This window comes from Nicotiana sylvestris, chromosome 4 (assembly GCF_000393655.2).
Source record: "Nicotiana sylvestris chromosome 4, ASM39365v2, whole genome shotgun sequence".
In the NCBI taxonomy this organism is placed as follows: Eukaryota; Viridiplantae; Streptophyta; class Magnoliopsida; order Solanales; family Solanaceae; genus Nicotiana; species Nicotiana sylvestris.
This window is the reverse complement of record NC_091060.1, coordinates 20,149,920-20,222,008: the sequence shown is the minus strand read 5'-3', so window position 1 is coordinate 20,222,008 and position 72,089 is coordinate 20,149,920. Positions and strand designations below refer to the sequence as shown.

General features: G+C 39.5%; 5 protein-coding genes and 1 long non-coding RNA gene across 6 annotated transcripts; 5 read left to right on the top strand and 1 right to left on the bottom strand.

The window, feature by feature from the left end:
* Positions 1 to 39,359: 39,359 nt before the first annotated feature.
* Positions 39,360 to 41,072, top strand: LOC138888981 (uncharacterized). The gene is made up of 2 exons (XR_011406512.1): positions 39,360 to 39,805; positions 40,804 to 41,072. It is a non-coding gene; the product is annotated as an uncharacterized lncRNA (long non-coding RNA).
* A 5,406-nt stretch (positions 41,073 to 46,478) lies between these two features.
* On the top strand, positions 46,479 to 48,343 carry LOC138889312 (uncharacterized). Its single transcript, XM_070172605.1, has 3 exons — positions 46,479 to 47,252; positions 47,388 to 47,879; positions 48,077 to 48,343. The coding sequence occupies exons 1-3, from the start codon at positions 46,479 to 46,481 to the stop codon at positions 48,341 to 48,343; spliced, it is 1,533 nt and encodes a 510-aa protein (XP_070028706.1).
* A 336-nt stretch (positions 48,344 to 48,679) lies between these two features.
* On the top strand, positions 48,680 to 51,594 carry LOC138889311 (uncharacterized). The gene is made up of 3 exons (XM_070172604.1): positions 48,680 to 50,049; positions 50,232 to 51,020; positions 51,153 to 51,594. The coding sequence occupies exons 1-3, from the start codon at positions 48,680 to 48,682 to the stop codon at positions 51,592 to 51,594; spliced, it is 2,601 nt and encodes an 866-aa protein (XP_070028705.1).
* A 237-nt stretch (positions 51,595 to 51,831) lies between these two features.
* Positions 51,832 to 53,034, top strand: LOC138889310 (uncharacterized). Its single transcript, XM_070172603.1, has one exon. The coding sequence runs from the start codon at positions 51,832 to 51,834 to the stop codon at positions 53,032 to 53,034; it is 1,203 nt and encodes a 400-aa protein (XP_070028704.1).
* A 41-nt stretch (positions 53,035 to 53,075) lies between these two features.
* Positions 53,076 to 55,950, top strand: LOC138889309 (uncharacterized). Its single transcript, XM_070172602.1, has 2 exons — positions 53,076 to 53,522; positions 55,921 to 55,950. The coding sequence occupies exons 1-2, from the start codon at positions 53,076 to 53,078 to the stop codon at positions 55,948 to 55,950; spliced, it is 477 nt and encodes a 158-aa protein (XP_070028703.1).
* Positions 55,951 to 60,828: 4,878 nt separating this feature from the next.
* Positions 60,829 to 61,338, bottom strand: LOC138889308 (antifungal protein ginkbilobin-like protein). Its single transcript, XM_070172601.1, has one exon. It carries the CDS (start codon positions 61,336 to 61,338, stop codon positions 60,829 to 60,831), a length of 510 nt encoding a protein of 169 aa, XP_070028702.1.
* Between the last annotated feature and the right edge of the window lie 10,751 nt (positions 61,339 to 72,089).

The following is a 72,089-nucleotide window of genomic DNA, read 5'->3' as shown; positions in this document are numbered from 1 at the left end:
AAGAAACCTTAAAATGAGTATTTGGGGGGTCATTTGAACTCCCATTTTAGTGTTCTTGATATGTATAGACTCTTGGAAGGATGAGGACCATTTTGGCGTAAATGTTATCAAGTTCTGAGACGTGGGGCTAGGGTCGGGTTTGGCCAATTTCGGAATTTTTGAGTTAATATGATTATTTTCGCTTGGGCTTTATTCCTTTAGCGTGTATTAATGATGTGGAACTAATTTTGGTTAGATTCGGAGCAATTGGAGACTGATTACAGAGGCAAAGGCATCGCGGGCTACAGTCTGGACCAGATAGAGGTAAGTAATGATTGTAAATGCTGTCCTGAGGGTTTGAAACCTCAGATTTTACATCGTTGTGCTATTTTGAGGTGACGCGCATACTAGACGACAAGTGTGGGGTCATGCACCACTGGGGATTGTGACTTAGTCCATACCATATGACTGTTTAGCTGTGTATTTGATTGAAAATTATTTGTTATTATCATGTTTTGGGCTAAATGTTATGTTCGGGCCACAAGCCGACTGTTTTGGATTCTTATGGGACTTAAACTACATTTCCTCACTGTTTTGACTTAATAATTGTACTCAATTATGCTGCATTTTTGAAATTTCCTAACTCAGTTTTATTACTATATTTTGGCACTATAAATGATATTTGAGCGGAACGCCCTGTTTTACTGATAGTCCTAGTGACTTGTGAGGTTGATGGCTGAGAGAGAGGTCGAAGGCCTGATTGTGAGATTGATGACTGAGCTAGACCGAGGGTCTGATTGTTAGATTAATGACTGAGAGAGGCCGAGGGTTTGGTTGTGAGAATTATATATTTATGGATCGGGTTGCATGTCGCATATATATATATATATATATATATATATATATGTGTGTGTGTGTGTGTGTGTGTGTGTGTGTGTATATATGTGTGTGTGTGTATATATATATATGTATATATATATGTATATGTATATGGATCGGGTTGCACACCGCAGCAATATATAGATCGGGCTGCATGCCGCAGCGATATATTGGATCGAGCTGCACGCCGCAACGATATAGCGTTTGGGCTGTAGGAGCCCCTCCGGAGTCTGCACACCTCCAGTAAGCGCAGTCGCCTATATATATGGATCGAGCTGCACGCCGCAACGATATATGGATTGGGTTGCACGCTACAACGATTATTATATAGTGCCTATTGAGCGTGAGTGCTGAGTGTGAGCGCTGACTGATATGAGTTGATTCATGAGTGACTGAGAGGCTTGAACGAGGAGCTCTATATATATATATATGTATACACGTGATGTTTTTCCCGAAGGGCCAGTTCATCAACTTACTGGTTTCACTCCTCCTTAAAGTGAGTTTTATTTAATATGTTGATTAATTACTGCTTTCACTTATCTTTAGACCGAGCCTCTAATGAAAATGATAAACAAATGTTCTTAATCAACTTACCTTTAAACTGAAGTTTTACAAGGTGTTCGGAGTTTAGCCACTTATTTGGCTTTGTTACTTCCACTGAAATTTCTTTTAAGCTACGAGGTGGTTATGGATTTCTGTTTGCCCGGGGGGCTATATACGAGGTATGTATTGTCCAAGGGGCCGATTATGATTTTCATCACTTATGTATATATTTCATTAAACCTCTATTGAAAGGGTTGGAAAGGTATTTTCTAAAAGATGTTTACTAAAGTTGGAAATTTTAACGAAATGATTTGATTTGTATCTTGTTTTGGGAATGTGCGGTACCCGCTGTGGTGCTATGACGTGGTTTACGTGATTTCTTACTACTCAGTCTTTATTTACTTTTATTACTTACTGAGTTAGAGAACTCACATTACTCCCTGCACCTTGTGTGCAGATCCAGGTATTTCTGAACCTGGTAGCGGGTGTTGATCGCTCAAAGGCAGAGTTATCGGAGTGTAGCAAGGTAGCTGCCCAGCATTCGCAGCACAACTTTTCTCCCTCTTGTCTTCATTAGACTGTATTTAGTATATTTCAAACTTTTCGTTGTATTCAGATTTTGTAGATGCTCATGACTGACTAGTGATACCCCGATGTCGGGCTTGTGTATTTATTCCGCACTATTCTTTTAAATTTACATCATGAGATTAATGATTAATAAATGGTATAGAAATAACTTTTACTGAATAATGGTTGATTCGGGAGTTGTGTTGGCTGGAGTAGTTTCACGATAGGCGTCATCATGACCGGGTCAGTTTTTGGGTCATGACAAGTTGGTATCAGAGCCTAGGTTACATAGGTCTCACGAGTCATGAGCAGGTTTAGTAGAGTCTCGCAGATCGGTACGGAGACGTCTGTACTTATCCTCGGGAGGTTGCAGAACCTTTAGGAAAAACTTCACACCCTTGAGTGTCCTTGATTCAGCTTGGAATTTAACTCTTTGAATTGCTTCCATGCATTCGTATGCGCGCATGAGCGCTCAGTACCAAATGTGCATCGTTGGCTTGTGATTCCCTGATCGAGACGCAAGATGTGATCATGTGTGTAGATGTGGGCCAGTCTGGAGGACTTGTGGCCGGGTTTTTGCTTACAGCTTGAGCACTCAGGTGTTGATTGTGTGAGCACGTGTTTCTAGATTTGTATGTCCGATAATGTCCCGATCAGTGGGAGTGATGACTAGATAGCTATGTGATGAATATGAGGTGACTGCGAGATGTGTTCATATGATTCAAATAGGACGAGAAAGGGATAGTACGAACTATTTGGTGCTTGATTTCCATCATGATTTGATGTATAGCCCGAGTTGTAGGCAGGTTGAAGGACCTTTTCATGTTACCTAGTTGGGGGGGTGAAGTAAATTTCACGTTGTGATATGAGTTCAGACTCAGGAAGATTAAGTGACTGCATAATGTTTATGCCGGTAGAAGGGTATGGAGAGATGTTAGTTGAGGCGAAGTAGGTGGGTTATCTCTTGCGGATTGTTCTGAAGTTTGCGTGATCCTTATGTCGTTCATTGGAAGATCTCTGTTACCAGTGAAAGATATGTGTTACAATTCGAATTTGGGTTGCTTAAGAGAGTGGGCTTGACCGTTATGAGGGTAAATGCGAGATTTACAGAAGATTTAAAGTAGTAGATGGTCTGTGTTTCATGAGCTTATGAAGGATTGAGTTTAATCTTACTATGGTATTATGACAGTAATAGAGTATATGCATTATGAGTTATTGTGTGTGTTTCAATCCATGGCTTTGAGCCAAGTGGTAGAGTCTGCTATTGATCAGTTGATTGCATGGTTATGTGCTTTGTTGGTTCCAGTTTGGGGCACACTGGTGAAATCAGTTATGGCTTACACAGGCTGAGATCGAGGATGACCTGAATAAAGGAAATTTTGGATAGGGTTCATGTCGTGCTCTAGGGGCGTATAAGAATCTATGGAATGACTTGAGTTGTTATGAGTAAAGGGTGTATGGTGCATAGAATAGGAAGTTGCTTGGTTGCATTAAGGTGAGGTTACATTCGACGGTGTCGAAGTGCTAATGGAGCACATGTCGTCCGGTCCGTTTGATCGGTCTAATTGCGGTTTGAGTAGAGTGGGCAACTCTCGAGAATAGTTCCGATGGGTTCAAGATGTTACATGTAATAATTGGAAATTTTCAAGTTATATATTTAGCTAGATCGGAGGTTTGCATTGGAAGGTGTCAAGACTCATGATATTTTGATATTATTATGGATTCTACACATCAGTATCAAGAAGGTGAATGTAATGAATTTAGATTCACAGAAGGTCTTCTCAGAGCGGGTATCTCGGTTGTGGTACTTTGGGGGTGTTTCAGAGGAATGCGAGGGTTTATGAGCCTTACGACGATGTGATGTTAAGCTAAAGTTCGTGGGGAAAGTTTTAGTTAAGGATAGTGGTGTACTAGTAAGGAAACATATCAATTTGAAGGTAATTCAGAAGGAACTCAGAGAATTTGGACAACTTGACAGTAGGTTAGATCGGCAGGATAACATATATGATCGGTTCTTGGGTGCTTATGATGCACTGGGTTTCTACTAGTGTTTCGTGGTAATGATCTTAGGTTTTGATGGCCTGCATAGCTGGGTTGAGTTAGAGGGATTTAGTTTTGACGGTTTGGTATTGTGCAACTAGAATTCGGAGAGTTCTTGGTGGTTTCTACCACGATTAGAGATGTATATTTTCTACTGGCATGATGAGCATGGGGTGTATAATGATTTTCTCCAAGATGAGATCAAATGGAAAAGCTCCTGGCTAGTTGAGTGCGTAGTTGCTTGTAGCTCGGAGTGGATTGTGAAGTTCTCATATTTATCATTGGATGGTATGGTATATGCGGTATGTTGTGTGGGGTCGAGATTTGCATGTGTAAGGTCACAGTTCAGTCTTGAAAGGAAGGTCATAAATTCTTAGGCAACATGGACAACTTCAGATGGCTAGATAAACGAGATCACTAATTGGTGTGGCTTGATGAGGGTGTATATTTTAGAAAGGGCGATGTGTTTGAGTTATGGATGCTTTATTTGTATTGCGGCACTATCTTGTCTGATCGACTGTTGGTGGCACAGAGGAATTTTTGAAGTACCCCTCATGGGATAATCGAGTAGTAGGGATGTATTATATATTCGGGCGGTGAAGTTGGGATCGGATATGGTGATTTGAGTGCTTTACAGATTTGGAGACTGGGGGTCCTCATAAACAGGTTATTTCGCGGTTGTGGACTGTAAAGATGTGGGTAAGCTAGTCAGATGATAGTTCGTGCTATGATTTAGTCCTTGTGAACCTTCGGAGGGTTATTTATCTGTTGTGGGTGATCAGAGTTGACGTGTGGTTCATTGGTAGGCCCAGCATAGATGTGTGTTCTGCACCGAGACGGAATTGTTGACTCCGAACTAGTATTGTTGGGAGATGTGCTATTCAATTGTTGTAGAGCTTATCCATGTTCTGGAGTGATATATGAGTTACTCTTCTATGTTACGAGGGGTTGTGATTTGTTTGTTATATGTGCACATGGTGCGATTCCATTTGAGCTTTATAGCGAAATTCGAGCGAGTCGGGTAATTGGGCGTTGCATGAGTTGTTGCGCATTGGGTAGGTTCTTTTGGACTGATATGGCATTGCATCATTTGCTTCTCCGTAGTTATCATGATTCACTTTTGGGTGCTAGTTATTAAAGTGTGCTTGGTTGATGATTGTGAGCGTGGTGATTTGAGGTGTCTCATGGGAACCAGTGTTTGGATAGGGTCGCGCATTGCGGCGAAGTTATGTCGAGCTATGATCCTTCGGGTTGGGTTCGTGCATTATGTTTCTACCATGTGTGATGTGTTCTCAGCATTGTGTTGTGGTGGTATTGTCGAGCTTGCGGTACAACTCTCTCATTTCAGTCATTCTCATGATTTGAGTATGTTTGGGTTGTTGCTTATTGGTGCGCGGATTGCACGAGTTGTGGTTTTAGATGGTATTGATGTGTCATGTCACCAAGGTAGTTATGTTGTATTAGATGAGATCCTTGGGGATCTATAATGAATACATATGGATTTGATTTCAGCATGTTGGAAGGATACTATTGATGTTCGGCTCAGAAGTTTGCTATGGTCCTTGCCAAAGGAGAAGGGATTCACAGATGGTTGATTTGAGGAATAGTTATGGTTTTTTTCGTGTTTCATTTATCAATTACAGTATACAAAATTGTTGTAATGAGGCTTTATTTGATAAAAGGCTTATTATCGAAATTTGGATGTTTTGAGCAGCTGCTGTGATTAGAAGTTGTCGCTATGAGAGTTAGAGCTATGTAGTATATCATGTAATTGCATCTGAGGCTGCAGGTATGGTTTGTTATAGCTTGTTTGGGCTTATTCAGAGTATAGATGTGAGGTTCTGATCTTGTAGATAATTTCAAAAGTGGAAAAGTGGTTCTAAGGTTTATGGGCTAGGTTGGATTGTGAAACTTTAGTTACATTGTGTTATAGGACCTATATGAGATAGGGTGACGTTGAATCACCCCCGGGTATGTGCATGTAAGGTTACACAGCAATTTATTGGTTTTCGGAACAACTCTGGGCACGTTCGAGGATAAATATATGTTTAAGTGGTTGACACGGTGTAACGACCCGACCGGTCGTTTTGAGCTTTTGCACTTTGCTCGTCAGTTCTCGGGCATGACTAGCCCCGTATGGTGTATTATGACTTATGTAAATTGTCAGTTTTGGTTTTTCAGCGTATTCGGAATGAATTTGGAAGAACAGTTCTCAGTTTGAAGCTTAAAAGTTGAAAGGTTTGACCAAGTTTTGATTTGTTAGTATATGATCTCTGATTGGAATTTTTATGATTTGGTTAGCTCCGTTAGGTGATTTAGAACTTAGGAGCATGATCAGAATGTATTTTGGAGGTCTGCGGAAGGTTTAGGCTTGAATTGGCGAAATTGAGATATTGGCGTTTACTGATTGATAGGTGAGATTTTGATATAGGGGTTGGAATGGAATTCCGGAAGTTGGAACAGGTTCGTAATGTCATTTTGGACATATGTGAAAATTTTCAAGTTAATCGGAGGTGTTTTGGATGGTTTCAGCATCGTTGGTGGAATTTAGAAATTTCAAAGTTCATAGGCTTGAATTTGATGTGATTTCGGTGTTTTTGCATTGTTTTCGATGTTTCGAGGGTTTGACTAAGTTTTGATGATGTTATGGGATATGTTGGTAGGTTTGGCTGAAGTCCCGAGGTCCTCGGGTGTATTTCGGATGCTCAAACAGGCACTTTTGGTCTTTGGGAGATTGCTGGTTTTCTGGTGTTTTAGCAGCAGCGGTTTGTTAATTGTGATCGCGTGAGTTTATCCGCGATCGCGTAGAGTAAGTTGAGGCCAGGTGGATTTTTGTGAATTGCGATCGCGAAGGTAGGAGTGCGATTGCGTAGGGTGAGCAGTCTTGGTCATTGCGTTCGCGTGGAGACCTTTGCGTTCGCGAAAAGGGACTTGGAGTGGCAGTGAGGTGATGGAAGTGCTCTATGCGATCGCATAGAGCTGGTAGCGATCGCATTTTTGTGAGGAGTTGTCTTACGCGATCGCATAGGTGTTTCTGCGATCGCGTAGGGTTAAATAACTGGGCAGTATTTAAATAGCCAATCTGCGACCCTTCTTCATTTTTTCACCTTTTTTGAGCGGGATAAAAGCTTTTGAGAGGGATTCTTGAGGAAACCAAAGGGTAATCTCTTGGAGGTAAGATTCTTGACTTCATAACTTGTTTATATGTGATTAAAGGCCTAATTAGTGGTGAAAGTTTGGAAAAAATCAGTGCGTCGAATCTATCCAAAGTCAGAACGAATACGTCACAATATGCTAAGGGAAAAAAGCCCAAGCGAAAACATTCGAAAATATTAAAAATCTCGAAATTAGCAAAACCCGAGACCCGGGACCACGTCTTGAAATCGGGTAAATTATACATTTTCAAAATCCTAATACCCTCATGAGTCTAACCATACCAAAATTATCCAATTCAGATACCATTTGGTCCTTCAAATCATCATTTTACATTTTTGAAAGGTTTCGCAATTTTTTTCCCAAATTCCATCTCAAATCACGAATTAAATGATGAATTCAGTGATAGATTCATGTATTCTAGCCAAATCTGAGTTAAAATCACTTACACCGATGAATTTCTTGAAAAACCTTCGAAAAATCGCCAAAATCCGAGCTCTCTAGATCAAAATATTAAATAAAACCCAAAACCTCGTATTTATAGGTACCCATCAGGTATCAGCTACCGCGGGCCGCACCAAAACTCACGCGGTCCGCGCAAGCCAGTGCGGTCCGCGCAAAGGCAACGTGCGGCCGCACAGGCCTCCCTCTGTAGTGACATGCTTTAGTATTTTGGCCATAACCTTTGATACAGATGTCCAAATTGCAATATCTTTATTTTTCTGGAAACTACACACGACGGGTTACAACTTTCGTTTTTCAATCACCTCAAATTTCTTTGTAGATTAAAATATATGAGCTTTCGAAGTAGGACCAGCGGATCGTTCCCCACCGCGGCCGCACACCATTTTGTGTGGTCCGCAAGACACCTACCACGGAATGTACACACAATTGTACCAACACATCTCATGACATCGTTCAAACTTGCTCAAAACTTCGGAACGCTCACAACAACATCAAATCACCAATTTAACATAGGATTCAGGCCTAAGAGCTCCAAGAACTCTTAAATTATGCTTTCGATCAAAAGGTCTATCAAATCTCGTCCGAATGACCTGAAATTTTGCACACACATCCCAAATGACACAATGAAGCTACTGCAACTCTCGGAATTCCATTCCGACCCCTATATCAAAATCTCGCCTATCAACCGGAATTTGCCAAAATATCAATTTCGCCAATTCAAGCCTAAATCTTCTCTACAACTCCAAAACCCATTCTGATCGCGCTCCTAAGTCAAAAATCACCTCCCGAAGATAACCGAACCATCAGAACTCACTTCCGAGACTTCTAATACATAAGTCAACCTCCGGTTGACTTTTCCAACTTAAGCCTTCTTAAAAGAGACTAAGTGTCTCATTTCTTACCAAGTCCTCTACGAACTCGAACTAATAAACTCGATCACATAAAACACGGATAACGAAGCGTAAGGAAGCTTAAATGGGGGAAATGGAGCGGTAACTCATGAGACGACTGGCCGGGTCGTCACATCCTCCCCTACTTAAACAAACGTTCGTCCTCGAACGAGTCAAGAAACATACCTGAAGCCTCAAAAAGATGAGGATATTTGCTCTGTATCTCCCGGTCGGTCTCCTAGGTAGCCTCCTCCTCGGGCCGACCTCTCCACTGCACCTTCACTGAAGTTATATCCTTTGACCTCAACTTCCGAACTTGGCGACCCAAAATAGCTACTGCTTCACATCAAAGGTCAAATCATCATCCAACCGAACCGTGTTGTAATCCAAAACATGAGACGGATCCTCACTATACTTCTGGAGCATAGAAACATGAAATACCGGATGCACACTCGACAGGCTGGGTGGCAAAGTAAGCTCATAAGCCACCTCCCCAATCCTTCGAAGCACCTCAAAAGGCCCAATGAACCGAGGACTCAACTTGCCTTGCTTCCCAAATCTCATAACACCCTTCATGGGCGAACCTTCAGCAAGACCTTCTCATGAATTGAGGATGAAACGTTGTGCTCAACTCTACCTGAGTACCCAACTCTCTCTACACGACTCTCCAAAACTGCGAAGTAAACTGAGTACCTCTATCTGAGATGATGGAAACAGAAACGCCATGCAACCAAACAATCTCCCGGATATAAATCCCTGCCAACCGCTATGAAGAATAGGTAGTACACACAGGAATGAAGTGCGCAGCCTTGGTCAGCCGATCCACAATCACCCAAATAGCATCGAACTTCTTCAAAGTCCAAGGAAGTCCAACCACAAAGTCCATAGTTATTCTCTTCCACTTCCACTCGGGAATAACCATCTGCTGAAACAAGCCACCCGGTCTCTAATGCTCATACTTCACCTGCTGACAATTGAGACACCGAGCTACAAATCCCACAATATCTTTCTTCATTCTTCTCTACTAATAGTGTTGCCTCAAATCCTGATACATCTTCGTGGCACCTGGATGAATGGAATACCGCGAGCTATGGGCCTCCTCCAGAATCAGCACTCTAAGCCCATCCACATTGGGCACACAAATTCGGCCTTGCATCCTCAACACACCATCATCACCGATGGTCATATCTCTGGCATCATCATGCTGGACTCTGTCCCTAAGGACAAGCAAACGTGGATCATCATACTGGCGCTCTCTGATGCGATCATATAAAGAAGACCGAGAAACCATACAAGCCAACACCCGACTGGGCTCCGAAATATCCAACCTCACGAACCGATTGGCCAAGGCCTGAACATCAACCACAAGAGGCCTCTCCCCAACTAGAATATATGCCAAACTCCCCATATTCACTGCCTTTAGGCTCAAAGCATCAGCCAGCACATTGGACTTTCCCGGATGGTACAATATAGTGATATCATAATCCTTAAGCAACTCCAACCATCTACGTTGCCACAAATTAAGATCCTTTTGCTTGAACAAATGCTGAAGACTGCGATGATCAGTGAACACCTCACAAGATATGCCATACAAGTAATGCCTCCAAATCTTCAATGCATGAACTATGGCAGCCAACTCCAAATCATGAACATGGTAGTTCTTCTCATGGGGCTTCAACTACCGAGAAGCATAAGCAATAACTCTACCCTCCTGCATCAACACACAACCAATCCCAACTCTTGAAGCATCACAATACACAGTATATGAACCTGAAGCTGATGGCAAAACCAACACTGGAGTTGTGGTCAAGGCTGCCTTGAGCTTCTGAAAGCTCTCCTCACACTCGTCCGACCATACGAATGGAGCACCCTTCTGAGTCAGCTTGGTCAAGGGAGATGCAATGGATGAAAATCCCTGAACAAACCGGCGATAATAGCCTGCTAACCCAAGAAAGCTACAAATCTCTATGGATGAGGACGGTCTGGGCCAACTCTGAACCGCCTCTATTTTCTTCGGATCAACGTGTATACCCTTGCGGGACACCACGTGCCCCAAGAAAGCCACTGATCTGAGCCAAAACTCACACTTGGAGAATTTTGCATAAAGATTCTCCTCCCTTAGTATCTACAACACAACTATCAAATGCTCCGCGTGCTCCTCCTAACTACGCGAGTACACTAGAATAACATCAATGAATACAATAACGAACGAATCCATATAAGGCCGAAATACACTGTTCATCAAATGCATGAATGTTGTTGGGGCATTGGTTAGCCCGAAGGACATAACAAGAAACTCATAATGGCCATATCTGGTCCTGAAAGCAGTCTTAAGAATATTTGAATCCCTGATCTTCAACTGGTGATAACTCGAACAGAGATCAATCTTGGAGAACACCCTCGCTCCCTGAAGCTGATCAAATAAATCATCAATGCGAGGCAAGGGATACTTGTTCTTGATTGTTACTTTGTTCAATTGCCTATAATCAATGCACATTCTCATCATGCCATCCTTCTTCGTCACAAACAAAATCGGTGCACCCTAAGGGGACACACTAGGCCGAATGAACCCCTTATCTAGGAGTTCCTGAAGTTGTTCTTTCAATTCCTTCAACTCTGTTGGTGCCATACGATATGGCGGAATAGAAATGGGCTGAGTGCCTGGCACCAAGTCAATACCAAAATTAATATCCCTGTCCGGTGGCATGCCCGACAGGTCTGCAGGAAAAACATCGAGAAAATCCCTCACAACTGGGAAAGAATCAAAACTAAGAGTCTCAGCTCCAACATCCCTCACAAATGCTAGATATGAAAGGCAACCCTTCCCAACCAAACGTTAGGCCTTAAAGAAAGAGATCACTCTACTAGGGATATAATCAGTCACACCACGCCACTCGATCCGCGGTATACCCGGCATAGCCAAAGTGACTGTCTTAGCATGACAGTCTAGAATAGCACGACACGGATATAGCCAATCCATGACCAAAATGACATCAAAATCCACCATGCTCAATAGCAATAGATCCACTCGGGTCTCCAGACCCCCAATAGTCACCACACATGACCGGTACACATGGTCTACAACAACAGTATCGCCCACTAGCGTAGATACATGAATAGGTAAAGCAAGAAACTCACGGGGCATACCCAAATAATGAGCAAAGTATGATGACACATAAGAAAAGGTGGAACCGGATCAAATATTACAGAGGCATCTCTGTGGCAGACTGAAACAATACCTGTAATGACAGCATCTGAAGCAATAGCATCTGGCCTGCGAGGAAGTGCATAAAAATGGGCCTGACCGCCCCCTGATCGACCTCCCCCTCTGGGGCTACCCCTAGTTGCATGACCTCCACCCCTAGCTGGCTGGGCGGGTGGTGAGGTAACTGGAGCAGAAGTCGAGGGCTGACCCCTCTGCTGAGATGAACTAGCCATATGACGAGGACACTGCCTCCACACATGTCCAAACTCTCCACACTCATAACGAACTCCCAGGTGCTGGAGAAGGGGACTGAAGGGAACCCCTCACACCGGAGTGACCAGCTGATGCACTCGGCATAGAAGAACCCTGAGCTGACGGGGCACGAGATGAACTCTGGGCTGGAAGGGCACTGGGTGATGACTGGCCCCGCTGAGATCCATGATGACCATGACCCGAAGATGCCCCGCGATACTCTAGGCGGGCTGACTGAGCATGCCTGAAAGAACGGCCTCTACCATGCTGAAACTGGCCCCTCGAAGAAGCCCCACTATAACTGCCAGATCCTCTAGGCTTCTTAGCCTTTCTCTCCTCTCGATCCTGACGGCGAACCATCTCAATCTCGCGAGCGATATCGACCACCTCCTCAAACGTAGCACCTAACACCCTCTCTGGGGTCATAAGAATACGGAGGTGATAGTTAAGGCCATCAAAGAATCTCCTGATCCTCTCACGATCTGTTGGAACCATCCAAATGGCATGACGAGCCAACTCAGAACACCTCGACTCATACTGTGACACAACCATATCCCCCTATCGCAACCACTCAAACTATCTACGCAGCTCCTCTCTACGGGACTGCGGCACATACTTCTCCAAGAAGAGAGTGGAGAACTGCTGCCAAGTAAGGGGCGCTGCTCCAACTGGCTTACGCCTCTCATACGCCTCCCACCATGTGAAGGCAGCCCCAGTAAACTGAAAGGTGGTAAATGCCACACCACTAGTCTCAAGAATCCCTACTGTACAGAGCATCCACGGACACTTATCAAGAAAACCCTGGGCATCCTCGCCCTTGGAACCACTGAATGATAGAGGCTGGAGTCTACCAAACCTCTCAAGACGACGCTGCTCATCATCCGGCATAACTGGCACAGTAAACTCCTAAGCTGGTGCAACCGGCTGAGCTGGAGGTGCCCCCGGTGTTTGTAGTCCCTGCACTACTTGCTCAGGTGTGCGAGCAGCGGGGGTCTGATTGCCTCCCCCGGCCTGTGAAGTAGTTGCTGCTGTAGTGGCTGAAACTGCCTGAGCCAGGCCAGTGCACACTGATAAGATCTGTGCCAAGGCCTCCTGAAGACTCGGAACCATGATAGGCACAACTAGTGCCTGAACTGGTGCTGCTGGAGCATCCATAGCGGGAGCCTGATCCGGAGCCGGGGCAGCCGGTGCATTAACAGGTGATTCCCTCGCTGCTCTGCCTCTGCGACGTCCACGACCGCATCCACGGCCTCTGGTGGCCTCACTGGGTGGCACTGGTGGTCGTCCACCTCGTACGGTAGCTCGCGTCCTCACCATTTGTGAGAGAATGGAATATCAGAAGTTTAGTACTCGGACCAACAAGTTCGCATGACAAGAGTTTCAAGAATATGAAATTTTTCCTAAAGGTTTTGCAGCCTCTCGAGGATAAATACAGACGTCTCTGTACCGATCCGCGAGACTCTACTAAACCTGCTCATGGCTCGTAAGACCTAAGTAACCTAGGCTCTGATACCAACTTGTCACGACCCAATCCCCGAACCCGGTCGTGATGGCGCCTCTCATGAAGACAAGTCCAGCCAGACCAAAACAGAACACCTCTTTTAAACAGTTAATCATCATAAACAGTAATAATATATAATATAATACTCATAAATTGCGGAATTTTAATGATAATAAAAGCAGGAACCATCTCGACACAGCCCAAACCGGGGTGTCACAAGTCATGAGCTACTACAGAATCTACTATAGGGCTACCTCGTAACTCCAAATCACTGCCTAGCCTGGAAGGAATCAGCGCTCAGGTGCGGACTCTGCTATACCTGAATCTGCACACACGGTGCATGAAGTAATGTGAGTACTCCGACTCAGTGAGTAATAATTACAAATAATGGCTGAAAGTATGAAAACACGTAAAGGCACAAAGCAATTCCATATCAAGCAGTAAAATCACTTAAAGCAGTAAATCAGTAAAGAAATCAAATGATATTCCTTTTTAAAACAAGTAAAACAGGTAATTTAACAAGTAATTAACAAGTAGAAATCCGACCCTCGGGCACAGTATCAATCGCTCAGCATAGTATCAGCCCATTGGGCTCACTTTCAGTACAGTATCAGCCCCTCGGGCTAACTCACAATCACTCAGCATAATGGTCAGCCATTGTTACCTTACCAAATTACATCATACAGTGTCATTGTTACCACTGTTTCAAATCACATGGGTACCCGCGCTCACTGTGGGTGTGCAGACTCCGGAGGGGCCCCTTACGGCCCAAGCGTTATATCAAGCCACCTCGTGGCATCATCACTCAGCATATCCTCACATCACTCAAGCCACCGCATGGCATAAATAGTATCACAAGCCCTCGGCCTCATATCACTCAGTCCAGAAATCATCATAAGCCCCTTGGGCATTAGTAAAACAGTAGTTCTCAGCCCAAAACATAATGTAGAAATATCATTTAAGTTTCAAATTTGAGTAAAAGTGGCTGAGTTTGTAAAACAGTAGATATCAACAGGACTGAGTTCAAATAATAAGTCCAGCAGTAAGGAAACAGTGATAAAAATCCCCGGAGGGTTAAAAATAGTTGGCACGAAGCCCATATATGGCAATCAGCCCAAATCATGATGATAACAAATGGATTTCAGTCAAATATTCAGTAAAGTCATCAATCGGGATGGACCAAGTCACAATCCCCAGTGGTGAAAGACCCCACGCTCATCATCCAGCGTGTATCTTTCCTCAATATAGCACTACGATGTGCAATCCGGGGTTTCAAACCCTCAGGACATCATTTACAACCATTACTCACCTCGAACTAGCTAATTCTCTAGATCGCGACGCCTTTGCCCCTCGAATTGGCCTCCACGCGCGTCGAATCTATTCAAAGTCAGAACAAATACATCACAATATGCTAAGGGAACAATGCCCAAGCGAAAACATTCGAAAAATATCAAAAATCTCGAAATTAGCAAAACCCGAGCCCCGGGCCCGTACAGCACTCAACGCGGGCGCACCTATTTTTGTGCGAACCGCATGGGTGAGTTATGGGGCCTGCAACCCCTGTAGACCTACTACAACTATGATTTTTGCACTAAAACATCCCAGAACCTACCCGGAACTCCCGGAACTTCAAACCAATTGTACCAACACATCTCATGACATCGTTCAAACTTGCTCAAAACTTCGGAACGCTCACAACAACATCAAATCGCCAATTTAATATAGGATTCAGGCCTAAGAGCTCCAACAACAACAACAACAACAACGACCCAGTATAATCCCACAAGTAGGGTATGGGGAGGGTAATATGTACGCAGACCTTACCCCTACCTCGAAGGGTAGAGAGGCTGTTTCCAGGAGACCCTCGGCTCAAAAAAGCAACAGGAGCCGATATATTAGTACCATAAAAATGCATAATAAAATAACAGCAATATAAGAGATATGAAATACAGAATACGAAATACGAAATAGATGGCTGGTATAGTAAAACTAGCAGGTAAAGCCCTGCATCAATAGACGACCAATGACATTCTTAGTCTAACTCCTAACTGGCTAGTCTCACTCTATTGTGCTGTAGAAATATTCACAACTTTCCCCTAACCTACAACCTTAATGCTCGACCTCCATAATTCCCTGTCAAGGGCCATGTCCTCAGTAATCCTAAGTCGCGCCATGTCCTGTCTGATCACCTCTCCCCAATACTTCTTAGGTCGCCCTCTACCTCTCCGCGTGCCCACTACAGCCAGTCGCTCACACCTCCTCACCGGTGCATCAGTGCTCCTCCTCTGAATGTGCCCGAACCATCTGAGTCTTACTTCCCGCATCTTGTCCTCCATGGGGGCCACGCCCACCTTCTCTCGAATATCTTCATTCCTAATCTTATCCATCCTTGTATGCCCGCACATCCACCTCAACATCCTCATCTCTGCTACTTTCATCTTCTGGATGTGTGAGTTCTTTACCGGCCAACATTCAGTTCCATATAACATGGCAGGCCTAACCACTGCTCTATAAAACTTACCTTTTAGTAACGGTGGCACTTTCTTGTCACACAAGACTCCCGACGCTAACCTCCACTTCATCCACCCCACCCCTATACGGTGTGTGACATCCTCGTCAATCTCCCCGATCCCCTGAATAACCGATCCAAGGTACTTGAAACTACCCCTCTTGGGAATGACTTGAGAGTCAAGCCTCACTTCAACTCCCGCTTCCGTCGGCTCAACTCCAAATTTGCACTCGAGGTATTCCGTCTTCGTCCTGCTCAACTTGAAACCTTTAGACTCAAGAGCATGTCTCCAAATCTCTAGCCTCTCGTTGACGCCGCCTCGTGTCTCGTCAATTAGAATAATGTCATCAGCAAATAGCATGCACCATGGCACCTCCCCTTGAATATGATGAGTCAGTGCATCCATCACCAGGGCAAATAGGAATGGGCTGAGCGCAGACCCTTGGTGCAACCCCGTAATAACTGGAAAGTGTTCAGAGTCGCCTCCTACTGTCCTAACCCGAGTCTTAGCTCCAGCATACATGTCTTTAATCACCCTAATATAGTCAACCGGGACCCCTTTATCCTCTAAGCAGCTCCATAAGACCTCCCTAGGAACCCTATCGTACGCTTTCTCCAGATCAATAAACACCATGTGGAGATCCTTCTTCCTATCCCTATACTGTCCCACCATCCTCCTAATAAGGTGGATAGCTTCTGTGGTAGATCGCCCCGGCATGAACCTGAACTAGTTGTCTGAAATAGACACCGTCCTTCGCACTCTCATTTCTACCACTTTCTCCCAAACTTTCATGGTATGACTTAGTAATTTGATGTCCATATAGTTGTTACAGCTCTGGACATCACCCTTGTTCTTATACAACGGAACCATTGTACTCCACCTCCACTCTTCAGGTATCCTATTAGACTTGAATATAACACTAAACAATCCAGTAAGCCATTCCAAGCCTGCTCTACCCACACACCTCCACAGTTCAACCGGAATTTCGTCTGGCCTGGTAGCTCTGCCCCTTCTCATCTTACGCATTGCCTCCATGAGCTTCAAGAACTCTTAAATTATGCTTTCGATCAAAAGGTCTATCAAATCTCGTCTGAATGACCTGAAATTTTGCACACACATCCCAATTGACATAATAAAGCTACTACAACTCTCGGAATTCCATTCCGACCCCTATATCAAAATCTCGCCTATCAACTGAAATTTGCCAAAATATCAATTTCGCCAATTCAAGTCTAAATCTTCTCTACAACTCTAAAACCCATTCTAATCATGCTCCTAAGTCACAAATCACCTCCCGAAGCTAACCGAACCATTGGAACTCACTTCCGAGCCTTCTAATACATAAGTCAACCTCCGGTTAACTTTTCCAACTTAAGCCTTCTTAAAAGAGACTAAGTGTCTCATTTCTTACCAAGTCCTCTCCGAACTCAAACTAATAAACTCGATCACATAAAACATGGATAACAAAGCGTAAGGAAGCTGAAATGGGGGAAATGGAGCGGTAACTCATGAGACGACTGGCCGGGTCATCACAGATAAATAGTGTTCTTAGAAATTAAATTAAAGGATGCAATGAACCTATGGAATCATTTTCTAGCTTAGTTGGAAGTGTTCAACTAAGTAATCACCAAATTGAATGTTTCGAAAATGTTTGTTAAGGAAGATGATGAAAACTAATTTGGCGGTGTTGAAGATTTAATGTAGTATCATTGATGATTTCTAATGGGTATTAAATGATAAGAGTAGAGTTAAATGTGCTAGTAAGTGAACCTATTAGACGATTTGAGCCAGAGGCTTGTAGCCAAATTGTGAGCCATAGATGGATATTGATAAATATTTTTGAGTCATATTTTGATTGTAATTGGGGTTGTAATTGTAGATATCAATTTGTTCGTGGCATACGAGCATTTTACTCAATGTTACGATGTCGGAGGAGGATTAAAAGCTTGTGAATATTAATAAAGCGCAAGTGAGTTTTGGAGCGTTGGGCATCGGTCGAGTTGTTTGAAAGGCTTGGGAGCCAGTTATGGAACTTCGAAGTGAGGTAAGTCTCTTTTCTAACATTGTAAGCGATAATTAACCCCATAGGTGAACTAAATTAATATGTGCCTCTATTTATGGGGCTACGTACGCACGAGGTGACGAGGGTTCGTACGTAACTACTAGCTATGCCTATGTCCGGGTTGTATTAGGTTTACACCATGCCTTATCGACATTCTTGTTGTTTTATATTTATTGTTTGCCTTGAGAAGAAGCGAGATTGAGTTTGCTTAGTAAATGTCTTGAAAAAAATTGAAATTGAGGAATTTGAGATCTTAAAAGTTTTCATTTGAACTTTGTATTTTTGAAAAGAATTGAAGGAATATTATAATAGCTTAATCAATCTATGTGTAACCGCATCGCATGTATGTTTCGTGAGTGGGGCAATTTCCTTAAAAAAGATACAAACTAAATTTCCCTTATATTGAAAAGAACCAAGAAAGATATATGATTTTAATGTTAAATTTATATTTTACCGCGCCGCACGTACCGCGAGCGGAGTATTTCCTTCTACTACTCTTATGGGATCGGGCCATTCGCCTTGGCAGGTTAATAGATGCCTCTATGGTTTGTGTCGTTCGATCCTCAGTAGTGCACAATTTACTTTTATGTTGGATCGGGTCGTATGCCTCGGCATTTCCTATATATATTATCCTCATGGAATCGTGTGTAATATTTGGCAAGAAGTCAGTGTATCCGAGTTTTTCCCTGATTCAAATTATCACAACATCTTTGGTGAAATCCACTATCTCTATATATATAAAAGCTCCGGTTACAGAGGAAAATTGTTGGTTGAGAGCTTGAGTAAAATTATAAAGAGGGGAATTATACCACGTATTATATACATGTTTGTTTCATATATATACTCGGTTCCATATTTCTTCACTTCTTTATTGTACTTGATATTGTTGGAGCACTAGTATTGTCGAAGTTGACCCCTCGTCACTACTTCTTCGAGGTTAGACTGGATACTTACTGGGTACGCATTGTTTTCGTACTCATACTACACTTGTTGTACATTTTATTGTACAGGCATATATACATTTAGTGGCCTTATGGACACAGCGACGTGGTTGACATGGTGTAACGACCCGCCTGATCGTTTTGAGCTTTTGCACTTCGCTCACCAGTTCTCGGGCATGACTAGCCCCGTTTGGTGTATTATGACTTATGTAAATCGTCGATTTTGGTTTTTCAGGGTAATCGGAATGAATTTGGAAGAACAGTTCTTAGTTTGAAGCTTAAAATTTGAAAGGTTTGACCAAGTTTTGATTTGTTAGTATATGATCTCGGATTGGAATTTTAATGATTTGGTTAGCTCCGTTAGGTGATTTGGGACTTAGGAGCATGATCGGAATGTATTTTTGAGGTCCGCGGAAGGTTTAGGCTTGAATTAGCGAAATTGAGATTTTGGCTTTTACCGGTTGATAGGTGAGATTTTGATACAGGGGTCAGAATCGAATTATAGAAGTTGGAAAAGGTTCGTAATGTCATTTTGGACATGTGTGCAAATTTTCAGGTCAATCGGAGGTGTTTTGGATGGTTTCGGCATCGTTGGCGAAATTTAGAAATTTCAAAGTTCATAGGCTTGAATTTGATATTATTTTGATGTTTTTGCATTGTTTTTGGTATTTTGAGGGTTCGACTAAGTTTTAATGATGTTATGGGATATGTTGGTAGGTTTGGTTGAGGTCTCGGGGGCCTCAGGTGTATTTCGGATGCTCAAACGGGCACTTTTGGTCTTTGGGAGATTGCTGGTTTTCTGGTGTTTTAGCAGCAATGGTATGTTCATTGCGATCGCATGAGTTCATCCGCGATCACGTAGAGTAATTTGAGGCCAGGTGGATTTTTGTTAGTCGCGAAGGTAGGAGTGCGATCATATAGGGTGAGCAGTCTTGGTCACTGCTTTCGCGTGGAGACCTTTGCGTTCGCATAGAGGGACTTGGAGTGGCAGTGAGGTGATGGAATTGCTCTATGCGATCGCATAGAGCTGGTCGCTATCGCATTGTTTTTAGGAGTTGTCTTACACGATCGCATAGGTGTTTCTGCGCATAGGGTTAAATAACTGGGCAGTATTTAAATAGCCAATCTGCGACCCTTCTTCATTTTTTCACAATTTCTAAGCAGGATTAAAGTTTTTGAGAGGGATTCTTGAGGAAACCAAGGGTAATATCTTGGAGGTAAGATTATTGACTTCATAATTTGTTTATATGTGATTAAAAGGCCTAATTAGTGGTGAAATTTTGGGAAAACTCAGTGCAAAATGGGTAATTTGGGTTTGAGATTAAGAAACCTTAAAATGAGTATTTGGGGGGTCACTTGAACTCCCATTTTAGTGTTCTTGATATGTATAGACTCTTGGAAGGGTGAGGACCATTTTGGCGTATATATTATCAAGTTCTGAGACGTGGGGCCGGGGCCGGGTTTGACCAATTTCGGTATTTTTGAGTTAATTTGATTATTTTCGCTTGGTCTTTATTCCTTTAGCATGTATTAATGATGTGGAACTAATTTTGGTTAGATTCGGAGCAATTGGAGATTGATTAAAAAGGCAAAGGCATCACGGGCTAGAGTCTGGACCAGATAGAGGTAAGTAATGATTGTAAATGCTGTCCTGAGGGTTTGAAACCTCGGATTTCACATCGTTATGCTATTTTGAGGTGACGCGCATGCTAGACGACAAGTGTGGGGTCATGAACCACTGGGGATTGTGACTTAGTCCATACCATATGACTGTTTAGCTGCGTATTTGATTGAAAATTATTTGTTATTATCATGTTTTGGGCTAAATGCTATGTTTGGGCCACGGGCTGACTGTTTTGGATCCTTATGGGACTTAAACTACATTTCCTCACTGTTTTGACTTAATAATTGTACTAAATTATGCTGCATTTTTGAAATTTCCTAACTCAGTCTTATTTACTATATTTTGGCACTATAAATGATATTTGAGCGGAACGCCCTGTTTTACTGATAGTCCTAGTGACTTGTGAGGTTGATGGCTGAGAGAGAGGTTGAAGGCCTGATTGTGAGATTGATGACTGAGCTAGACCGAGGGTCTGATTGTTAGATTAATGACTCAGAGAGGCCGAGGGCTTGGTTGTGAGAATTATATATTTATGGATCGGGCTGCACGCCGCAACAATATATATATATATATATATGTGTGTGTGTGTGTGTGTGTGTATGTATATATGTATGTGTGTATATATATATATATATATATATATATATATATATATATATATATATATAGGGGCTCCTATATGGATCGGGTTGCACACCGCTGCGATATATTGGATCGAGCTGCACGCCGTAACGATATAGCGCTTGGGCTGTAGGAGCCCCTCCGGAGTCTGCACACCTCCAGTGAGCGCAGTCGACTATATATATGGATCGAGCTGCACGCCGCAGCGATATATGGATCGGGTTGCACGCCGCAACGATTATTATATGGTACCTATTGAGCGTGAGTGCTGAGTGTGAGCGCTAACTGATATGAGTTGATTCATGAGTAACTGAGAGGCTTGAACGAGGAGCTCTATATATATATATATATATATATATATGTATACGAGTGATGTTTTTACCGAGGGGCCAGTTCATGAACTTACTGGTTTCACTCCTCCTTAAAGTGAGTTTTATTTAATATGTTGATTAATTACTGCTTTCACTTATCTTTAGACTGAGCCTCTAATGAAAATGATAAACAAATGTTTTTAATCAAATTACCTTTAAACTGAAGTTTTACAAGGTGTTCGGAGTTTAGCCACTTATTTGGCTTTGTTACTTCTACTAAAATTTCTTTTAAGCTACGAGGTGGTTATGTATTTCTGTTTGCCCGAGGGGCTATATACGAGGTATGTTGGCCAAGGGGCCGATTATGATTTTCATCACTTATGTATATATTTCATTAAACCTCTATTGAAAGGGTTGGAAAGGTATTTTCTAAAAGATGTTTACTAAAGTTGGAAATTTTAACGAAATGATTTGATTTGTATCTTGTTTTGGGAATGTGCGGTACCCGCTATGGTGCTATGACGTGGTTTACATGATTTCTTACTACTCAGTCTTCATTTACTTTTATTACTTACTGAGTTAGAGAACTCACATTACTCCATGCACCTTGTGTGCAGATCCAGGTATTTCTGAACCCGGTAGCGGGTGTTGATCGCTCAGAGGCAGAGTCATCGGAGTGTAGCAAGGTAGCTGCCCAGCATTCGCAGCACAGTTTTTCTCCCTCTTGTCTTCATTAGACTGAATTTAGTATATTTCAAACTTTTCGTTGTATTCAGATTTTGTAGATGCTCATGACTGACTAGTGACACCCCGATGTCGGACTTGTGTATTTATTCCGCACTATTATTTTAAATTTACATCACGAGATTAATGATTAATAAATGGTATAAAAATAACTTTTATTGAATAATTGTTGATTCGGGAGTTGTGTTGGCTGGACTAGTTTCACGATAGGCGCCATCATGACCTGGTCAGTTTTTGGGTCATGACAAGTTGGTATCAGAGCCTAGGTTACATAGGTCTCACGAGTCATGAGCAGGTTTAGTAGAGTCTCGCGGATCAGTACGGAGACGTATGTACTTATCCTCGGGAGGCTGCAGAACCTTTAGGAAAAACTTCACACCCTTGAGTGTCCTTGATTCAGCTTGGAATTTAACTCTTTGAATTCCTTCCACGCATTCGTATGCGCGCATGAGTGCTCAGTACCAAATGTGCATCTTTGGCTAGTGATTCCCTGATCGAGATGCAAGATGTGATCATGTGTGTGGATGTGGGCCAGTCTGGAGGACTTGTGGTCGGGTTTTTGCTTACAGCTTGAGAACTCAGGTGTTGATTGTGTGAGCACGTGTTTCTGGATTTGTATGTCCGATAATGTCCCGATCAGTGGGAGTGATGACTAGATAGCTATGTGATGAATATGAGGTGATTGTGAGATGTGTTCATATGATTCAAATGGGACAAGAAGGGTCTGCTTGGGGATAGTACGAACTATTTGGTGCTTGATTTCCATCATGATTTGATGTATAGCCCGAGTTATATGCGGGTTGAAGGACCTTTTCATGTTACCTAGTTGGGGGGTGAAGTAAATTTCACATTGTGATATGAGTTCAGACTCAGGAAGATTAAGTGACTGCTTAATGTTTATGCCGGTAGAAGGGTATGAAGAGATGTTAGTCGAGGCGAAGTAGGTGGGTTATCTCTTGCGGATTGTTCTGAAGTTTGCATGATCCTTATGTCGTTCATTGGAAGATCTCTGTTACCAGTGAAAGATATGTGTTACAATTCAAATTTGGGTTGCTTAAGAGAGTGGGCTTGACCGTTATGAGGGTAAATGCGAGATTTGCAGAAGATTTAAAGTAGTAGATGGTCTGTGTTTCATGAGCTTATGAAGGATTGAGTTTAATCTTACTATGGTATTATGACAGTAATAGAGTATATGCATTATGATTTATTGTGTGTGTTTCAATCCATGGCTTTGAGCCAAGTGGGGGAGTCTGCTATTGATCAGTTGATTGCATGGTTATGTGCTGTGTTGGTTCCAGTTTGGGACACACTGGTGAAATCAGTTATGGCTTACACAGGCTGAGATCGAGGATGACCTGAATAAAGGAAATTTTGGATAGGGGTCATATCGTGCTCTAGGGGCGTATAAGAATCTATGGAATGACTTGAGTTGTTATGAGTAAAGGGTGTATGGTGCATAGAATAGGAAGTTGCTTGGTTGCATTAAGGTGAGGTTACATTCGACGGTGTCGGAGTGCTAATGGAGCACATGTCGTCCGGTCCGTTTGATCGGTCTAATTGTGGTTTGAGTAGAGTGGGTGACTCTCGAGAATGGTTCCGATGGGTTCAAGATGTTACATGTAATAATTGGAGATTTTCAAGTTGTATATTTAGCTAGATCAGAGGTTTGCATTGGAGGGTGTCAAGACTCGTGGTATTTCTATATTATTATGGATTCTACACATCAGTATCAGGAAGGTGAAGGTAATGACTTTAGATTCACAGAAGGTCTTCTCAGAGCGGGTATCTCGGTTGTGGTACTTTGGGGGTGTTTCAGAGGAATGCGAGGGTTTATGAGACTTACGGCGATGTGATGTTAAGCTAAAGTTCGTGGGGAAAGTTTTAGTTAAGTATAGTGGTGTACTAGGAAGGAAACATATCAATTTGAAGGTAATTCAGAAGGAACTCAGAGAATTTGGACAGCTTGACAGTAGGTTAGATCGGCAGGATAACAGATATGATCGGTTCTTGGGTGCTTATGATGCACTGGGTTTCTACAGGTGTTTCGTGGTAATGCTCTTAGGTTTTGATGGCATGCGTAGCTGGATTGAGTTAGAGGGATTTAGTTTTGACGGTTTGGTATTATGCAACTAGAATTCAGAGAGTTCTTGGTGGTTTCTACCACAGTTAGAGATGTATATTTTCTACTGGCATGAGGAGCATGGGGTGTATAATGATTTTCTCTAAGATGAGATCAAATGGAAAAGCTCTTGGCTAGTTTAGTGTGTAGTTGCTTGTAGCTCGGAGTGGATTGTGAAGTTCTCATATTTATCATTGGATGGTATGGTATATGCGGTATGTTGTGTGGGGTCGAGATTTGCATGTGTAAGGTCACGGTTCAGTCTTGAAAGGAAGGTCATAAATTCTTAGGCAACATGGACAACTTCAGATGGCTAGATAAACGAGATCACTAATTGGTGTGGCTTGATGAGGGCATATATTTTAGAAAGGGCGATGTGTTTGAGTTATGGATGCTTTATTTGTATTGCGGCACTATCTTGTCTGATCGACTGTTGGTGGCATAGAGGAATTTTTGAAGTACTCCTCATGGGATGATCGAGTAGTAGGGATGTATTAGATATTCGGGCGGTGAAGTTGGGATCGAATATGGTGATTTGAGTGCTTTACAGATTTGGAGACTGGGGGTCCTCATAAACAGGTTATTTCGTGGTTGTGGACTGTAAAGATGTGGGTAAGCTAGTCAGATGATAGTTCGTGCTATGATTTAGTCCTTGTGAACCTTCGGAGGGTTATTTATCTGTTGTGGGTGATTAGAGTTGACGTGTGGTTCATTGGTAGGCCCAGCATAGATGCGTGTTCTGCACCGAGACGGAATTGTTGACTCCGAACTAGTATTGTTGGGAGATGTGCTATTCAATTGTTGTAGAGCTTCTCCGTGTTCTGGAGTGATCTATGAGTTACTCTTCTATGTTACGAGGGGTTGTGATTTATTTGTTATATGTGCACATGGTGCGATTCCATTTGAGCTTTATAGCGGAATTCGAGCGAGTCGGGTAATTGGGCGTTGCATGAGTTGTTGCGCATTGGGTAGGTTCTTTTGGACTGATATGGCATTGCATCATTTGCTTCTCCGTGGTTATCATGATTCACTTTTGGGTGCTAGTTATTAAAGTGTGCTTGGTTGATGATTGTGAGCGTGGTGATTTGAGGTGTATCATAGGAACCAGTGTTTGGATAGGGTCGCGCATTGCGGCGAAGTTATGTCGAGCTATGATCCTTCGGGTTGGGTTCGTGCATTATGTTTCTACCACGTGTGATGGGTTCTCAGCATTGTGTTGTGGTGGTACTGCCGAGCTTGCGGTACAACTCTCTCATTTCAGTCATTCTCATGATTTGAGTATGTTTGGGTTGTTGCTTATTGGTGCGCAGATTGCACGAGTTGTGGTTTTAGATGGTATTGATGTGTCATGTCACCAAGGTAGTTATGTTGTATTAGATGAGATCCTTCGGGATCTATAATGAATACAAATGGATTCGATTTCAGCATGTTGGAAGGATACTATCGATGTTCGGCTCAGAAGTTTGCTATGGTCCTTGCCAAAGGAGAAGGGATTCACGGATGGTTGATTTGAGGAATGGTTATGGTTTTTTACGTGTTTCATTTATCAATTACAGTATACAAAATTGTTGTAATGAGGCTTTATTTGATAAAAGGCTTATTATCGAAATTTGGATGTTTTGAGCAGCTGTTGTGATTAGAAGTTGTCGCTATGAGAGTTAGAGCTATGTAGTATATCATGTAATTGCATCTGAGGCTGCAGGTATGGTTTGTTATAGCTTGTTCGGACTTATTCAGAGTATAGATGTGAGGTTCTGATCTTGTAGATGATTTCAAAAGTGGAAAAGTGGTTCTAAGGTTTATGGGCTAGGTTGGATTGTGAAACTTTAGTTACATTGTGTTATCGGACCTATATGAGATAGGGTGACGTGGGATCACCCCCGGGAATGTGCATGTAAGGTACACAACAATTTATTGGTTTTCGGAACAACTCTGGGCATGTTCGAGGATAAACATATGTTTAAGTGGTTGACACGGTGTAACGACCCGACCGGTCGTTTTGAGCTTTTGCACTTTGCTCGCCAGTTCTCGGGCATGACTAGCCCCGTATGGTGTATTATGACTTATGTAAATTGTCAGTTTTGGTTTTTCAGGGTATTCAGAATGAATTTGGAAGAATAGTTCTCAGTTTGAAGCTTAAAATTTGAAAGGTTTGGCCAAGTTTTGATTTGTTAGTATATGATCTCGGATTGGAATTTTTATGATTTGGTTAGCTCCGTTAGGTGATTTGGAACTTAGGAGCATGATCGGAATGTATTTTGGAGGTCTGCGGAAGGTTTAGGCTTGAATTGGCGAAATTGAGATTTTGGCGTTTACCGGTTGATAGGTGAGATATTGATATAGGGGTTGGAATGGAATTTCGGAAGTTGGAACAGGTTCGTAATGTCATTTTGGACATGTGTGAAATTTTCAGGTTAATCGGAGGTGTTTTGGATGGTTTCAGCATCGTTGGTGGAATTTAGAAATTTCAAAGTTCATAGGCTTGAATTTGATGTGATTTCGGTGTTTTTGCATTGTTTTCGATGTTTCGAGGGTTTGACTAAGTTTTAATGATGTTATGGGATATGTTGGTAGGTTTGGTTGAAATCCCGAGGGCCTCGGGTGTATTTCGGATGCTCAAACGGGCACTTTTGGTCTTTGGGAGATTGTTGGTTTTCTGGTGTTTTAGCAGCAGCGGTTTGTTCATTGCGATCGTGTGAGTTTATCCGCGATCACGTAGAGTAAGTTGAGGCCAGGCAGATTTTTGTGATTTGCGATCGCGAAGGTAGGAGTGCAATTGCGTAGGGTGAGCAGTCTTGGTCATTGCGTTCGCATGGAGACCTTTGCGTTCGCGTAGAGGGACTTGGAGTGGCAATGAGGTGATGGAATTGCTCTATGCGATCTCATAGAGCTGGTCGCGATCACATTGTTGTGAGGAGTTGTCTTACGCAATCGCATAGGTGTTTCTGCGATCGCGTAGGGTTAAATAACTGGGCAGTATTTAAATAGCCAATCTGCGACCCTTCTTCATTTTTTCACCATTTTTGAGCGGGATAAAAGCTTTTGACAGGGATTCTTGAGGAAACCAAAGGGTAATCTCTTGGAGGTAAGATTCTTGACTTCATAACTCGTTTATATGTGATTAAAGGCCTAATTAGTGGTGAAAGTTTGGGAAAAATCAGTGTAAAATGGGTAATTATGGCTTGAGATTAAGAGACCTTAAAATGAGTATTTGAGGGGCCAATTGAACTCCGATTTCAGTGTTCTTGATATGTATAGACTCGTGGGAGGATGAGGATCATTTTGGCGTAAATTTTATCGAGTTCCGAGATGTAGTCCCGGGGGCCGGGTTTGGCCAATTTCGGGATTTTTGAGTTAGTTCGATTATTTTTGCTTGGTCTTTATTCCTTTAGCGTGTATTAATGATGTGGAACTGATTTTAGTTAGATTCAGAGCAATTGGAGACTGATTCGAGAGGCAAAGGCATCGTGGGCTAGAATTTGGACCGGATAGAGGTAAGTAATGATTGTAAATGCTATCATGAGGGTTTGAAACCCTAGATTTCACATCATTGTGCTATTTTAAGGTGACGCACATGCTAGACGACGAGTGTGGGGTCGTGCACCATTGGAGATTATGACTTAGTCCGTCCCGTATGACTGTTTAGCTGCGTATTTGATTGAAAACTGGTTGTTATTATCATGTTTTGGGCTAAATACTATGTTTGGGCCTCGTGCCGACCGTTTTGGACCCTTATGGAACTTTTACTACTTTTTCTCACTATTTTGACTTAATAATTGTACTCAGTCATGCTGCATTTTGAAATTTCCTAACTCAGCCTTATTTACTAAATTTTGGCACTATAAATGATATTTGAGTTGAACACCCTATTTTACTGATAGTCTGAATGACTAGTGAGGTTGATGGCTGAGAGAGAGGCCGAAGACCTGATTGTGACATTGATGACTGAGCTAGACCGAGGGTCTGATTGTGAGATTAATGACTGAGAGAGACCGAGGGCCTGGTTGTGAGGATTATATATTTATGGATCGGGTTGCACGCCGCAACAATCTGGAGCAATATATATATATATATATATATATATATATATATATATATATATATGGATCGAGTTGCACGCCGCAGCGATATATGGATCGGTCTGCACGCCGCAGCGATATATTGGATCGGACTGCATGCTGCAGAAATATAGCGCTTGGGCTGTAAGAGCCCCTCCAGAGTCTGCACACCCCCAGTGAGTGCAGTTGACTATACATATGGATCGGGTTGCACGCCGCAACGATATATGGATCGGGATGCACGCCGCAGCGGTTATTATATGGTACCTATTAAGCGTGAGTGCTGAGTGTGAGCACTGACTAATACGAGTTGAGTCTGAGTGACTTAGAGGCTTGACCGAGGGGGTATATATATATATATAGCCTATTCATGGACTTACTGGTTTCATTCCACCTTAAAGTGAGTTTTTATTTAATATGTTGATTAATTACTGCTTTCACTCATCTTTAGACCGAGCCTCTATTGAATATGCTAAACAAATATTTTTAAACAACTTACCTTTAAACTGAAGTTTTACAAGGTGTTCGGAATTTAGTCACTGATTTGGCTTTGTTACTTCCACTGAGATTTCTTTTAAGCTACGAGATGGTTATGAATTTCTGTTTGCTCGAGGGGCTGTATACGAGGTATGTTTTGGCCAAGGGGACGATTATGATTTCCATCACTTATGCATATATTTCATTAAACCTCTATTGAAAGGGTTGGAAAGGTATTTTCTAAAAGATGTTTACTGAAGTTGGAAATTTTAACGAAATTATTTGATTTGTATCTTGTTTTGGGAATGTGCGGTACCCGTTGTGGTTCTATGACATGATTTACGTGATTTTTTACTACTCAGTCTTCATTTACTTTTATTACTTACTGAGTTGGAGAACTCACATTACTCCATGCACCTTGTGTGCAGATCCAGGTATTTCTGAACCCGATAGCGAGTGTTGATCGATTAGAGGCAGAGTCATCGGAGTTTAGGAAGGTATTTAGAGTCACCAGAGTTTAGCTGCCCCGCGTTCGTAGCACAGCTTTTCTCCCTCTTGTTTTCATTAGACTGTATTTAGTATATTTCAGACTTTTCGTTGTATTCAGATTTTGTAGATGCTCATGACTAGTGACACCCCGATGTCGGGCTTGTGTATTTATTCCGCACTATTCTTTTACATTTACATCATGATATTAATGATTAATAAATGGTATACAAATAACTTTTATTGAATAATGTTTAATTCAGGAGTTGTGTCGGCTGGCCTAGTTTTACGATAGGCGCCATCACGACTGGGTCAGTTTTTGGGTCGTGACATACGGGGACTTAGACAAGCTGCATCTTATGTGCGATCCGCAGCCAGCAGAGTCTCCTTCAGAGTATTGGTATTTCCCTTTTTGTCCAAATTGTATTCCGGACAGCTTTGTATTTTATTTTATTCCTTAGTAAATGCGCATGCACTTGTGACACCGGGTTTTGGGATGATTATGGGTTATTCAATATTGAAATTGTTAAAAACATTATTATTTATTCTGTGAAGTCTATCTTTTACTATTAAATTCAAGAAAAATCATGATTTCAAAAATACCAAAATGAGAACTAAATTTATTATTTAGTGTTGGCTTACCTGACAGTGGTGTCCGGCGCCATCACAACCTTTAGCGGAATTTGGGTCGCGACAACATGGTATCAAAGCACTAGGTTCACTTAGGTCTCACGAGTCATGAGCAAGTCTAGCAGAGTCTTAAGGATCGGTACGGAGACGTCTGTACTTATCTTCGAGAGGCTACAGGGCTGTTAGGAGTACTTCCCTTCTTGATTCCTCATCGTGCAGTTTGATTCCTTTGAGGCTTATGCCTTTATTTCTTTCCTACTCAATCTTATGCGATGTGAAGTGCTTATTATAAATTAGGAATTGAGAAAATGTAATGGTACTACAGATGTGGTGCGGGATGTTCCTCCCTACGTATTTGATCAGGCTATTGTCGTCGCCTTGCGAAAGGTCGTTCTGTCGTTTCAGCTCAGTATCAGTATTACCTAAGTTTTTGAGATTTGGCATTAATTGTTATAACGATTCGTGCATTGTTATCGCATAGTATTGGTGTAATGGTAGAGTGTTTGTCTATGCATTGAAGCAGTGAATGACTTGGAAGGATGTTTACTCAATGCAAGATTCAGAGATTCAGAATTTTATTTCCAGGCGGAGGAGAGGCAATCGGGCTATAAATGTTCAAGTTTGGTTTGATGGAGTAACGAGACTTGGTATTTTCGAGCGTGGTGGAATTTTCATCTATGATGTGGTGTCATTTGTCCTTGTTAAATACGTTAAGTTCATCGGTGTTATGGTTTTCATCAATTCGCCTTTGGGGCAGAATAGCACGTGGGTTCTGTGGTAGGATGACTACATGCTTTGAGGAAGGTTTAGAGTGATTTGGGATTTATGGTGGACGATGACTAGGTATACGGACTTAATTTTGAAATATTGGCTATTATATGGTGGGAGATTTGATATAACAGAAAGGAGCTACTTGATATGAAGAAAGATACAACATGACTTTGGATTTGAAGGTACTGTCGCACCTTTTAGTAGATGTCAAATAGGGAGTGAACGAACTTGTTCAGCTGGTGAATGAGCATGGGCTCAGGATGGGTTACTAATTTTGTAGTAATTGTGCTTGGTGTAGCACCGTTGGAAGGTTTCGAGGAATTTGGCGGGTCGATAACGCGGGGTCACGTCAGAGAGGAAGGATGAACCTTGGTGGGTTTCAGAGTTATGTAGTGGTGGCTTCGAGCTAACTGGGAGAGGCCCACTATCTATGATTGGAATTCATGGTTATCTATTTGTGAGGTTACTGGTTATCGGTGTATTGATGGGTTATTATGATTAAGTAAAGAGAACATCAGTGGTGATTTGAGCAAAGGGTTTGAAGAATGTGTACTATAATTGGCCTTATCAATTTATGTCCAGGCTTTGGGAAGACTCGGGATCTATGCTTCATGTAGAGGTGATCTGCAATAAAAGTGATTCAGCTGGGTGTTTCTTTGAGAGAGTGTTCCGGTGCTAGCAAAGCTTTAGAGTCGATTATATTTGGGACCAAGTCAGAGTGGGCGACTTTCAGCCATAGTCCTAGTGGTTTCAAAAGGTAAAGTGTGGTGCCTAAGGATTTCGAGTCCATAGTATAGTTGAGTATCGAGCTTGTTGCAGAGGGTTATGAAAAAGGGGCTTGGAATGTTCTATGTTATCTTTGGTCTGCGGTGTAGCATTGGAGAAAATGGAAGAAAATAATTGTGGTCTTATAGAGGAAGTATCAGAATGAGTGTACCAGTTAGCAATAGTTGAATTGGCATGATGGTGGTAGTGATCAATTCCTTCAGCATGTTAAATTATACATGTGAATTATGGCGGTGTGTGCGAGGCTGACGGCCGCCGTAACTGATTTTATTTGGAGGCTTTCGAGTATTATAGCATGTTATGTGCAGATGGATCCCGAAAGAGTTATGGTGGTTTATACCACTACTTGAGGTTGGTATTTTCTGCGGGTATGAGAATTCAGTCACGTGTTGCATGTGGTTCTCTTGAAATGAGTTAAGTAAAAGGTTTCTATATGATGAAGTGTTTACCCTATCAGTAGTCCGGAAGTTAAGATAAAATTCTTGTACTCTTGTGTATTGGCATGATTAAGTATAGTGAACGGCATGGGATTCGGAAGTTGAGGATCAAAGTTGCAGTTCGGTGTTGGAAAGAATGTCACGAGCTCGAATGAGCAGGAAAGGATTCAGATGTTAGAGTAAGCTGGTATTGTCTTTAGCGCTACCTGAGATCGGTGTCCTGTGTAAGAGGCTTTGTGTTCTGATTGGCGGATCCTTGTTATTCTTTACAACATTAGTATGGCTGGTGGTATGGATGGGCAAACTTGTTGCCTAGTGCGGAAGGTCGTGGGAGCGTGTTCCATGGTAAGATTGTATAAGTATGACATGTAGTCACTTAATTGATTAAAGGTTGAAACCAAGTATGGATATTTTGGTACTATCGCTAATATGAGAATTTATGCTTGGAGAGCGCTCAGTTCGTTCGGTTGTGGACTGTGGAAGTTTGTCCCAAATTTGACGGTTGTTCTTGTGCGTCATGGGAAAGAGGGGTATTATGGACCCCTGAAAGATTATTGGCCCTATGCGGTATGATCGGAATCGATTTGCGGCCCGTGGATGGATCTAAATGTGAATGTGGGCTCTGTATCATGCCGGATGTGTTCATTTCAGCATATCATCGTTATGGAGGAGTATTCGAACATTGGATGTCATTTTGTCATTGGCTATTTTATGTAATACTGTATTGCAACGTGTAGGTTGTAAGGCGGTTTGGTTATTTGCACTCATACTGAGCTTCCGGGTAATTTGTGGTGTTGTGAGAGCTGGATGGCTCTCAAGATACGGGTCATCTATTGCACCTTGATTGTGCTTGAGTTTCGTAGCGTATGACGCTATCTGTTTCCCCAAGATTTGTATTATGCACTTCGCGTGTTGTGGTCGATTTTTGAGTATTTCGTAGTTGTGAGCACTTCGTTTGGTAACCGTTTTCTTATAAAGTATTATGTGTAGATATAGTGTGATGTTGAGTACAATATCCCCTACCTATTATTTCGTGTATTGCTTCTCGTTTCTTGAAGAAGGTTCATAATATCTTTTTGGTTGTTTAATTAATTACGTGGGATTGAGTAGTTCTTTCTATAGTTTGTTCCCTTATGAATCGCACTCGACCTTGTAGCTTGTGGGCATGTTGTGGCATTATATGAGGCCTTTGGCAGTGTCTGAGGTGGCTTATTATTTGAGCAGCTTGTACTGGGTGAGATGAGATTATTGGGCCTAGGATCAGTGCGATCGGATTTATATGCAGTATATTTGAGAGCAAATATCGTTATTTGGTTCATAATGAGGTAATGGTTCTTATTAGGATTAGAGACTCAATGATTTGTTGACTCGGTAGTAGTTGTGAATTTCTACACATCTCTTTCATCGTGGCGGTATTGCAAGAGTTGGAACATGACTTATATGTGTCATGGGGTGTGTTGTGGGCATCAAATTCGTGGAATGTCGGCTATTATTATCAGATGATGTTGTTATGGTCAAGTGATTTATGCAATGCATGGTGTGGATTCAGAATAGATATACAATCATGTACTGGTACATCGTGTAGTGATTGGTACGATATTCGTGTGTTGGAAATAGGCCTGGTAGAAGATTTTAAATGTTGGAATTTGGCTCTAAGGCTTATTTAACTAAATTAAAGGAAGGATATGTAGGTTTACTTGGGCTGAGATGCTCAGCTGGGTTGTGGTAGCACAGGTATGTGCATGAGGTGTTAAACAAAGATTTTGGGCAACTCCGGAGCAGTTCTTAGCACGTTTGAGGACGAACGCATGTTTAAGTGGGAGAGAATGTAACAACCCGACCGATCGTTTTGAGCTCTAGCACATCGTTTGGTGGTTTAAGACCATGAGCAGCTTCACTTCAGGTATTATGACTTGCATGCATGGTCGGAATTAAATCTCGAGAAGTCCGGAGTTGATTTAGAAAGAAAATTCTCATTCGGAAGCTTTAAGTTGGAAGCATTGACTAAAGTGTGATTTTTGAGTAAACGACCTCGGAATCGGGATTTGAAGGTTACAACAGGTTCATATGATAATTTTGAACTTGGGCATATGTCCGGATCGAGTTTTGGATGACCCGGGAGCGTTTCGGCGCCTATTGTGGAAATTGGCATTTTGGAAGAATTTTATATATATGGGTTGAAGTGTATTTCAGTGTTATCGATGTCCGTTTGGGATTCTGAGTTCGGGAATAGCTCTGTATGGTAATTTTGGTGTTGGGAGCGCGACCGTAAGTGGATTTGAAGATCTGTAGGCCATTTTGGGGTCATTTGGTGAAAGTTAAAAATTTGAAGATTTTTGACAAGTTTGACCGGAAGTGGACTTTTTGATATCGGGGTCGGATTTCGATTCCGGAAGTAAAAGTAGGTCTGTAATGTCGAATATGACTTGCCTGCAAAATTTGAAGTTATTCCGGATTGATTTGATACGTTTCGGCGCAAAATATAAAAGTTGAAAGATTTGAAAACTCTTAATTTGATTTGACGCGCGATTCATAATTTCGGCGTTGTTTGATGTGGTTTGAAGCCTTGGATAAGTTTGTATTGTATTTTGGGACATGTTGGTATAATTGGTTAAGTTATCGAGGGCCTCGGGTGGATTTCGGAAGGTTAACGGAATGGATTTCGAACAAAGGAATTGCTGGAATTTTCTGCTGCAAAAGCTGTTTTTGGACAGCAATTAGTGCAATCGCAAAGCTGATTTTGGAAGCTAATATATCGAAATCTATAAGGAATCTGAAAATTATCAAAACATGAAAGTTGTAGCCCTTAGATTTTAGTTTCCAGAATGTTAATACATTCATCATTTGGACATTTGTACAGAACGTTATGATCAATTGAATAAAGGCTGGTAAAGCGGTTTCGCCCGAAATTTCTGATGCGTGGAGCCGATTTTGGAAGCTTATATCCCAAAATCTACAAAGAGTTATATAGTGGACAACCAATCAAATGAAAGATCTTAGAGTCTAGTTTTTAATTCTTTAAAACGTTTGTTATTTGGATATTTCTACAAGGCATTATGGACGTTTTAGTAAAAGGTGTCCAGGAAGGAATAACTTGTAATATGAGGTACAACCTGCACAACGCAAGGTACAACTCGCTGAAGCACCTGTGCCTATATAAGGCAGTCGGGCAGCGGCCATTTTTGGGGGCTTTCTTGAGCTAGGGATTGGTTCTTTCATGGTGGATTCGACCTTGGGGATTACTTAAGAATACAAGGTGAGTTTTTTTGGATATTTTAAGTTAATAACATCCTATTAACACTAGTATTAACATCATTCAATCTTTGAAATCCCTACAAATCTTTCAAGTTGTTCAAGAACACCAAATTTCCCAAACATTGAATTTTAAGGAAAAGCTTCAAGAAGGTAATACTAATGCTTCAAGATCATTTCTTATGAGTCGGTGAGAGTAATTCTAATATTTGTTTTAAGTTGTTATGGTCGGATAATTGATTTCATTATCCCTAGTTTATGGCATGAATAGTGTTCTTGAGAAAATAAGGGAAAGATAAATAGTGTTATTAAAAATAAAATTAAAGGATGCAATGAACCTATGGAATCATTTTCTAGCTTAGTTGGAAGTGTTCATTTAATTAATCACCAAATTGAATGTTTCGGAAATGTTGGTTAAGGAAGACGATGAATAGTAATTTGGCGGTGTTGGAGATTTAATTTAGTATCATTGATGATTTCTAATGGGTATTAAATGATAAGAGTGGAGTTAAATGTGCTAGTAAGTGAACCTATTAGACGATTTGAGCCGGAGGCTTGTAGCCAACTTGTGAGCCATAGATGGATATTGATAAATATTTTTGAGTCATATTTTGATTGTAATTGTAGATATCAATTTGTTGGTGGCGTATGAGCATTTTGCTCAATGTTATGATGTCGGAGGAGGATTAAAAGCTTGTGAGTGTTAATAAAGTGAAAGCGAGTTTTTGAGCGTTGGGCTTCGGTTGAGTTGTTTGAAAGGCTTGTGAGCCGGCTATGGAACTTCGAAGCGCGGTAAGTCTCTTTTCTAACCTTGTTAGAGGGAATTAACCCCATAGGTGAACTAAATTAATATGTGCCTCTATTTATGGAGGCTACGTATGCACGAGGTGACGAGGGTCCGTACGTAACTACTAGCTATGCCTATGTCTGGGTAGTTTTAGGTTTACACCATGCCTTGTCGATATTGTTGTTGATTTATGTTTGTTGTTTGACTTGAGAAGAAGCGAGATTGAGTTTGCTTAGTAAATATCTTGAAAAAATTGAAATTGAGGAATTTGAGATCTTAAAAGTTTTCATTTGAACTTTGTATTTTTGAAAAGAATTGAAGGAAATTATAATAGCTTAATAAATCTATGTGTAACCGCGTCACACGTATGTTTCGCGAGCGGGGAGATTTCCTTAAAACAACTACAAGCTGAATTTCCCTTATATTGAAAAGAATCAAGAAAGAGATATGATTTTAATGTTAAATTTATATTTTACCGCGTCGCACGTACCGCGAGCGGGGTATTTCCTTCTACTACTGTTATGAGATTGGGTCGTTCGCCTCAGCAGGATTTATGTACCACACTCTCATGGGAGTGGGTCGTTCGCCTCGGCAGGTTAATATATACATCTATGGTTCGCGTCGTTCAACCCTTGGCAGTGCACAATTTAATTTTATGTTAGATCGGGCCGTACACCTTGGCATTTCCTATATATATTATCCTCATGAAATCGTGCATAATATTTGGCAAGAAGCTAGTGTATTCGAGGTTTTTCGCTGATTTGAATTATGGCAACATTTTTGGTGCAACCCACTATATATATATATAAAAGCTCCAGTTATGGAGGAAATTTGCTGGTTGAGAGCTTGAGTAAAATTATAAAGAGGGAAATTATACCACGTATTATATACCTGTTTGTTTCATATATTTACTCGGTTCCGTATTTATTCACTTCTTTACTATACTTGATATTGCTGGAGTACTAGTAAGTGTCGAAATCAACCCCTTGTCACTACTTCTTCGAGGTATACTGGATACTTACTGGGTACGCGTTGTTTTCGTACTCATATTACACTTGTTGTACATTTTATTGTACAGGACGCAGCGTCGTGGTTGACACGGGGACTTAGATGAGCTGCATCTTATGTGTGATCCGCAGCCAGCAGAGTCTCCTTCAGAGTATTGGTATTTCTCTTTCTGTCCAAATTGTATTCCGGACAATTTTGTATTTTATTTTATTCCTTAGTAAATGCTCATGTACTTGTGACACCGGATTTTGGGATGATTATGGGTTATTCAGTATTGAAATCGTTAAAAACATTAGTATTTATTATGTAAAGTCCATCTTTTACTATTAAATTCAAGAAAAATCATGATTTTAAAAATACCAAAATGAGAACTAAATTGATTATTTAGTGTTGTCTTGCCTGACAGTGGTGTCCTTTTATTTAGTATTCCTAAGGCCAAGGTCACCTTTGTTTTGTCTAGAGTAATGTTGTCCCAATTGAGGAGGTGAAGTTTTCTTTTAGAATCATTTGAACCCCATATAACATCTCTTTGAAGTTTGTCAATGGTTTTAAGGATTTTTTTTGGGAGAAGGGTATATTGCATTACTTTATTAGGTATACTAGCTAGGATTGAGGAAGAAAGAGTGGTACGACCCACCATGTTAATACAATTAATTTTTCAATTTGTTAGACGATTTTGCATATTATCAATAATGAAGTGAAAGTCTTTGGATTTTGGAGCAGAATCCAGGATGGGGAATCCTAGGTATATTCCAAAAGAATCACTACTCTTCATACCAAAGAAATTCGCGGTAGTAATTTTAATGTCTTTGGGACAATTTTTGGAGAAAATAATTTTTGATTTGGCCATGTTGATGCTTTGACTAGAGAACTTACAAAACATGTCAAGGCCAGACTTAATAGAAGTGCAATATTTTTTGTTAATGTGACTCATTAGGGTTAAGTCATCTGCGAAGAAAAGATAGGATAGAGGAAGGCCATTTGAGCTAATGGTAATTGGATCCCATCTTTTAATGTCTACTTGGAAATTAATATATCGTAATAACATTTCCGTGTAGAGAATAAAAATATAAGGAGACATGTGGTCACCTTGTCTAATACCTATACTAAAGTAGAAAAAAATCACTCTTTGCACCATTCACAATAACATCCATACTAGACGAGGTGATACGGGACATGATTAATTTTATAGGTCGGGAGGGATTTTAAAATATTTAAGGATTCTAAATATGAAAGACCATTCCAATTTATCAAAGGCTTTTTCTAGATCTATTTTTAGGATCATCCTATTCTTGTTACTAGAGCTTTTTTAAAAAACAATTGTGGATGATTTCTTGGATAAGGATCGCATTATCACTAGCTCTTCTATTTTTTAGAAAACTGGATTGGAAGGGGCTGATGATTTTGTCCAGGAATGATTTAACCTATTAGCTATAATCATAGTGATGATTTTGTAGCTAGTGTTGCATAGTACTATATGACGAAAGTTCTTAAGATTATTAGTATTGTGGAATTTAGGGATAAGGCACAGATAAGTGGAATTAATATTGGCAAGAATTTGGTAGGAAGTGAAGATCTCATGACAAAAGGAAGTAACACTAGGCCAGATAATTTTCCATTATTTTTTATAGAAAAATAGGTGAAAACCATCTGGACGAGGTGCTTTGTATGGTTTAAAAGAAAAAATAGCATTGATAATTTCAATATTTGAAAGGGGCTTGTCTAGTGGTGAGAGGTCTAAAGAGTCAAAACGGACAAGGCCACTAAGGATATCCGATTTATATGTAAAGCAGTGAGAAGTTGCAAAGGCATTCTCAAAAAGTTTTGAGCATGAATAAGGATATCACTATGATTATCAACCCAATTTCCTTGGTGTAAATGCCTAATTTTTTCCTTATATATATATGCCTTATATATATATATATATAATATGTATGTGTTTGTGTGTTTGTTCTTATTTGTGTATGTATAAGTTTTAAGAGTTGAGCAATGGTTTGATAAATGGGGTAGGGTTTGGGCTAGTATAATTTAATTAAAATTGTGCCAAAATTGGCCCAAAATTTGAGCCCAAAGAGCCCAAACCCGGTCCAAAAGGGGGCTGCCAAGAAGAGCTTAAAACGATGTAGTTTTGTCTTGAATCTATGTCATTTTGGTTAAGTGAAAAGATTCAATCTCATTCACCCATCTTGATTTAATCCAACGGTCCTAGTTTGATCTTCATCCTAGGTATTTAAAGCCTAAAATCCCCAAAAATGTGCCCCATTTCCCCATTATTTCCTCTCTCTTCTTTCCCTCTCATCACTCTCTCTTCTCTCTCCCCCCAAGCCGCTGCCGCCGCCCCGCCGCCGTCGGCCAGAAATCGCCGCCGCCGGCGGACCACCTCCAAACACCTCCAAATTCACACCATGTAAACTCCACAACTTCCTCTTTCCATATCTCCAAACCGAATCCTTCAAAAATCCCTCAAACTCCTTGAATCTTAGATCTAGGAAACTTTCCCGTCACTTTTTTGCCCAAATTATTGAAGCTCCAACCACTACCATCCCACAATACCTACATCAATGGATAGAGCTCCTCAAGACCTAGCTATTGATGCCAATTTCACCCTGAAAATCCGGCGACCAAAATCCGGCCAAATTCCGGCGACCTCCCCGAACACCCTCTTTTGGCATACCACCATTTTTTCGGCCACTTGAATTGTAAAATGGTAAAATCCTATTCTTTTTCATGGCTGATTTTTATTTTTATTTTTATTTTTCAGATTTTATTTTTTATTATTAATTATTTTAGCATTAGTTTTTGAAGTTTTGGAATGTTAAATTTTCTGTTTTTGCACTTGTTGAAATAATAAAATACCTTTGTGTTGATTAAAGTGAGGTAGTGAGGAAATGCTTGAGAGTATATGGTAAAATCGTAATCCTGCCCCGTTTTTAATTTTTTGATTTTTTTTAGTTAAAGTTAGTTTCTATCTTGTTTCTTCATTTAATCCATTTTTTATTATGTTTGTCTAGTTGGTCTTATTAAATCGCTCCAGCGATAGCGTGCGTTTCGTTTGGCTTTAACAGTTAATTTTTGTTTGCTTACGATTGGTTTGTAACACATGTGTGAAGTTTAATTACATGTTTTAATACTTGGTTTAGTTTGAATCAACAGGGTGATATTGATGTTGTTAAAATCTGAAGTTTATGTTATTTTATCATAAAATAGGGTGCTAGTAGCCTACTTTTATTAGTTAGGGTGGCTGAAATGATTTTTTTTTTCTCTTTGTTTCTGACATAGTAGATTTCCATTGACCTTTGGAAAGATTTTGAACAGTGTTTAGCACACAATGTCAGTTTTGTCAGACAGACATTTGGTGAACCAAAATCTGTCCAAATTTGCCTATTTAAGGGCTGCCCTTTCCTCACTTTGGGGGGACTCCATCACACTTCCAGGGGGCATTTTTTATAATTGCTTTGTAACAAAAACAAAAAAAATTCAACAGTTGAACACATGAAAAGTAAGCTGAAATGGTGAGCTTAGGGAGTGAATCTTAGAGTGCAAACTTTTAAAAAAGTATAAGTCCTCTTTAGAGTTCGTTTCTGGGTTCCCTCTCTAAGTTTTCGGGTTGTTTTAACACGGATTTGCTGCGGGTTTTGCTGCTGTTTTGCTGCTATTTTTATGCTGCTTTAGTTGCTGAACTACTGTTTATTCTTTTGCTACCAGGTAATCCTTTAAGACTCGTAAGGTACGTATTTTCAGCAATGGGAACAACTTGAACATGCTGCACCATTTAAATGTGTTTGATATGATGAATAGTTTGACAACAAAAGAGCTTGTATGTTATTGTTATGTATCAAGCATGTGATAATATGAATATAGTCTTTCATAATACTTGAATATTGAGTTGTAAGGTTTTGAATGTGATATGTAAGTCGTTTATGGATTTTTAAGCATGTTTTCAAGTTATTATATCCGAGTAACAATGCTAAGTATGCCATGAATAACTTTAGGTGTATAACACATAGCATGAGTTCGTTTTAGTTGCTGAAATTTCACTGCCAACATATTCTTCTAGGAATGCTGTGATAATATCTTTGTGAATCTGGCCATTTTGTCGGATTTGCAAAAATGGATATTTTTGTAAAGTGGGCGTTTATACAATTGTGACTATGTAGTTAATGGTCATGAACTCAAACTAAGTAAAGAGCTATGATTGTATCAACTTTGGGCCTTATTGAATCAAAGATAAAAGTTGGCCCATTTACCTTTAAACAACAAAATTACCCCTTTTCTTCTATATAACATTGGGCCAATTGAAATTCATTTTTTGGCCCATTTTAATAATAAATTCCAGCAGCCCAAAAGCTCCATACAAGCTGGCCCATTTTTTTTAATAAGAAGTTGACTCATTTCTTTTAAAATAGATAAAGTTGGTCCAACATTTATTTGCATAATTTTCTCAACTATAAAGCTCGAAAAAATAATAATAATAATAATATCAGATTTTTCTACTGTTTTAATTAACTAGTTTCCCTTTAATTAATTTAAACGTTAGGTAAATAGTAGGTGCGCTTTAACTTCACGGACTCACTTGTGTAGCGTGACGCTTAACTTTTAATGAGTTAATTCATCAATTTCATGTCATATTCAATAGTTTTAATTAATTTATAAATCTTTTGTCATAATCACGGATTCGCTTGCGTAGCGTGGTAGTGACATTTAATAAATTTTCTGAAAAAAGAGGGTTAATGTTTCCTCCAACACAATTGCAGCAATTTTTCAAAAGTAAATAACGTGCTAACAATCGTCTGTCATGACTGCGGATTCGCTTGCGTAGCGCCGTTATGACTAAATAATAAATTTCATCGATCACGCATTCGCTTGCGTAGTATGGTTATGACATCTTATTATTTAAAAATATTCTTTAATTTTTTCTAATAATCAAGAGATAAAAGAGGATAGGTAAAACATGAAAATAATATAAATCACAGATTGTTCTAAATTAATTCAAGCCAAGTTTAAGTCAATAAAGCAACCGTGCTAGAACCACGGGACTTGGGGAATCCCTTATACCTTCTCCCTGGTCAACACAATTCCTTACCCGAACTTTATTTTCGTGCACCGATTAAAATAGAGTCAAACCTTCCTTTGACTAGGGATCCAAATAAATGGTGACTTGGAACACCGAAAAAATCAACTCTAAGTGGCGACTCTGAACAATAAAATAATCCTTTTTTAAATTTTGTCACTTTAATTGGAAAAACTCTTTGGCCCGTACACATATTATTATTATTTTGAGGGGTAGTAAAGGGGTGTGACAGCTCTGGCGACTCTGCTGGAGAATTACATAAGAATTCGAGCTTGTACATGTTGACTTTTTATTTGGCTTTATTTATTTTGTAAATATTGTGATTTATTTGTGCCTAATGTGCTACCTGTTCGGTTTTTATCATTTTGATATTGTTGAACTCTACATATAAACTGTTTTCTCACGCACCCCCTCTGAGTCTTTTTGAAATTAAAAATTGGGCATTTGCTTGACATAGCCCGCTTTCTTTGAGATAGCTGAGGTGTTCGTCACCCGGTGAAGGATTTTAGTCACAGCTGTTTTAGGCGGGGAGCACCACCAGTTAAGCCGGAAAGCAATGCTACCGGTACACTGACCCTCCTCGACTCGAGTTGTCCGCTCGAGTAAGTCAGTCTAGATACCTTCTCCAATAGGATCTAAACCTAGAAGAACAAGACCCATGCCGGATATCCCTAGTAGGTTCGCTTTATTTGCATCACGTGTATTTGACTTAGTGAAACTCGGCACAGAGGTCGGGTCCGTATAAGACAGGTATCCTCTTTGAGACCATCATGTTCACGTATGTGCTACTTGATACATCATTTGGAAGGCTTACTTGCATTGTCGACCATTTTTAAAAAAAAATTAGTGTAATTATTAAAAATGAAAAAAAAAGAATAATTCTCCTAGTTTAGTGCAAATAAACCTTTTTTTTAAAAAAAATATATATATATTTTGTAGTAGTCTGGTGTGAGTTGAAAAGATTAATTTTCATTAAAAAAATAAAAGGGGAGAGTACCCTGTTTTACTGAACTACGTGGGTTTGATTCTCACCGGATGTGAGATACGTAGGCAACCTCCATCGGGTTCAGCCCACATGTTTCAAAAAAAAAAGGGAGCATAAAATTTTCAAAAAAAAAAGGCCTATTTTGGTCACCTTTTACTGTCTGGCCCTCATGTTCCAGCTGTTTTGCCAAGACAGCCTTAAAATCTTCCTGGAAAGTGCTGAAGGGCCATTTTTGTAAAAATAGTTACTTTATCCATATTTATTCACCTTTTACCATGTTGCCCTTATGTCTGGCCATTTTTGTCGAAGCAACTTTAAACCTTTCCGGAAAGATTGTTTTTGCAAAAAGTAGATATTTTTATTTGGTTATACTCATATTGCAAAGGGTCATTTTTCGTAAAAATAGTTTTTTTTTTTTTATTATTTTGTCTATTTTTATTGTTTTGTTCCTGTGTTTGGTTGTTTTTGCCGAGACATCCTTTATGTCTTCTATGGAAGTATTAAAGGGTTGTTTTTATAATAATAGCCATTTTTCGCTTTTATCATCTCAACTTTTGTGTCCGGTAATTTCAAAATATATATTGTAATTAAAAAAAATAGATCGAGTCCTAAATTGACCAAAAAATAAAATAAAATAATGAATGATCATAATTTGCATATAGTTTAGGTAAGTCCTAACCCTTTTTTATCTTATTCTTAGGATCACCATGAGTTCTCCACAAAGAAGCAGTCAGAAAAGGGTAAGGGACGAGACACCTCCTATGTTCTTGATCAGAGATAAGACCCCGAGTAGTCTCTGTAATTGGTGGGCTAGTTTTGCTACATGGGAACGGAATCGAGTATTTAAGCACCTCAAGTTCCTCACCAACCTCATGGGAATTAAGCCTAACAGAGATTTAATCGAGGCTCTAGTAGGTTTTTAGGACCCCGCGAACAATGTCTTCAGGTTCAAAGATTGTGAAATGATACCCACATTGGAAGAATTAGGTGGGTTCACCGGATTGGGGAGAGACTTCGTGGGAAAAGGCCTGCTACTCCAAGAAAAGTTGGTGTGAACAACTTTTTAAAGAAGTTATGCCTTCGTCGAATTCCAATGGTTTGCTTAAACGAAGGTTGGGTTCCGTCGGAATATTTTTATGACAGATTTGGGGACGAGAAAGGGTTTGAGAACTTCTCGGGCACAGAATTCGTCAACCAGTTGAGTTACGACACTTGGAGGGAGTTGAGAATCTTCGCGTTCATGATATCATTCCTAGGGATCATGGTCTTTCCGGAGCGTGGTAGGCGCATCAGAATTCGATTGGTTGCGGTAGTTTCGTATTTGCAAAGTAGCGAGGATCATACCATTCTTCCTATGATTTTGGGAGATATTTTTCGGGCTTTGACCCATTGTCAAGAAGGTGAAGATTACTTTGAGGGATGCAACATTCTGTTGCATATGTGGTTCATAGAGCACCTTTATCATCATCCAATAGTAGTAAATTTCAATGATGATTGGCTGAATTACATTGGATGTCACCCAGACAGAGCTGCAAGTTGTAATCTTCCAGAGGGGGTGAGAGCTTGGCGGACATTACTTGGTTCATTGAGTGCTGATAGAATCACTTGGAACTATTACTGGTTCCCTTCTGCTAGGGCCATGCATATGTCGACGTATCACCCATTCTTCATACTCATGGGTTTTAGGGATTTCCAACCCTACGCGCCTTTACGTGTCAAGCGCCAGTTAGGGAGAGAGCAAAAGAGGCCCCTGATTAAGGACATGCGCCCATTCATGTGGGAATTCAAGGGAGAGGAACCTCCAAGGGAGTCATATGCACAGAAGATTTGGTTTGGTAGTCGATTTTCCGATTTAGACGAGATGGTAGCTGATCGTGAACGTGGGGAGGTAAGCCTCGCATACCTTGAGCAGTTTCACAACCAGGCTATCCCCGAGCAAAGGACAGAGAGATCCATACGGCACGCAGTTGATTGGGAGAGAGATCGAGTTCAGAGTTAGAGAAACCAGAAGGGAAGTGGCGCAAGAGTTCCAATCTCGTATTGACACTTTACAAGAAGATAAGGGCATTCTGGAGACAGCCATTGACGTACAACAAGCTGATTTTGAGCGGGAAAAGGCTTAGTGGGCACGAGAGAAGCAAGCATTCAAAGCCCAAATTCGAAAAAAGAACATAGTCACAACCGCTCAACAACAAGAAGAGAAAGAAGCCCAGTTCAGGGTAGTCCGTGATCATGAACGTAGAGGTTTCGCTCCATTAATCCAAGGTCTGAGGTATCAGATAGGGGGAGTTGAGTCAAGCGAAAAGATCCAGATCGCGGAGTTTGAAATAGAAAGACACCACTACCAAAAGGTGATCAATCAATTAGAAGTGGAGTCGTTAGAAGTTCGGCGCCAGAAAGATATGGCCTTGGACCGCGAGCGTGATGCGCTGGATCTAGTTGAGACCCGTGGTCGGCAGAATCAAGAGCTGCACATGGCTCAGGAATACATTAAGGGAAAGATCCTCGAGGTAGCCACATATACCTCAAGAGCATGCAGGAGTTGCCAGGGCATGACGCCCGAGCGGTTTGCAGAAGTATTATTGAACGTTGCTCGTCATATATCTACAGACTTGGAGGGGATATACCGCAATGTTGGGGGTCAGCCGCAGGAACAAGAGCCTTGATTACAGTAATGCTGGTGGATTCTACTGCAGAGATCAAAGTCTTCTTTTAGTTATCAGTCCTTTTCATTATGCTTTTGTTGTTTCTAAGTCTATATGAGTCTTTTGGTGTTGTTTTGACTTTTATTTTAAAAAGACTATTTGAGTCAGGTTTGGTCTCGTTTATCTTTATGTAACTCTTGATTTTTGAGTCTTGTATCAAAATATTATATCGAAAATCAATGAAAAAGTTTTTGATGTTTGTTTTGTAAAAAAAATCAAGTGTCTTGCATATCTGAACTACGTAATGATCTGATTCATGCGGCGACATGATACGTAGGCAACCCACAAAAGGCTCGATCAAGTATTCATTTTAAAATAGCTCTAAAGTAAGGGATCAAATAAGGCGAGTGAAAAAAAAAGAAAAAAAAAGAAGAAGAAGGAAATAACAGTGTCAATAAGCAACAAGCTGATAGGCCGGAATGAAACATTGAAGCCTTCCAAAAGCATTTTAGAAATGGTGGCGATGTTAGGAGTATGACATATTACGTGTAATTCATATCTATAAAATGCCTAACCCTAACACGTTTGTTGTCTCTTAAACCAGTAATTTTAAGGTGGTTGGTTTGTGTTAAATCTGGCAGCACATCATTACTTCACAAGATCTAAGGGACCAGTAGTAATGGATAACAGTGATGAAATCGAGTTGGTCAGTGACAATCCGCAGGGTCAGTCAGTTGAGCAAGAGTCTGAGGAGATAAGAAAATTGAAACAACAACTGTCAGATGTATATCAAGCTTGGGTTTCCGGTCGACCTCCACCCCAGGGTCCCTCAGAGGGAACTTACACCATACCCCATGCTACTCAACCACCGATCCATGCAATGAGCGACCCCATTCTACCACCAAGGTATATGCCAAACTACAGCCTCTATGTTGCCCCCAGTACCTCTAATATGCAACCTCCAGTCGCATCTGTCAGGAACACCCCTCTCGTCGTGTCTGGCGCACTGGTATATACAATCCCGCCACCACCTCCTGTGATGAGGCCAAATAATGAGCCACCATCTCATGCTTATGATGGACAATACTATTCTCCGAATATGGCTTTTGGGGTCTCGGCTCCATACAATCAGACTCCTCGATACGAATCATCAGTGGAAAATGAAATGCCTGCCACGACGATTGAGCCAGATGAGATGGCCAGGAAAATGAAAAGTCTTGAACAGAATATAAAGAACATACAGGGACTAGGTGGTCACAAAAGTGTTTCATTCAGTGATCTATGCATGTTCCCTCATATCCATTTGCCACGAGGGTTCAAAACCCCAAAATTTGAGAAATATGATGGACACGGCAACCCTATCGCCCACTTGAAAAGGTACTGCAACCAGCTGAGGGGTGCAGGAGGAAAGGAAGAGTTGTTGATGGCTTACTTTGGGGAAAGCCTTGTGGGGGTAGCTTCCGAATGGTTCATTGACCAAGACATCTCTCACTGGCATGTTTGGGATGACATGGCCCAGGCCTTCGTCAAGCAATTCCAATACAACATTGATATTTCACCAGACCGCAATTCCCTATCCAATATATAGAAAAAGCCAACGGAAAGCTTTAGGGAGTACGCCATCAAGTGGAGGGAGCAAACGGCCAGAGTTAAGCCACCCATGGATAATTATGAGTTGATCACTGTCTTTTTGGAAGCTCAAGAGCCTGATTATTTCCAAAACATGATGTCTGCAATGGGTAGACCTTTTGCTGAAGCAATCAAGATAGGGGAAATGGTCGAAAATGGCCTAAAGACTGGCAGAATTGTAAGTCAGGTTGCTCTCAAAGCCACCACCCAAGCGATCCAAAATGGGTCGGGAAGTTTTGCAAATAGGAAAAAGAGAGATGAAGGTTCTATGATGACCTCAGGATTTAGGGAAGTTCAAAGAGGGGCATCGCACCCTTATGTGCAAGTTCATCAGGGGCGATCTAGCTACCCTCGACATTACTATCCCCCGCCAATTCCTCAATACTCTGTGGGCCCACCACAATATACAGTGTTCAATGCTCAATCATATGCTCGACCTCCCAATCAGCAGGTACGGGCACCAGCTCCAAGGGGGCCCCGACCTCAGCAATAAAATTTTCGGGCACCCTACAATGCTTGTCCCAGGCAGGATTATGGTTGAGATTTCGGGCACCCTACAATGCTTGTCCCAGGCAGGATTATGGTTGAGAGTAGAGGCCGGCAGAAAAGTTCACTCCATTGGCTGAATCATACTCTAGTCTATTCCAGAAGCTGAAGAAAATGGGTGTGATTGGACCTATCGCTCCCCACCACATGCATCCGAATTCACATGGATTTCAAGCAAATGCTAGATGTGAATATCATTCAGGTGCCCCGGGGAATAGCACCGATGACCGTTGGACTCTGAAAGGAGCCATAGAAAGACTCATTTCTAAAAAATTAATTGTAGTAACGAATGGCGAGGACCCTCCTAATGTGACAAACAACCCATTGCCGGAACACAACGATGTTCATTTCGTAGGAATGATTGGTTGAGATCAAGAATACAAGCCGGTCGACCAAACAGAAATGACAGTGGGAGCAATTCAAGAAGGAACAAGTCTGGAAGTAAGACCAAGCCGAGATGTGCCGTTGATTGTGAAAGGTGCCCCGAACTCAAAAAAGATAATTTTATTTGTGCCCAAGGTCTCGAGGTTAGAGGTTTGCTCCAATGTTCCAAGCCCAAGGTTGTATGTCCTTGGAGGCCACCCTGTCACAAGGCAGAATCGGGGCGGTACAAATGGCATAACATAGTCGATCATAATCAAACCTGCCGTGCAACTCCATGTGACAAACACAAAAACTGTTCCTTGGAACTACAACAAAACTATGATGACCTACAAAGGCAAGGAAATCATAGAGGAAGTGGGGGAAACTGGAGGTTTGACTCGATCGGGGAGGTGTTATTCTCCAGAAGAGTTGATGAAGGCCAAGCAAATCAGAGGAGGCCAATTGCCAATAAAGAAGCCAGTCACTGAAGCAGAGGCAGAAGAGTTTTTGAAGAAAATGAAAGCTCAGGATTACTCAATCATTGACCAGCTAAGAAAGACTTCTGCCCAAATCTCTCTACTATCTCTGCTTATACATTCCAAAGAGCATGCTCGTGTACTAATCAAGGTCCTGAACGAGGCACATATCTCAGAGGAGACCACAGTGAATCAGTTAGAGAAGATGGCCAATAGATTTTTTGAGGTAAACAGAATCTCATTTACCGATGATGAACTTCCCGAGGAAGGAGCCGGGCACAATAGGGCTTTGAACTTGATGGTCAAATGTGAGGGGCATTATGTAAAGAGAGTCATGGTTGATGGAGGCTCAAGTGTAGATGTATGCCCTCTCTCTACTTTGCAAAGCATGAAGATCAATACGGACAGAATCCGACCCAGCAATGTTCGCATCCGGGCTTTCGATGGCTCAGCGAGAGATACCATGGGGGAAATCAACCTCACCATGACGATTGGGCCGGTGGACTTTGAGATTGTTTTCCAAGTAGTGGACATGGTCACTTCTTATAACTTTCTTCTTGGAAGGCCATGGATCCATACAGCCCGAGCTGTGCCATCTACCTTGCACCAGATGCTCAAATTCGAACATGGCGGGCAAGAAATTATTGTTCACGGAGAAGACGAGTCTTCCGTTTATAAAGACCCATTAATCCTCTGTATTGAGGCCAAGGAAGGGTCTGAGTCCATTATCTATCAGGCTTTTGAAGTGGTTGTTGTGGACCATGTTGAGGAAGGAAAGCCCATTATGCATCCTCGTCTTTCCGCCACATCTGTAATGGTGGCTACGGTTATGATGAGACAAGGTTATGAGCCAGGAAAAGGTTTGGGGGCATCATTGCAAGGAATTTCAGAGTCTATTTCTCCGTTAGGCAACCGGGGTACTTTTGGCTTAGTCTTCAGGCCAACACAAGCAGACAAAAACAAATCCAAACACCGCAAAAAGAGTGGATGGGTCTTGCAACATCCTATCCCTCATATTTTCTACACTTTTGTCAAGCCACAACTTCGAGAGGGTCAAAATTCCTCAGCGCATGCAAACATTGATGAAATTTGCCATGGCCTCAGCGAGATGTTTTCTGAAGTGAATATGATCCAGGCTGGTGAAGGCACTAGTCGGGCCGATATGCAACTAATTTACCTAGACACCATGCTCACCAACTGGGAAGCAACTCCTCTCCCCACAAGGAAGGAGTCTTGGTAGTCTGCTTTTGCAGCTTCTTTTTTGTATTTTGGGTTACTTTCAAGGTTGTAATCCAAATATCTCAGGATGATTGTTTTGTTTTGATGTTAACCCTTCTATCCTTTCAAATTCAATAAAATGCAGTTCAGTTTCCTATCTTTTCCTTTTCCTAATTCCTGTCATTTTATTTTCATTTCAGTTTTGTTAATGCCAGCTTTAATAATATGACATGCATGCGGAATTCATGCCCAGATTTTGAAAAGCTGTCTAATATCGAAATAACGCATCAAGAGGTTGAATATGAGGAAGATGAGATTGTTGAGGAAATAAAAAGAGAGTTGGAACAATTTGAAAACAAGCCTAAGCCAAACCTCAATGAAACAGAGACGATTAATATCGGAAGTCCTGAAGAAGTTAGAGAAACGAATATAAGCATTCACACTGGAAAAAAACCCAGAGATATCTTGATTCAACTTTTATTTGAATACAGAGATGTGTTTGCTTGGTCTTACGATGATATGCCGGGTTTAAGTGCTGATCTGGTGGTACATAAGCTTCCTACATATCCTGGTTTTCCACTAGTCCAACAAAAGCAACGAAAATTTAAAACAGATATGAGCGACAAAATCAAAGAAGAAATAATGAAGCAACTAAGCGCCAATGTGGTCAGAGCTATCCGATACACCACCTGGGTGGCAAATGTTGTGCCCGTGCTAAAGAAGGATGGAAAAACCAGAGATTGTGTCGACTATAGGGACCTGAACAAAACAAGTCCAAAGGATAATTTTCCTTTGCTAAACATCCACATTCTTGTAGATAATTGCGCAAAGCATGAGATCCAATCATTTGTGGATTGCTATGCTGGGTACCACCAAATTCTAATGGATGAGGATGATGCAGAAAAGACCGTTTTCACCACGCCATGGGGTACTTATTGTTACAGGGTCAGGCCATTCGGTTTAAAGAATGCAGGGGCAACTTACATGAGGTCCATGACCACCATTTTTCACGACATGATGCACAAAGAGATTGAAGTATATGTCGACGATGTCATCATATAATCAAAGACACAAGCCGATCACGTGTGTGGTTTGAAAAAGTTCTTCAAATGTCTTCATAGGTATAACCTTAAGCTTAATCCAGCCAAGTGTGCATTTGGGGTCCCATCTGGGAAACTCCTCGGTTTTATAGTCAGCCGGAGAGGCATCGAATTGGATCCATCTAAGATTAAGTCCATTCGAGATCTGTCACCCCCGAAGAACAAAAAAGAGGTCATGAGTTTGCTCGGGAGGTTGAACTACATTAGTAGGTTCATTGCTCAACTCACAACCACGTGCGAGCCCATCTTTAAGTTGCTAAAAAAGGATGCCGCTGTCAGATGGACAGACGATTGCCAAAAGGCTTTTGACATGATCAAATATTATCTGTCAAAACCCCCTGTACTGGTCCCACCTGAACCTGGTAGGCCTTTGTTTTTATATCTATCAGTGATGGATAATTACTTTGGATGCATTTTGGGGCAACATGATGCAACAGGCAAAAAAGAACATACAACATATTAGTTGAGCAAGAAGTTCACCGATTATGAGGTTAAGTAAACCCTTTTAGAAAGGACATGTTGTGCCTTGACTTGGGTCGCTCAAAAGTTGAGACATTATCTTTTGGCCTACACTACTTACCTCATATCCAGAATGGATCCCTTGAAGTACATCTTCCAAAAGCCAATGCCCACTGGCATGCTCGCAAAATGGCAAATCCTGCTCACAGAGTTTGACATCATCTATGTCACTCGCACCGTGATGAAAGCACAGGCTTTGGCAGATCATTTGGCAGAGAATCCAGTTGATAATGAGTACATGCCACTTAGCACATACTTCCCGGACGAAGAGGTCAACTCGATAGAGGAAGTGGTTCCAGACGATCACCCTGTATGGAAAATGTATTTTGATGGGGCTGTCAATATCAAAGGAGTTGGGATCGGGGCAATCCTCATCTCACCTATTGGACACCATTACCCTGCGACGGCCCGACTTTGGTTTTTCTGTACTAATAATATGGAAGAATATGAAGCTTGTATCATGGGTTTGAAAATGGCCATCGATCTGGATGTGCGTGAACTATTAGTTATGGGAGATTCTGACTTGCTTATCAGGCAAGCCCAAGGCGAATGGGAGACTCGAGACATCAAACTTATTCCGTACAGACAATGTGTGCAAGACTTGAGCAAAATATTCAAATCTATCGAGTTCAGGTACATTCCCCGGTTTCACAACAAGCTAGCTGATGCATTGGATACTCTAGCCTCGATGCTCCCTTATCCAGGTAACACTCATATTGATCCACTAGAAATCCAAGTTCGAAATCAACACGGTTACTGTAATACAATCAAGATAGAACCAGATGGTGAACCATGGTATCATGACATAAAACGATTCCTGAAAACAAGAGAATATCCAGAGCATGCCAAAGGATATCAAAAAAGAACTATAAGGCGACTCGCCAGTGGTTTCTTCCTGAATGGGGAAATTTTGTACAAGAGGACCCCAGATTTAAACTTGTTGAGATGCATAGATGCTACAGAAGAAGAGAGGATCATGAGTGAAGTGCATTCAGGGGTATGTGGACCTCACAAGAATGGATATATTTTGGCGAAAAAGATTCTACGGGCAGGGTATTACTGGCTTACCATGGAGCGAGATTGCTTCAGATTTGGTCGCAAATGTCACCAGTGCCAGATTCACTCGCCTCCTTCGGAGTTGCATCCCATGTCCTCTCTTTGGCCTTTCGTTGCTTGGGGAATGGATGTTATTGGGCCGATCGAGCCAAAGCCTTCAAATGGGCATAAATTCATTTTGGTTGCAATTGATTACTTCACCAAGTGGGTGGAAACCCTCACTTTCAAAGCAGTCACCAAGAAAGCAGTGGTAGACTTTGTTCACTCCAACATCATTTGTCACTTTGGTATCCCAAAGACCATTATCACTACAATGCAGCCAATCTAAATAGTCATTTTATGAAGGAGGTATGCGAACAATTTAAAATCATGCATTGCCATTCTACCCCTTACCGGCCAAAAGCCAATAGAGCAGTTGAAGCTGCAAACAAGAACATCAAGAAGATTCTTAGGAACATGATCCAAGGTTCCAGGCAATGGCATGAAAAGTTGCCTTTTGCTCTTTTGGGATACCGTACGACTATTTGCACATCTTTTGGCGCAACTTCGTATCTGCTTGTATACAGAACTGAAGCTGTAATACCCGCTGAAGTCAAAATTCCCTCTCTCCGAATTATTGTGGAATCAGAGATTGAAGACGCTGAGTGGGTCAAAACCCGATTAGAACAACTGATGTTGATCAATGAAAAACGGCTAGCAGCAGTGTGTTTCAGCCAGTTATACCAACAAAGAATAGCATGCGCTTACAATGAGAAAGTGCGACCAAGGCAGTTTGAGGTAGGCCAGCTGATTTTGAAACGCATCCTTCCGCACCAGGTAAAAGCTAAAGGAAAGTTCGCCCTGAACTGGCAAGGACCCTACATTATCAAGAAAGTGTTACCAAAAGGGGCATTGCACTTGGTAGATGAAGAAGGACGGGTACCAGACATGACTATTAACGCAGATGCAGTCAAAAGATATTATGTCTGATATATACCCATTGTAGAATTTTCACGCATTGATTTTCTCAGATTGAAGCGGCGAAGGCTATCATTTGCTCGTTATTCCAAATAGGTGTCACCCTTTTTGTTAATCCTTTTGAGCCGTATTTGTCTTCCTTGTTTCTCACTTCTTGGAACTTGTGTACTTGTGAAAAAACAACAACAAATTTCTGAGTCATTGAACTACGTCCAACCTGATTCCGAAAGGATATGTAGGCAGCCTTACCATGGGTTCGGTCCCATCAGAACAAAAAATCCATATTCCCAATACTCCAAAACTGGGGCAGAAGTTTGTTTTATTTCACGGTTTTTTCTGTAAAAATTATTCCAAAAGTTGTAATTCAGTTCAAGGTTCATTTCGCCTTTTTATCTTTCAAGAACTTCTGATCGATGTTTTTTAAGAATAATTGAAGTCCATGCCAAAGGCATTGGATAACCTCTCTCATACAGTATCTTAGTCAAAAAAAAAAAGAAATGAGAGAGTCTTATCAGTGAAAACCCGTACGGGCACTATAAGGCGATAGTGAGCAGAGAAATGAGAGAGTCTTATTGGTGAAAACCCATATGGGCACCATAAGGTGACAGTTAGTAGAGAAATGAGAGAGGTTAGTTAGAGAAAACCTGCAACGGGCGCTACTAGCCGAATAAGGGTCTTTGATTCTCCGGCATGAGCACAACCAAGACAAATTCAAGATGAACATTTGCGGCGGATTTTGAGAATTAGACAGCTCATACAGATCAGGCATCCAGTCCAAAATGCATGTCATGATTCATTAAAGTCGGCACATACCTCCAGATAAATCTCCCTATTCCTTTTCCCGAAAGGGACACCTTTTGTTTAAGCACAGTTCTTTTTTGCTTCCAATTATTATTCTGTTTTTACCCATAATTTTTCTTTGAGTCCCCTTTGGTCTAATCCTGCATCAAAATCGAAGCAAAGAAAGGGCTTCAAAACTGGCTACAGCTTCCCCGTAATGTCGAGCACAATTTGGGGCATATATGGCATTGACGAAGGCACGAATCCATCTCTGATTTCATTCGATAAGACAAACAAAGTGTCTAAAAAAAGAGCTAAAAAGGTCGCCTAAGCAAGACCTGCTTTATGAGAAAAGTTGATGAGCACTACGGACACAAACTGATACTGGGGTAAGACAACTGAGTTTGATTTTAGAGAAAAATGCATTGCCTTAGAGACAAGGGTAGCGGTACCATGGACATCTGGGTATGAAACAGTTGGGGGCAATATTGTGAAGCCAAGGTCTCTAGAAAATGATACAGAGCGGCATAACATCTCGGTACCACGCTGACAGAATCGGTTCTTCGACAGCAGTGGTCGTGAATCAAGCTATTCAGGGTATCAAGGCCACAAGTTTAAAGCTATTCACTTTAAAAACTCACAAGATTTTTCTTTGTTTAAAGCAGGAACAAAGTAGTGCATGATGTCGGTCCTAAGTGAACGAATGTCACCAAACGTAAGATCCTTAAGATCTCCATTTTTCCTTTATTTTCAGCATGCATCACTATTGTTCACACCTCCTATTTCTGAAGCTTAACTCAGGTAGAATCGTTTTTGCCTAGAGGGATCCAGCTCATAGTTTCCGGGTAGAAGTACTCTTCACTCAGGGTGTTTTGCTGAAGCTTAACTCAGGTAGAACCGTTTCGCCTAGGGGGATCCAGCCCATAGTTTCCAGGTAGAAGTACACTTCACTCAGGGTGTTTTATGTAGCTTAACCCAGGTAGAACCGTTTCGCCTAGGGGGATCTAGCTCATAGTTTCCGGGTAGAAGTACTCTTCGCTCAGGGTGTTTTACATAGCTTAACCCAGGTAGAACCGTTTCGCCTAGGGGGATCTAGTTCGTAGTTTCGGGTAGAAGTAATCTTCGCTCAGGCTGTTTAAATACAGTTTAACTCAGATCGAATTGTTTCGCCTAGAGGGATTCAACACTTTATCGATAATACATGGTGCTAACACCCGATTCTATTTCCTTCCAGTAAGAGAGGGTACCAGCCCATGATTACATTTCCTTTCAGTTGCACAAGGTACCGATCCCTGGTTAAAATATCCTTCGTTACCAAATTTTATCTCTTTCAGCTAGTTTATACTACTGTTTCTATCTGCCTTTTCAATAAATTAGATAATTTACAGATTTCTCTAATAACTCATAGAATTTTCCTAGTGCCAGACTGGGGCAGAAAAGTTTTGTTCGTTTTTGTTTGTCTTTGATGGCTTTGCAGGCTCTGCTGTATAGCACAAGTGACGATTAAAGCTTGCAATTTCAGTTTCTCATCAGAAGAAAGAAATCCTTCGATCACAAGATAGTCGGAGTTTAGCTTTGATAATGTGTTAGCAGCCCAGCTTCTCAAGATTCATCTTCTCAAATTCTGATCCAGAAAGCAAGCCATCGATATTGAGTCATAATCTTTTCTTCAAAAGAATTAAGATCCAATCTAAGGTCAACACAAGCGAGCAGGTCAAGAATCAAGATTTGACTCTAGAAGGCACGTGGATAGGAATTTTTGTACTCTTAGTTTGCAGACAAATGTAGTGCTCTTCTCTTTTTCTTTTGATGTAAGAAGCAGTAATGGTAAGAGTAACAACAACAGCAGCAGCAGCAGCAACAGCAGTCTTAACTCCAGTGTCTGGTAGTCCCACCTACCAAATTTTCCCAGAACTACACTGACCTGATTCCTTTATAGCCAAAGATATGTAGGTAACCTCAGAAGCAAGGTTCGGTCACCACCTTTTTCAAAATGCTTCCATTAGAGTGAATGTGGGCAAAAAATTATCCATGGCATTTATTTGTCTTTGCACGAAAACTCTTCATGTTCTCGAGCAAAGAGGGACAGCTATAAATGCCTAATTTGTGCCTTATATATATATAATATATATGTATGTGTGTGTGTGTGTGTTTGTTCTTATTTGTGTATGTATAGGTTTTAAGAGTTGAGTAATGGTTTGGTAAATAGGGTAGGGTTTGGGCTTGTGTAATTTAATTAAAATTGTGCCAAAATTGGCCCAAAATTTGAGCCCAAACCCGGTCCAAAAGGGGCTGCCAAGAAGAGCTTAAAACGACGTAGTTTTGTCTTGAAACTACGTCGTTTTGGTTAAGTGACAAGATTCAATCTCATCCACCCATCTTGATTTAATCCAACGGTCCTAGTTTGATCTTCATCCTAGGTATTTAAAGCCTAAAATCGCCAAAAATGTGCCCCATTTCCCCATTATTTCCTCTCTCTTCTTTCCTTCTCATCACTCTCTCTTCTCTCTCCCCCCAAGCCGCTGCCGCCGCCCCACCGTCGCCGGCGGACCACCTCCAAATACCTCCAAATTCACACCATGTAATCTCCACAACTTCCTCTTTCCATATCTCCAAACCGAATCCTTCAAAAATCCCTCAAACTCCTTGAATCTTAGATCTAGGAAACTTTCTCGTCACTTTTTTGCCCAAATTATTGAAGCTCCAACCACTACCACCCCGCAATACCTACATCAATGGATAGAGCTCCTCAAGACCTAGCTATTGATGTCAATTTCACCCTGAAAATCCGGCGACCAAAATCCGGCCAAATTCCGGCGACCTCCCCGAACACCCTCTTTTGGCATACCACCATTTTTTCGGCCACTTGAATTGTAAAATGGTAAAATCCTATTCTTTTTCATGGCTGATTTTTTATTTTTATTTTTATTTTTCAGCTTTTATTTTTCATTATTAATTATTTTAGCATTAGTTTTTGAAGTTTTGCAATGTTAAATTTTCTGTTTTTGCACTTGTTGAAGTAGTAAAATAGCTTTGTGTTGATTAAAGTGAGGTAGTGAGGAAATGCTTGAGAGTATATGGTAAAATCGTAATCATTCCCCGTTATTAATTTTTTGATTTATTTTAGTTAAAGTTAGTTTCTATCTTGTTTCTTCATTTAATCCATTTTTTATTATGTTTGTCTAGTTGGTCTTATTAAGTCGCTCCAGCGATAGCGTGCATTTCGTTTGGCTTTAACAGTTAATTTTTGTTTGCTTACGATTGGTTCGTAACACATGTGTGAAGTTTAATTACATGTTTTAATACTTGGTTTAGTTTGAATCAACAGGGTGATATTGATGTTGTTAAAATCTGAAGTTTATGTTATTTTATCACAAAATAGGGTGCTAGTAGCCTACTTTTACTAGTTATGGTGGCTGAAATGATATTTTTTTTTTCTCTTTGTTTCTGACATAGTAGATTTCCTTTGACCTTTGGACAGATTTTGAACAGTGTTTAGCACACAATGTCAGTTTTTGTCGGACAGACATTTGGTGAACCAAAATCTGTCCAAATTTGCCTATTTAAGGGCTGCCCTTTCCTCACTTTGGGGGGACTCCATCACACTTCCAGGGGGCATTTTTTATAATTTCTTTGTCACAAAAACAAAAAAAATCAGCAGTTGAACACATGAAAAGTAAGCTGAAATAGTGAGCTTTGGGAGTGAATCTTAGAGTGCAAACTTTTAAAAAAGTATAAGTCCTCTTTAGAGTTCGTTTCTGGGTTCCCTCTCTTAGTTTTCGGGTTGTTTTAACAAGGATTTGCTTCTGGTTTTGCTGCTGTTTCGCTGCTAGTTTTATGCTACTTTAGTTGTTGAACTACTGTTTATTCTTTTGCTACCAAGTAATCCTTTAAGACTCGTAATGTACATATTTTCAGCAATGGGAACAACTTGAACATGTTGCACCATTTAAATGTGTTTGATATGATGAATAGTTTGACAACAAAAGAGCTTGTATGTTATTGTTATGTATCAAGCATGTGATAATGTGAATATAGTCCTTCATAATACTTGAATATTGAGTTGTAAGTTTTTGAATGTGATATGTAAGTCGTTTATGGATTTTTTAAGCATGTTTTCAAGCTATTATATCCGAGTAACAATGCTAAGTATGTCATGAATGACTTTAGGTGTATAACACATAGCATGAGTTCGTTTTAATTGTTGAAATTTCACTGCCAACATATGTTTCTAGGAATGTTGTGATAATATCTTTGTGAATCTGGCCATTTTGCCGGATTTGCAAAAATGGCTATTTTTGTAAAGTGGACGTTTATACAATTGTGACTATGTAGTTAATGGTCATGAACTCAAACTAAGTAAAGAGCTAAGATTGTATCAACTTTGGGCTTTATTGAATCAAAGATAAAAGTTGACCAATTTACCTTTAAACAACAAAATTACCCCTTTTCTTCTATATAGCATTGGGCCAATTGAAATTCATTTCTTGGCCCATTTTAATAATAAATTCCAGTAGCTCAAAAGCTCCATACAAGCTGGCCCATTTTTTTTAACAAGAAGTTGGCTCATTTCTTTTAAAAAAGATAAAGTTGGTCCAACATTTATTTGCATAATTTTTCCCAACTATAAAGCTCGAAAAAATAATAATAATAATATCAGATTAATAATAATAATAATAATAATAATAATAATATCAGATTTTTCTACTATTTTAATTAACTAGTTTCCCTTTAATTAATTTAAACGTTAGGCAAATAGTAGGTGCGCTTTAACTTCACGGACTCACTTGTGTAGCGTGACGCTTAACTTTTAATAAGTTAATTCATCAATTTCATGTCATATTCAATAGTTTTAATTAATTTATAAATCTTTTGTCATAATCACGGATTCGCTTGCGTAGCGTGGTAGTGACATTTAATAAATTTTCTGAAAAAAGAGGGTTAATGTTTCCTCCAACACAATTGCAGCAATTTTTCAAAAGTAAATAACGTGCTAACAATCGTCTGTCATGACTGCGGATTCGCTTGCGTAGCGCCGTTATGACTAAATAATAAATTTCATCAATCACGCATTTGCTTGCGTAGTGTGGTTATGACATCTTATTATTCAAAAATATTCTTTAATTTTTTCTAATAATCAAGAGATAAAAGAGGATAGGTAAAACATGAAAATAATATAAATCACAGTTTGTCCAAAATTAATTCAAGCCAAGTTTAAGTCAATAAAGCGACCGTGCTAGAACCACGGGACTTGGGGAATGTCTTATACCTTCTCCCCGGTCAACAGAATTCCTTACCCGAACTTTATTTTCGTGGACCGATTAAAATAGAGTCAAACCTTCCTTTGACTAGGGATCCAAATAAATGGTGACTTGGAACACCGAAAAAATCAATTCTAAGTGGCGACTCTGAACAATAAAATAATCCCTATTCAAATTTTATCACTTTAATTGGAAAAAATCTTTGGCCCATACACATATTATTATTATTTTGAGGAGTAGTAAAGGGGTGTGACACTTAGTCATCTTTAAAGAAGCTAACATGGTTTCTTCTTCTTCTATTAGAGACACTTATATGGAAAATTTTTGTGTTTATGTCCCATCATTGAGCCAAAAAATTCATGATCTAAGTCTCCAATAGTCTTCTTCTAGTTTTAAGATATTATTGAAGTCATATTATAGAGAGGATTCTAGGCTTTGGAGAAAAGAACTATGAGTATAATTGAGAGAGTTTTGGATACCCTTAAGGCAAGCCAGAATTCTCTTTTTTCATTTTAGAATATCTCCAAAAGTTTCTTTACTCCACTTAGAGATGTTATTAGTAAAATTTTGAGTGGCTTCGAAGAGGTTATTATTAAGCCAATTTTAACATACCAAATTAACAAAATCAGGGTGTGTGCACCAATATTTTCTAACCTAAACATGAATAGATAGTAAAGACTAAGGTGTGGATTGTTGAAAATTTCTAGTTGTCTGAAGACGTCCCTAATCAGACTATATATTAAATGTTTGATATATTACCCTTTAGAACTCTATGTTTGAAAAATATATAATATTATACTGTAGTCATACTCCAATTCTATTCAAATATTTTTTTGTAAGTCCTCTCATTTCCAGCTCATAAGATTAGATCACTGCAAGTGAGGAGTGAATCTTCAAACATAAACAATAAAACTTCTTGCCAACTTTAACAAACATTACAAATCAAATCAAGTGAAAATGTCAACCACAACATAAATTATTTTGAATTCAACAACACCACTACAACAGTAAAACATTAACAACAACAAGAGAAGATAATCGGAAAGAGATACATAATAAGGACAATACAAATTTTCTTGTTACACCCCATGAACACGACCAAGCAAATAAAGCCAGCCTGTAGTTTATTTGCTGAATGAGTACTGTTCGTATCTCATTGAGCAATCAACAAATTCGACTTGACCTCCAATATTACCAGCACAGACAGTCAACAAGTAAGATCTTGCATTACGTACACAAATGGCACAGTAGCCTACATTTGAGGTGCAAGTAGCATGGCCATAAGCTGGAGCATTATTAGGATAAGGAGAGGTTACATAGTAATCATAACCTTGAGTTAATGGAGTTTCATCCCTTAACGATGCAAGAACATAATTCAAGCTATTTGCAAATGGATCATCATAATGATACACACCAGTATTGCATAAATGGTACACTAATTCTTCGCTATCATTTGGTTCGCTTTTCACTAAACAACTAAACCCTAAAATTCCAATAAGGAATGTGGCTAATATTGTCATTCTAAAAATAGAATTCATGGCTCCTTCTCTAATATTTTTGTATCTTTTAATCTTCTCTTTGTTTTGTGTTACAAATTTGAGATCAACATGTCCTTGTTTAAATAGATTAGCCATCCATTGATTTCACCACCAATGAAAATTAAGTATTCTGTGATTTTGTTTCTTTTTTATATGTACGTATATATATTCTGCCGGCAAATTAAAAGAGCAGTGTATTATGTATACATGCATCTTTTTTCTTGTCCCAATAATTTCACATTTTAATATCTTAATTTCTTTAAAAAATTCTTAATTCTTTGCTTTGATAAACTTTTACATACCTACTCATTAGTCATTACAAAGCGTTAGTTTGAGTGTCCTTATGAATTACTAAAGAATTTGTTTCTTTACCGTGTTCCTTAAACATGAAGTAAACTAAGCAGTAAAGTAAACACAAAGATTTTTATGTGAAAAATCACCCAGCTCAAAAGGTGCAAAAATCATGACCTGCTGCGTAGGATTTTCAACTTCGACTCTACTAGAACAATGAGCCAAAATGTATCAATTACAAGACTGTAATTCAATACTCACTATTTGATTTACAAGTTACTCTAACTTGTAAAGCAAACACTCACTCCAACTCACTAATTGTTTGTAAGACTTTGATTACAACTCAATTTTCTAAAACACATTCACTAGACTGACTCAAGAAGGACACAACACTGGTACTCGACTAGAGTGTACAAAATGTAGTTCCTCAGATGTATAAAAGGATAATCTCAGAAGTCCAAAATAGATTGTATTTAAATGTCTGGACTTCAAGATCTTCTAGGAGTCTTATGCATAGTCAGCTTCACGTTTGATAGAACTTCTACTGTTCCAAGGACTCCACAAGTTTTGGGACTCTTGTCTCTTACTGATTTATCCGTATATTCTTGTGCAGCAACCCTTATCACATGTAGCAGCCTTTTTCCACTAAACTCGGACCTGGGTAACTTTGAGATAAAGTTACTATCTTGCACCGACGTTCAATCATCAACTTGAGGAACTGGTTCTTTACCCTGAGAAGATGGTTCTTAGACAGTTAAGTATCTACGTCGAGGACCTGGTTCTTCGAGCATTGTATGTAACTAAACTTTGTTAATCATCAAAATCTCAAAGCATTATTTGCGTCTAAACAAACTTTGTTAATCACCAAAATCTCAATACTCAACACAAAGAGTAAAAATCCATGTATAACTAATACATGCATGACTTATGCAATTAGAGAGCTATATATTTTTTTATGCGAAGAATGTCGAATAAGAATGTATGTATTAGCAATACAATGATAAGATAATTTTTGACTTGGTATCATTTTTCCTGCATAATAATCTACGTATGATATGATTTATATATCGCAAAATATTTCATATATTATTATGCACTGTAAAACAATATATCAACGTATTATTATAATCAATGCATAATTTGTCCATGAATCATGAAACGACCCCTAAGTGCTGAAGATCTTACTTCCGTTGCGCATATATGCCGCCAACATATCAATATGTAGTATCAATATCCTAATTAATACTATAAAACAAGTTAATAAGACAGTAATTAGACAACTTAGTTATGATTGGTTAAGAAATCAATGCAATCGCCAACTCTATTTAAACAACTAGTTAAGAAACTCAAACTTGTAACACCAAAAAAAAAAAAAAAAAAAAAAAAAAAGAAGAAGAAGAAGAAGAAGAAGAAGAGAAAAGTCAAGGATTCCATTTTAAAAGAATAGAGTGTTAGCAACATTTCTTATAATTGGAATGTTAGGATTTAATTGTTTTGTGAGAAGTGAACCAAATACAGACGTGTTGACTGTTGAGTATGAGAAGAGTGGTCCTTTTAATTTGGACTAATCTTGGCTTATATGTTCTTATAGTATTAAGGAATGAGACTCCATTAACTCAAGGTTATAATTACTATGTAGCCTCTCCTTATCCTAATGATGCTTTAGCTTATGGCCATTCTTCTTGCAGCTCGACTATAGCATATTCAGACTGTGACACTTGTGTAAAAAATGCAAGATCTTGTTGACTATTTGTGATGGTCGTATTAGAGGTAAATTAAGTTGATTTAGGTGATTGCTCAATGAGGTATATGAACAATACTCATTCAGCTAAAAACAAAATATACTCTACGAAAAGTAAGTTCCAAATCCTTCTCTTTTCCATATGATAAAATAAAATACATTTTAAAATATTGGTCAATCTAAATTTCGAGAAGCGAAATGTATCACGTAAATTGAAATGAAAGGAGTAATAGCTTTTAAAATAGTGTCAGATAATATAATTATGATATTTTTTTCATCAAAATCAAATAACTATGTTTTCTAACACAAAAGTTACAATTGCCAAAAAACAAACTTTTCTCAAGACTTGTCCCTATATGAATATATACTGTTTGGACCTTTTAGAAGTTCCAGTTGCATCAATGCCAAAAATGAACCAATGATCACTAAACTAATACGAAATAAAGACATATGTATGCAGTACTTCTTCGCCGGGAACATATACATATTTTAAACACTTTGTATGTTTTCCTAGGAGTATTTAGTGAAAAAAACAAGCCACTTCGACAAAAAAAATCATGGAATATTTAACTTGCATTGGTGGAGAAACCAATGGGTAGCCAAATCTATTTAAACAACTACATGTGAAACTCAAATTTAACTTGAAACACAAAGGAAAGAGAACAAATTAGTGATATATATACAAAAATAGAAAGACTAGCTATATATGGATTCTATTTTGAGAATGAGAGTGTTAACCACATTTCTTGTAATTCGATTAGGTTTAGGGTTTAGTTGCTTTGTGAAAATTGAACCAAATACAAATTTCGTGAAATGGAAATGCAGTATTTTTCAGTATGAGAAGAATGGTTCTTTTGCACTAAGCTTAGCTTATATTCTTTAAGCTTTACAAGATTTGACTCCAAATAAGTCAAGGTTATAATTGCTATATATCCTCTCCTTTTCCTAACAAGGCAGTAGCTTGTGGCCAAGCTAACTGCAGCTCAAGTTTAACATATTCAGATTGTTCCCTTTGTGTCCGTCGTGCAAAATCTTACTTAACGACTTGTGGCGATCGTTTTGGAGCTCAAATGTTCTTAGTTGATTGTTCAATAAGGTATGAGCAGGTTGAAAACGAAAAATGCAAAAATAGATAAATTATTTGATCCGGTCCATATTTAATACGAATAGAAAATAGATTAACCGGCGGATAATATGGGTATCCATATTATCAATAGCTTCTTGAATATGGTCACGGTTGGTTCTTCAAGTACACGCAAGTATACGTGGCCAAATATTATGATTGCTAGTTAACCGGATCGGTTATATAAATAGTATGTTCCCACAATACTATCTGTCTATCCACAATATATATTGAATCTATCATGAACGAATATAATACGGTATTCAACTAAACAAGATTGTTAGGTATATTCCTATCCTAACTGCGAAATATTTTCCCGAGCCTCGGGTTTAGAAACAAGCTCTCTCTAATTCTACTCTAATCTAAACACGACTTTCCTAAGCATAGCATAGATAGTAAATAGAACTCAACTGCTGGCCAAAAAATTAAGTAATTATGCACAGAATTAGAGAAACAACTAATGATGATAACTCAAATTAACGGTAATGTAATTAATAAACTTCAATATTCATGACAACAACAACCCTAGAACGTAAAGATTAGCTCCACAAAGACATGGTAGCAAAACAACAAATCATCCAAAAAAGTAAAGATTACTAAGTTTGATGGAGGAAAGATGGAATCTGATGAATTCCGACCTTCACGGCGGTTCTGTGCTCTCCCTTGGTCCAAAGTATGTTCTCCCCCTTAAAAGCACTTTTTTTATGTATTTATAGTGGCTAGGATTTGTTGAGGCGAATTGGGCTTCTCCTAATTCGGAGGGGAGAAGCTGAAATTTTCTACTCCGGTCCCGATCTCGCGAAGTGACCCTCGCTTCGTTGCCCGGGACTTTTTTAGTTTCTTCTGCTCCGGTCCCGGTCTCGCAAAGTGACCCTCGCTTCGTTACCCGGGACTTGGGCACCAAAGTTATACTTCCTATAGATACTTTCGTTTTTACTTCACTTTGCATGTAAAATCTCCAAATCACTTCCAATTGACTCCTACACATATAAATAACATTATTAAGCTCGAGTCACAAATATTCACATAAAAATTAACGAGATCGAGGTATAATGCAAGGTAAATCACATGCAAAAATATGGATTTTTAGCCAAACATCAATCAATTTTTGGAGAATTCCTAGTCTCCCAAACTTGAGGAACTCCCCCCCCCCCCAATTTGAGTCTTAAAAAATATAAAAGTTAAACCCATTAGTTATTGATTATCTTTTTTTAAGTGGATAATATGAATCTTAGTCATATTTGACCCGTTTTTAAAAAGTTCATTCTCCAACCCATTTTTTTTATGGATAATATGGATGGATAATTATTTTTTTATCTGTTTTGCCACCAATAGGCACAAAATTTAAGAAATATAAGGAAGACTTATAGATCTTATGATCTTAAACTAAAGATATATGTAATGTACCAAAATACCCTTGAATCGTATGATCTTAAATGTGTCATATGAAATGTTGAAGAGTTATTAAATATATAAAGAAAATTCTTTTCAAAGCTTGCTTGGCCATAAGATAATCCATCTCAACAACCTCTGTTTTAAAAAGGCAGAATTGGGACTCGCACGGGGCTCTTTCCGGAGTGGAGCACTAGTAAAATGCCCCTGGGCTTATGTGTGGTGCTTAGATCTGTGATACTTACACTTCGGTCATCCGGGCTTACACCCCGGACACGCCCAGTAAACCTGAAGTTTACTAATACAAATGGCTATCATAGTAAGACTACAAATGATTGGAAGATTGATAATCTTCATGTTTCCACAATCATAGGGGGTAAAATAATATGTATGTGAGAAGTTACCCGTCTTATTCTTTAATTTGTACTATATCATGTATCACAGTAAACTAGAAGTTTACTAAAGCAAAAGTTTATGCCACAGTAAATCAGAAGTTTACTAAGAGATAGCACATGACATGATAAACTTGAAGTTTTCATTTGCCATTTTTTATTTTACGAAGATGAAAAAATTTGGAGCAAAATTAAATAAAATACGGAAGAAAAAAAAAAGAAAATTAAATGAATTAAAAAAGGGGGACACCCTTTGTCTTTTTGTCCCCCAAGTTGAAGACAGGCAAAGAATGAAGTCCAATTCAAAGCAAGCTAACGTATGGGGTTCACCTAATAGAACTTTATGCAATTCTATGTAACTAACCTTGTAAATCCTCAAATTTTCTCAATAAATCGTTGACTATTCAAAATTACTTTTTTTTCTTAATCATAAATTATTAAGTTGAGCGTATTTTATATCATAATTAAAATGAAAATTATTGCACGTTATCCACTAAGACTGCTATGATTGTTAATTTTAAATAAATCTTTTATTTAAAAAGTATTTATTTATTAACTTTTGTTATGTCTTCAATATATAATAGTCCATAATTTTCTTTATAATTATTTTTATAAATATTTTTTTCACGTTTACGAGATACAATACTCATTAATAAATAGCTCAGTATTAGCTAGTAACTATTTACAAATAATTAGTTATCATGGTATTATATGGTGAATTATGTGTAACTTTATTAACTTGTTGAAACTTAAAAATAAATGATGCTAGAGAATCATATTTAAATTGTGAATTATATTTTTATATAAATTTTCTTTCAAATAGAAGGCATATTAAATAAAAGGAGTATTTTAAGAAAAATATCAAATTATAATATCGAAATTCTTTCAAGATTCATTACTCCTTAAGAGACACATATAAGATTTCGTATCGAATACATTACTTTTGATGTTTGAGTTGTAACGAGGTGTAGCTAATTTATATATTATGATATATGTTATACTTTTCGTATTATTCATAGTTGAATTATAATTTATAAATATTTTAAATAGATTATTTCTTATAATTTTGTGATTTTAATGTAATTTTTATAATTATTTTTTATTTTATACTATTTTAAAATTCTTGAAATTAGTAAAATTTAAAGATCCGTGGAACTTACGCCCCATGTCTCAGAGCTTACGCCTCACCTCGTCAGAGGTAAAACACCTCGCCTCATGCCCCGCCTTTTAAAACATTGTCAACAACAATCGAAGCTATGTGATAGTGAATCTTCAACCAGCTTAAAGCTTCATAGACTAATAGGATTTCAGCCATTAAATTAAAATAAGAAGAACTTAAATATTAATTGAGATTTCCTCATATTTCCAATTTGGCAGTCTGCAATTTTGACTTCTGCTCCCAAATAGCTACTGAAGGCTGTCTAAATCATTTCTCACTGTAGTTGCACAATCTAACGAGTAGAGATTCCATAATATGTCTTCTGCTCTTCAAAGAGTTAAAAAAAAAACTAGGCATTAATCCCAAACAAGTTGGATGCCAAATTCCAATTTACAGGAATTTCTCCTCAAACCCACCCACAAGGAATTTGGCTGAGGCCCAAGTCCTTCCGTTAAATGTTCAACTATTTTTTGACTGGTAGAATATATCATACTTATAGTTTTGAAATTAATCGCACGATGTAAACCAAACATAAATGTCAGAAGTGTAGTAATTGAGAGCAAAAATTTCAATAACACTATTTTAATATTCTTTGTAAGTAGATACACGAATTAGCTTGAGTCGTGTTGGGCACTGTCCTAAGAAACTATTCAGCAGTGTGAAATGTTTCTTCAGGATTAAACAAGGTTACCTCTATTTTATTTAGAGGATACAGGAATTAGCAAAATATTTATATTACAATAATCCAACAAGATTGAAAAGAGAATAGGACAAAGAAAATTTATAAGAAAAATTGGTAATAAAGGGAAGCTAAGAGAGAAAGAGAAGAAGGCGAAGCAGAGAAGCACTTCTAATGGTGGATGAACTATGCAGCCAAATGATGGCTATTTATAATTATAATTGCATGTAAATTTGTTGTGCATGACAAGAAAGTGGCTGATCAAGTTTGCCACTTAGCATAGCCTTCTAGAATGGCTAAGACACTTGTCTAAAGCCTTTAAAATATTGCCACAGTCCCCAACTATTTTAAAGACCCAAAATTAAATTTGTTGGATTTGTATGGTCCAAATGTAATAGGTTTGGTGTCTTCTGGACTATAAATCAAACTTAGCCAATAAAATTTAACTCACAAAACTACTGGTGAAATGTAATATTTCTATGAACCAATAATTCTTATTATAAGTCAGAGATTTTATCAATCACATTTTGACCCCCGGTAATTTTGCTGTTCAACGCGTTTTTGTGCCAAATAGGCCATGCGCGTGCCTGGTTATTCATGAGAGCTCTAGAGACTAGGCCAAAATCTCATAGGAGCGGCCCTCTCCATTCTCATATTGGTGAATTCATCAAGTGTATACTGCTTTTAAATACACTATTCATAAGGACTATGAATTTCATTAAGAGTTATAACTATGTCTCTCAATTAGTAGCATTCAAGCACTCTCTTTTAGTACTTCAGTTCCAATATCGACTTGTTATTACCCATATGAACCCACTTCATGGGATCTCCAATCACATAGGTTGGATTACCATCTCTATTGACAGCATGTCGGCCTTAACCCCATCTCATTTGAGGTTTGAAGAATTAATTTTCTTCCCACGGGTTTAGTTAGAGGATCGACCAAATTTATCTCTGACTTCACATAGTCAATGGAAATTATTCCATCTCTCAACAGTTGTTTTATGACATCATGTCTCAATTTCATGTGTCTACTTTTATAATTATAAGATTTATTCTTTACAATAGCTATTGCCGCTTGGCAATCACAGTGTATAGACACAGGAGGCAATACTTCCTTCATTAAATGGATATTAGCTAAGAAGTTTCTTAGCCACTCAACCTCAGAACCAGCTAACTCCAGAGCTACAAACTCTGATTCCATAGTCAATCTAGCAATGATCGTTTGTTTAGTTGATTTCCAAGATATTGCACCACCACCAAGGGTGAATACATAACCACTAGTGGATTTTATCTCATCTGAATCAGAGATCCAGTTTGCATCACTGTGTCCTTCTAAAGTAGAAGAAAATCCACTATATAGGATACCATAATTCATGGCTCCTCTAAAATATTTCATTAGTCTATCTAATGCAGACCAATGCTCTCTGTTGGGATTATGAGTATATCTGCTCAGTCTACACATTGCATAGGTTATATCAGGCCTTGTAAACTTTATTAAATGCATCAGACTCCAAATAATCTGAGCATATTTAGACTGAGCAACTAGGTCACCATTATTCTTTTTCAACTTAGAGTTAGCATCAAAAGGAGTGCTCACTGGTGTGACATTAAAATATTCAAACTTCTTAAGAAGTCTCTCAACATAATGTTCTTGTGACGACATTATGCCATCCTCACTCCTTATAACTTTAACTCTCAATATCATATTTACTTCACTCAGATCTTTCATATCAAAATTAGCAAACAAAAATAATTTAGTACTTTGCACAATATTTAAACGTGTACCAAATATAAGCATGTCATCAACATGCAAATATATTATTACATAATCATTGTCTACCACTTTAGTATAAACACATTTATCCACCTAAACTAGAAAAACCCTCTCAGTAAGACTTGTTCAAATTTCTCATACCACTGCTTAGGAGCTTGTTTAAGGCCATAAAGAGATTTAATCAATCTACAAACTTTATTTTCTTGTCCAGGAATGATACAGCCTTCAGGTTGAACCATATAAATCTCTTTTTCTAAATCACCATTTAGAAAAGCAGTTTTCACATCCATTTGGTGGATAAAAAGATTGTGGATTGAAGCTAAGGCGACGATTAAAACTCGAATAGAAGAAATTCTAGTCACTGGTGCAAATGTATCAAAATAATCTATATTTTGTTTTTGGGAAAATTCTTTTGCTACTAACTAAGCTTTATATTTATCTAAGGATCCATCAGGATTAAATTTCCTTTTGAAAATCTATTTACAACCAATAGGTTTTGCACCAGGAGGTAAATCAGTTAAAATTCATATATTATTTTTAATAATAGAATTAATTTTAATTTTTGTTGCCTCTTTCCAACATTTAGCATCTGAGGAAGATATAGCTTCAAAATAATTTGATGGTTTATTATCGACAAGAAAAGTCTGAAAATCATTTCCATAAGAAATATATTCTTTCCTAGGCCTTTTACACCTTCTCAGTTCCTCATTAGAGGTAATCTTTTAACCATATATGAGAAATTTTATCAGACAGTTGATAAATATATTCAAAGAACTCAGCATTCTTTATTTCAATTATAGTATTGCAATCAGGCTGTGACGACCTAGCCAGTCGTCTCATGAGTTACCGCTCTGTTTCCCCCATTTCTACTTCTTATTGCCTTGTTCAATTGTATTTTGTGTTACCGGGTTGGTTGGTTTGGGTTCGGAGAGGTTTTGGTATGGTTTGAGACACTTAGTTTCTTTTGAGGAAGCTTAAGTTGGAAGAGTTAACTGGATGTTGACTGGGGTCTTAAAGGGCTTGGATGTGAGTTCCGATGGTTCAGATAGCTTCGGGAGGTGATTTGGGACTTAGGAGCGTGATCAGAATGTGTTTTGGAGGCCTGGACTAGATTTAGACTTGAATTGGAAAAATTGGAATTTTGGCATTTTCCGGTTGATAGGTGAGATTTTGATATATAGATTGAAATGGAATTCCAGAAGTTGCAGTTCCGTTATGTCATTTGAGATATGTGTGCAAAATTTCAGGTCATTCGGACATGGTTTATTAGACTTTTTGATCAAAAGTGTAATTTAGAAGATTCTAGAATTCTTAAGCTTGACTCCGATGCGAATTTGGTGTTTTGATATTGTTTTGAGCATTCTGAAGGTTGGAACAAGTTTGAATAATGTTATGGGATATGTTGGCATGTTTGGTTGATGTCCCGGGGGCCTCGGGTGAGTTTCGGATGGTCAATCGGATCATTTCAAGATGTTGAGAATTGCAGAAAATCTGCTGAAGTGTTGCAGAAAAATTGACCTTTGCGTTCGCGAGTAGGCCCTCGCGTTCGTTAAGGGTTAGCAGGTTAGGCTAAGGATTTAGCCTTCGCGTTCGCAAGGGAGGCTTCGTGTTCGCGAAGGGCTGGGGTCTTGTGTATCGCATTTGCGAGGTATCAGATGCGTTCGCATAGAGGAAAGTTGAGCATCTGCGTTCAGGTGGATTTGTTCTTCGCATTCGCGGAAGGGGAGTCGCGTTCGATGTGAGTAAGGGAGCTAGGTCTTCGCGTTCGCGAGCTGGAAGTCACGATCGCGATGAAGGAAATTTGGTCATAGTTAGTTTGTGCTTCGCGAACGCGAGGCGTTGGCCGCGTTCGCGAAGAAGGATCGGATGCCTGGGCAGAATGTTTAAATAGCCATTTGTCCGCGATTTTGGGGTTAACTTCCACCAATTTAGAGCAATTTTGGAGCTTTTTGAATAGGATTGAAGAGGGATTCAAAAGGAAACACTTGGAGGTAAGATTTATGGACTTAATATTCGATTCTTATGTGATTTCTACCTAACTAATCATGGAATTTAAGCCTAATATTGAAGAACTAGGGCTTGTAATTGGAGACCTAGAATTTGGAATTTGAGGGGTCGTTTGTGATTGGATTTTGATGTTTTTGATATGAATGAACTCGGGGAGTGATAAGGAGTCTATTGATGTAATTTGGCCAATTTCGGGATTTGTGTTATAATTTGATTTCTTTTTAGTGGGCTTTGTTTCCTTAGCATATTTTGATGGTTTTACACTGATTTTGGTTAGATTTGGAGC

Coding starts and splice junctions, on each gene's coding strand:
- LOC138889308 (XM_070172601.1), bottom strand. CDS start 61,338: ATGGCTAATCTATTTAAACAAGGACATGTTGATCTCAAATTTGTAACA.
- LOC138889310 (XM_070172603.1), top strand. CDS start 51,832: ATGAAAGCACAGGCTTTGGCAGATCATTTGGCAGAGAATCCAGTTGAT.
- LOC138889312 (XM_070172605.1), top strand. CDS start 46,479: ATGGATAACAGTGATGAAATCGAGTTGGTCAGTGACAATCCGCAGGGT. Junction 47,253..47,387: donor TTGGGGAAAGCCTTGTGGGG/GTAGCTTCCGAA, acceptor TCCAATATATAG/AAAAAGCCAACGGAAAGCTT. Junction 47,880..48,076: donor CTCGACCTCCCAATCAGCAG/GTACGGGCACCA, acceptor AGTCTATTCCAG/AAGCTGAAGAAAATGGGTGT.
- LOC138889311 (XM_070172604.1), top strand. CDS start 48,680: ATGACCTACAAAGGCAAGGAAATCATAGAGGAAGTGGGGGAAACTGGA. Junction 50,050..50,231: donor CCCACAAGGAAGGAGTCTTG/GTAGTCTGCTTT, acceptor TTTTCATTTCAG/TTTTGTTAATGCCAGCTTTA. Junction 51,021..51,152: donor GCAGGGGCAACTTACATGAG/GTCCATGACCAC, acceptor ATGTCTTCATAG/GTATAACCTTAAGCTTAATC.
- LOC138889309 (XM_070172602.1), top strand. CDS start 53,076: ATGCATTGCCATTCTACCCCTTACCGGCCAAAAGCCAATAGAGCAGTT. Junction 53,523..55,920: donor AACGCATCCTTCCGCACCAG/GTAAAAGCTAAA, acceptor ATGGCTTTGCAG/GCTCTGCTGTATAGCACAAG.